This window comes from Mytilus edulis, chromosome 9, assembly GCF_963676685.1.
Source record: "Mytilus edulis chromosome 9, xbMytEdul2.2, whole genome shotgun sequence".
NCBI lineage: Eukaryota > Metazoa > Mollusca > Bivalvia > Mytilida > Mytilidae > Mytilus > Mytilus edulis.
Genome location: NC_092352.1, coordinates 23,459,223 through 23,531,311, shown reverse-complemented (window position 1 = coordinate 23,531,311; position 72,089 = coordinate 23,459,223). Strand labels below are relative to the sequence as shown.

General features: G+C 32.7%; 1 long non-coding RNA gene across 1 annotated transcript; it reads right to left on the bottom strand.

The window, feature by feature from the left end:
- Positions 1–11,622: 11,622 nt before the first annotated feature.
- Positions 11,623–41,541, bottom strand: LOC139487838 (uncharacterized). Its single transcript, XR_011655882.1, has 3 exons — positions 41,278–41,541; positions 16,944–17,084; positions 11,623–15,010 (listed from the first exon to the last, which is right to left on the bottom strand). It is a non-coding gene; the product is annotated as an uncharacterized lncRNA (long non-coding RNA).
- Between the last annotated feature and the right edge of the window lie 30,548 nt (positions 41,542–72,089).

The following is a 72,089-nucleotide window of genomic DNA, read 5'->3' as shown; positions in this document are numbered from 1 at the left end:
TCTCTTTGTCATTGACAATGACAAAGAAAAATGTATCAATCAAACTTCAGTTTCTAAAATGATTAAATAATTGCCCAATAAATAATCAGTGAAACTGACAAAGGATTATTGACAATTGTTTTAAACACTTAGAAAATTATCCGTATATTTCGTCAATTTCGAATCTTTTATTGTTTCAAAATTCAAAGAGAAAAATTTTGCCGCTACAAAATCATTTCCGGTATTCTCCAGGTGAGTTGAAACAAACTTCTGACACCAATATAGTATTTGCAACTAGACTGATATAATAAGTAAGGTTACCTTGAGTTATCCAAGTACGTGTATGGCAAATGGCAGATACGAGTTGAGGATTAGACGTCTGTCTTCATCAAGCTCTCTGGTTATTCTGCAATGTTCGCTAGTACTCACCACAGGAAGTTGACAGTCGCACTATAGGTCAATGTCCGGTTTCGGTGATATCAGATCCGGACAAGTCGATTACAACACACATGCAAGAAAGAAACACAAAAAGGCACGCAGACAAAGCACATTAGCAAAAAAAACCGAACGAAAATATTACAGAAATGATCATAGAACAATAACACAATGACGGGATGCATAAGTACAGAGCCACGTCATATTAACCAAGAAACACAAAAAAGACATTCAGACAAAGCATATTAGCAAAAAAATGACGGGATGTACAGAGAAACGTCAATTGAATACCACCAAAAGAATAGAATAAACAGTAAAAGAAATATTCAAAAAGACAAATAAAAGACTAATATAACACGTTATTAAGATGATAAACAAGTCAATTGGAATGTATTGTTTCAATCAGAGTGATTATGTTTTAAAAAACCCGATATACCACTCTCTTAGACAGGATGCTTGTATCTACGTTGGCCTTTTGTTTTTATGAAACAAAGAAGGACTAACTCTTTCGCTTTTTCTCTTAGTTTGGAATGGAGAATAATTGTGTAAATTGTAGAAAAGTCAAATGTTGCAAAATGAAAGATCTACTAGTACTCTAACGAATCTTTTTTTTTTTATTATCCACATCTGATCAACGCCGTCTCTAGAATATGTAGTTTAACAATAACTATGAAGTATGGGCTCTGATTGCCGATATAATTAAGTTAATAATTTAGAAAAGTTTGCGTGGAGCGCTTGATAGACCAACAGTTTCAACGTTGTGTGTAAGACACTTTTGAAATTTATGTAATCCAGACAGTGATGGAAGATCAAGCTCATCATATCTGGTTCAAATTCCAAATGAACAACGAAAAAACTTATGATTATCCGTGATTTCCTAATTTGGTAAGTGTCGTTGGGGTCTATGTTGAGTTTCCAACCAAATTGATACGTATTTCTTTTATCAAGGAGTTTATGTAATGTGATTTACACACAACAATGGTGTTGTTGGGGGCTTTATCTGCGAGAATAAAAACCCTACATATTTGTCCTGGAGGTAGGACAGGTACTTTGCAACACTTGGGTCTTTATAGATTTAGGTTAAACCAATTGCCTGACATTACCCTTGACTAAATCCATCAGATACTGACGTTATTACGAGCCTTTGGATGCCACATTTCTTAAAGAAGTGTTAACGACAATGTTTAGGTTACCAGTAATAACGTGGCTAGTCGGGTTATATATGTTTGAGGATTATACCTGAAGATGTCAATGTTTAGATCCTGCAATATGCATTTGTAATTGGAAATTTTTAATTGCAACTTGTTTAGTATAGGTATATGAAATGATAGGTACATATTGATCTATAAAATAGAGAAGTATTTTCGATGATTATATTTTTATGATGAAGGATATTGTCCATGTTATTAGCATCGAACTCTTTATTGGCAAAAAAGTTTAAGAAAGGATCTATTCTCACATTTTTTCTAGAGCAACTGATTTGAAAAATCCGAGTATATTGTCAAAAAACATTTAGTCTGCATAATGCGAATAAAGGAACAAGCCAACAAGAAAAGGAGTAGTTTGATCAATTGCCAATTGTTTGTTGAAAATCTCGCCCATCAAGCGTAAAGAAATCGTTTGAAACAAAAATGAAACATTTCGATGATATGAGTTTAAGAGAACTTTTTGTTCTAATCAGATTGTTTTTACGAAGTATTGTTTACCAATTCCCTTGAAACAAGACAGTTGTGTCTATGTTGGTTTTTCATCTTTTTGAATCACATTTGAACTTAGTATCTTAATGTATCTTTACGATTAAAATGGTTAATGTTTGTGTACAGTAAGATATGATACTATAGGTCGATCAGAATCAATAAATCGAAACAGACAAAACCCTGGCCAAAATAAAGGGAAAACGCCGAAATACAAACATCTGGCCACCCATCATGGCATAAAAATTTGAAAAACTCGAAAACAACTCAAACATATAGTTAATCTCATGTACTTCTGTATCCGATGGAATGAACAGGTACAACACTGCTGGCACTCTTGTTGCTCATGATATATCGAATTCGATGATGTCACAGTCGAAGACAAGAGGACGGGATGTTATGAAAGGAAATTCGAAAGTATCCATGGTCAACTTATGATATGGTATCCCATATTGTAAGTTAAGTGGAATGCATAGTCACCAAATTGAATTATTCTGCGAGAGAACCTCGTCTTTTAAGAGGAAGGAGAAGTAAAAAAAAAAATCATTTTTCTTGAGAAACCTTGTATGCGATTTCTGTCTCATAAACGAACAAAGGAACAAGCCGACAAGAAGAGGAGTCGGTTTGTTGCTTTAGTAATGTATTATTTTGTTGAACAGTGTGGCGTATTAAATTATAATCCTGATACCTTTGATAAATATTTAGGCCAACATAACACTCTTTTTTTTATAAAAAAAAACGCCAGAATGTGTCCATTGTACAAGGACTCAAACTTTCATCTATGATCAGTAAACCGTGAAATTGGGGTAAAAACTCTATTTGGCATTAAAATACGAACATGTGTACTGAGTTTCAAGTTAATTGGACTTCAACTTCAGCACAAACTACCTAGACCAAAAACTATATCTTGAAGCGGGACAGACTAACGACTGGACGAACGGATGGACACACAGACCGAAAACCATAATGCTAATAAATGGTAAATAAAAATCAAACATCTGAATTTTTTTTTTAATTAAATGTATTGATTTGTCCTTACCTAAACAAAACAAAAATGTGTCTATGCTCGCCGTTCATTTTTATTAAACATGTTGGACTCATCAGTCAGTCCGTTTGTCTTTGGTTGATAGTTGCCTCATAAGCAATCATCCAACATCTCCAAATTTTACATATCTTGAAAGTTAAAGGTTTTTGTGATATTTCACGAGGAAATAGCTTTAGTATACGCTCTATACCAGAATTATTAGCTATTTCCAATTTCAACATCTGACAGTCTGTGTCGCAGCGAGAGCACATTTGGTCTAAATATAATCATCCTAAGACAGTAGACATATATTACAATAGATGTATGTGTCTACTAACACATAGATTCAATCGTTGTCTAAAGCAATATAACTACTAGTATTCACACAAAAACATAAAATTAGTATGTCGTATTTTCTATGATGAGTTTATTTTGTAGACGTTTTTATAGTAATATTAATCAATTGAATCGAAATAGTATATTAAAACAGATTATTTAACATGTGAATGATTTGCAATGAATTTTTTTTTTTACGAATACACAGTATCTAAAGAGTCTATACACTCAATAACTTCGCCAGACATCGTTAATTTTAATCTTGCTAGGCATTTGTTCTTTTTTTTTAATATTCACACTATACGCTTGTTTATTCCACAGACATCTTTAACCATAGCGATCGCATTAATCTTAAGCACACATTGTATAATTTAGACATTTTTTTCTTTCAAAGACATTTTTCTAAGACATATTGATAGCGCCAGTAGTCTTTGACAGTCGGCTTTGAATGTAGTAACAAATAACATTGGTAACATGCCCGTATTTTTCTGACGCAGTAATATATCAGAGTTAACTGATCGTAAATTCCTAAATTGTTTTTCTCTGCCACTTCTTAGAATATTTATCGTTCAATAATGTGCTGGAAATCTTGTTAAACATCTACCGTTTGTCATTTTACAATACACAAGACAGTTTTCTTCATATATGTAGTTATCATAAACCAATTATTCTTGATAATGTTTCCGTATACAGAAGAATTACACAAAACATTCGGCACAAATATTTTAAGATTTATTTCTTTGCTTAATAAGCGAGATATATTCTACCTCGTTATAGAGCGGTTAGCAATTCACACATGACCTCTACAAAAATTCTAAAAGTATAATAGAAATAAAAAAATTCAATATTGCGTTTAAAATCTCATTTGCGAGATTTTGTAGCCAGAATAGATACACATGGGATCGTCATTTATAACCGGTCTTGATAGGTTCTTGTGCGAATTGTTGGTAAGTTAATTTGATTTCAGTACTTTATAATGACACTACCGTAGCAGGAAATTATAAATCAAACAAATACTTAACAAAACTGACAGACAATTTTTGTCGCTATTGTGCCTTATTGAAATTTCCTATCTATATGATTTTACTTTTAAGTTCTCTCATAAGAGCGGATATATATTTGATGTAAAAATAAGGAGATGCGGTATGATAGCCGAGACCACTACCACTATCAAGGAAGTGATAGTAAGCAATTATAGACAACTACAAAGAGCAAATCTATATACGTCATGTGCCTGCTATATTCGTATTTGTTATTGTTTATGATATTTTTGTTCAATCAGAAAGTTTTTGTGATTGAAAATCTTGGTAGTCTATAATAGACTTATATAATTACATTCGGATGTATACTTTTGGCATAATTATGTAATAAAATAACTGTCTCTTTGCCGATTATCCATCATTTCCATTAATTTCCATTTGTATTACATGTTAAAGCCACAATTAAAGGTTATTACATGTTGTTCTGCTGAACTGAAATTACATGGGAAGGGTGATGAAAAGTTAGTCTGAATACGTCACATACCTGTTACGTTAGTGGGTATAATTGTTTATCTTTGTTCAATTAGAAAGTTATTGTAATGGAAAATCTTTGTTGTCTATAATGTTAGCTTTTAAAGACTGTAATTACATCTAGATGTATACTTTTGGTATAATTATGTTATAAAATAACTGTCTCATTGCTGATTATCTAACATTTTCATTAATTTACAATTGTATTACATGTTAAAGCTATAATTAAAGGTTATAACATTGCATTCTGATGGTCCGAAATTACAGTACTGGAACTAAGTTCGATTTATAATCATGTGTACCTTACATTAATTTATATACTACTGTCATTTCTTATAAGAACTAAAATGAAGATTTGCCCCCAGTTGACCATATACTTTTTATAGTTGACTAGAAATACTTTCACTGACCACAGACAAACAACGATGATAATAGAAATAACTAGGAATAAAAAGTCGAATGATGTGGAATTCGGAATATTTTTTATAAAATTTTATTTTGTCATTCTAAATTATGTCAATTACCATAAGGTAAAAATTGAATTATTTAATGCATAAAAAGGCGCAAGCCAGGGCCGACCGTGCAAGGGCTGTATAGCCAGTCAAGGTCGTTAAAAACTTCCATTTGTTGTATTGAACATGGTAATTTAAATGATAAGATACAAAAACCTGCTCCAAATGTGGTACCCGTCGATTTGTTCATACCAGGTGATTAGTCTAGTTCTGTAAGACATTTTAAGAGAATGACCAATACATTAACTTTGGTATTTATATGAAATAGTTTGAAGGAGAATCTGTTACAAATCTGACAATTGAAAGTGATTGAGAGACATGACATTTATGAAGTCTTGTTTTTATTTTTTTACAGCACTTGTTCGATATCGTTGGTGGAGGACTATCAATCCACTAGGGTATTATAAGATCACTGGTCAAAGTAATTCAATACTGAAATTATTTATCATAAAACCTTTCTGAAATTCTTAAATTGTCCGTTTGGAAATTTGGAAATTACTGAGAAACTGCAGTTTCAATTCTCTCATGCAAAATTGCTCACAGATGGATTTGGCTATTGTTTTTAGTCATATTTCTCGTCAACAGTTTTGATTCAACGAAGGTATCATCAGCTCAATAGTCAATACTTCAGTAATGACATGATTAATAACAAGGCTCTCTCGCATTATGCGTTTATGAATTGAGATATTAAGGTTTTCAAATCCTTCAGGCAACGTTGCCCTTAAATACATTTGGCTATAATTTGTAGGTATTTGTTTTGGTTACATACCTCCTTGACTGTTTTGGTTCTTATACATCATTAGCTTTTACAGTACCTGCACAATACCGCTTCCGATGCACTATTAGTCCGCAAGGGATCATCAGCTCAGAAGTCAATATTTCAGTACTGACATGATTTATAGTTAACCTTTCTTCATCGCTCAGTTATAAAATAACAAGTTATTAAGTAATTAAGGTTTCAAATCATTTGACTAAGTAGCCCTTAGATGGATTTGCTATTATTTTTTTGTCATTTTGTGGTCATATAATTCAAAATTGAATAGGTTCTTACACATCATTGGATTTCAAATATTCGCCTTTTAGCGTTCTCGATGAAGGTAAATCCAGGAAAGTTCTTCGGACGCAAGATATTCATAAAAGGTTGTTTTCAATTTTAAAACACCGGACCAATACCGTTTCCAATGGAATACCAGTCACCGAGAGTATCATCATCTCAGTAGTCAATACTTTAGAACTGTCATGATTTATAACACACATTTATTCAATTATCTGTTTATGAATTTATAATGTTTTGAGAAATACAGGTTTCAGATCCTTCAGGTAAAGTTGTCCTTAGATATATTTGGTTATAATCAATGACTTTCAAATATTTGCCTTTGAACATTCTTGATTAAGGTTAAATCCAGAAAAAAAAACCCGCTTAGGACGTATGGAATTAATTGTTTTGTAACTTTTTTTTACAGCACTGGGCCAATACCGCTGCTTGTTCACTCTCAGTCTCTTATATTACCATCATCTTAGCAGTCAGTACTGTCATGATTTATAAGACACCTTTCTTAAATTTTCCGTTTATAAAGGTATTTATTTTTAATACGAGACGTAAGTTTCAACTCCCTATGTCAAAGTTGACATTACAAAGATTTAGCTAAGATTTAAAGCTATTTTATGGTCGTCAAGCGCTTTAATATTTTCGTTTTTTTTTATCCATGGCTTTCAAATATTTGGATTTGAGCGTTCCTCATGTAGGTAAATAATTAAAAATGCAGTGTACGCATAAAATGATTTAAAGTGTTGTTTTTACAGCACTGGATCGATGCAAGTGGACTGTCAGTCTTCACGATATTTTCATTTTATTGGTCAAAACGTCAGTACTGACATGATATATAAAAATCTTTCTTGAACTATCCCATTTTATATTTATAAGTTGTTAAGAAATAATAAAAAAAAAAGACTGGCCTGTTATGTGTAGGTATTTGAATGTCATAAAGCTCTTTTAACTGTTTTGGTTCAAATGCATCTTTGGCACTCAAACAATCGGCTTTGAGCGTTCCTGATGAAGGTAAATCAAAAAGAGCGCTTGGCACGCATGACATTTGTTTAGTGTTGTTTATATACGTTACAGCACTGGGTCGATATCGCTCCCGGTTCTCGAGGGTATCATCAGCTCAGTTGTCAATTCTTCAGTGCTAGCATAATTCAGATATATTTATGATGTTCTTTCCATTGGCAATCTGAATTTTTCTGGTTGGGTTATGAGCTAGAAATAGAATTAATAGACACGGCTTCCTTTGCTCCATTTTTAGATTCATACCTCGAGTTTGATAAGACAGGTCATCTCGGTACCAGAGTCTATTACAGACGATATGATTTTAGATTTAAAATTGTAAATTAATCTCACCTTAGTAGCAGTATACCAACTTCACATGTATATGGGATATACATTTCCAAACTCATTCTGTATTCAAGAGCATGCAGCTGCTATTCATACTTTGTAAAACGTCGCCGGTGTCTGACCAGAATGTTTCAGATTAACCTGGGGTATGTAAAAGAACGTCTCGTTCATTTTCTAAAAAAGTTTATCGTACCTTGCTGATAAATATTTGAATCATTTTCATAAAAAATACACGATGGTCTTAAATTATAGATTTTAGGTTCTGACGTAGTTTATTGACTTGATAAGTTGGAATCCACCAATGATTAAATTTGCACTTTTAAAAAATTGTGCAGAATCTTTGTTTCAAATAAAGAAATACTAGGCATGAGTTAAGTTTTATCCTGTCCTATAGAAAAAATTAAAATAATATTTCATTGCACACAAGAAAACACGACTGTACCTCTATTTTGACATTATTATCTATGATGTCTATTTGTTTATCACACATCGTAATGTTGTCTTCTTGCTATTTTGCATTCTATAAATTAATATTCCTTCTATTCCTACAAACAAAGAAGTATATATGTTGGTATCATGTGTTTTGTTGTTTTTGCAATTGAAATTTGATTGAAATACAGGTGAGTACAGGTAATCTGTAAATGATTATTTAATTCAAAATAATAAAAAGTTAAAAAAGAAGATGTATTGTAGAGAATATAAAATAGAACATTCCCCTCCCCAAAAGAAAACTTTCTGTTAAAAACTAGAAAAAGTGTTTTAAAAAAGTATTAAACCCTCAACCCTTTCATTTTAAAGATTAATAGATACCTTTTTGTGGATATTATATTGGCGTTGAACTTTAATTTATTTTGACTATGTTCTTATCAACATAATGGATTTTATGCGACTGTCATATAATCGGGCGGTTTAGCTGGCTATCAAACCGGGCTGAATGCACCATTTTTCTACATATATCTGCACTATTTCAGAAAAATGACAGCTCTGATCCATTTGTTTGATGTGTTTTAGCGTTTGATTTTGCTATTTACCAGGGGCTTTCCGTTAAGAATTTTCCTCGGAGCTTGTTTTTTTGTTATTTTACTTTTTTTCCTCGGATCTTGTTTGTTTGTTATTTTACTTTTTATTACAAACCATTCTTAAATTGTCCGCTTATAGATTTAGAAATAATAACGAAACTAAGTTTCAATTTCTTTAGTTGAGCTTAAATTGATAAGGCTATTATTTCCAAGATCTTTTTGGTTATTAAGCTCCTAAAGTATTACAGTTCTTATGGTTGTCGCAATGGCAATCAATCCACAGCTTCTTGTTGTTATATAATATATGAATAACAAGAATAGCCCTAAAACAATTGCCTGAGGAAGTGAAAACGTTAATTCCTTTCAATTAGTTTCCAAATTAATCATAGCTCATTTTGTTATATTTATATATATACCATTGACTTATCAAAAACCACGAAGTGCAAAACGAAACTGAATACTGTCCTTATGTTAGAGTGAGTAATTAATATAGCTAATTCATATTAGATCTAAGAAAAAGAAAATGACAAAATGATAAACAATTTATTCTACCAAGTGTATGTAACATAATCTTAGATATTTAACAATAGCTTTGTTTGGATAATTACCGTATAATCCCAATTCTCACTCTTATACCACGTAATTTTGCAAACATTGATTATTTTGTTGATATGTGCAGATTACATCCTGTCTTTTGTCCTAATTGCCAATTAGTGATAAAGCTGAGAAGTATGGGTTTTTTTTTCTAAATTTATTCATAGAAGATTTTAGTTCTTTAGGTTAACTTAACCGAAGACACAAATAAAATCTTTTAATTATTCCAGAGATACGCCGTAATGCATACTTTAACAATATATAAATGTGATGCATTTGTCTACTCTTGTTTCGTATTTGTATTATTAAACTCAGATAATGAATGTCTTAACTGAAAAAAAGAGGCAGAATAGACCAAGGGGACATTCAAAGATCGTAAATCGAATAATAACTGTCAACGTCATAGAAAAACACGAGGAAAACAGGACGAAAAAAACAAACAACATTCCGCAAAATAGAAAATAGAAGACTAAGCAACACAAACTCCAGACAAAACAAAAACCCAACTGTGGTGATATAAGGTGCTCCGGAATGGCAGTTTGTTCCAGCTCTACATGTGATACCCGTCGTGTTGCTTTTGTCAGTACAAATCCGATGATCAGTCTCATTCAGTGATGATAAGACGGGATTGTGGTTATGACAGTCAGAACGTATTCGGGTGACACATATATCCTATGTCGATCAACAAGCTCGCAATATCGTCCGTTAAACTTTCCAGCGTTAACAACGGTCTGGCATTCTCTCTGTTCTTGTAATTATTAAATCAGCCAATGACATTTTAGACTTAAATTTTTAAAGGTTAAAAACATAGAGCCAAACTGAGGTTTTTCAGATCCTTGTAGGCAAAGCATGGACACAACATCTGTATTTTGAGCAGAAGATCAACTTAATCTCTGGGAACTATTGGTTCAATAATTTCGTAATATCGTTTCAACTGCGAGGTTTATTCCATATTGAAGCGGTGTCTGAATAGCGTTGCTTAGTTTTATTTATATGTTTTACACAGTTTGATTTGGAAGAAAGGCCGACATAGTTAGACAGTGCAGTTAGTTACACAACTTCTATCATTTCTTGTAATTGTTATAATACATCAAATTGCAGAATTAAAGACTATATATTGATTTATATCTAAATGTTTTTGAATTGACCTGTGATGTTCCTTTTTGTGGCATTGATACATTCGTGTGACAAACACACGGTTTGTAATTTTATTATGCTGTTTTTGTGTACTGTCCTTAATTAGGTTTAGTGACTCGTTGTTAATCTGTGGTGAACATGTCGAAATGTACTATTATATTAATTATATAATTATGCATTTCTCTGTCTTGAGTGTTATTGCATTTATTTGTACTGTATTACCGCCATGTTATGTAATTTTATATATTTTACATTGCCATAAGGTGCGAGATTTGGCATGCCACAAAACCACGTTCAACCACCATTTTGTCTTAAAATGTTCTGTACCAAGTCAGGAATTTGGCAGTTGGTATCTAATAGTTCGTTACTATGTATGCTGCATTGTCGTTTTTTATGTACTTCAGTGTTCTGTTTTTAGTTGTGTTCTTCTTATACTTAATGTTTTCTCCTCAGTTTTAGTTTGTGAACTGGATTTTTTTCTTTCTCGATTTATGACTTTTGAACAGCGATATACTACTGTTGCCTTTATTTAGTTTCCTTAAAGGTTTTTTTTTTAAAGAATTTAAGCTTAGTTTTACTTAATGTCGCTAATGTTTTTAACCTCTCTAACGTTTAATCCCTGCTTCAAAAGTATTTTTTATTATGATATAAAAAAGAAAAAACAATACGTACGGTAATTGAAATTTGAAAGTTCACTGCAAACATTCGCATATCTTACAATCCGACGTGTATATGTTTATGGTTTTGTTATTCTGGAGCTCTCTTTCCTCCAGCCTTTTCATGGTTTCGTCGTGTTTTAATTTTCCTTACATTCCAAATATAGCTTGATAGAATCCAATGAAATCACGACACTTAAGCAAACCAAATGCAATAAGCAATCAAGATTAATCAAACTAAAGTACTGATTGTTGTGTCACCAATTTAACATTTCAACCTTTTTATACTTAGTTTGTAACATTTTTATATATAAAAAAAGGTAACATGAGGTCTAATACATTCATTTATTTCACAAAAATACAATAACAATACTAGTTTGCATACAGACAAAATTTCAAAAATTGATGAGTGGTCTACATATTGTAACAAGTGTTAGTTGCCATTATTATGCGCTCGTTTTTAGTTTTTGTGTTTTAATATTTTTAAACATTTTTCTATAAACTGGCTAAACTTAATTCATATTTCTACGAGTTTAAGCTGATAGATATTGCAAACTTGATTATACTATAACAACTGTGTGTAATTAGCAACGAAAATTAGATCACAACAGATTGGAGAACGAGGGCAAATAAGATTTACTATAATTTAAAACAATATCTACCGATCAGTTGGAGTTAAACGATTAAAAAATAACTTTCTTAAGTTTACTGCACATTATAATTTAATATACCAACTAATACACAATAAAGACAAAAAAAATTTTGTATGCTCATAAATTGTATATCTGGTACTGTTTTCCTTCGCGACGCAAGTCTGGAAAATTAATTCACTCTATACCTTGATGAAATTCAGAATACGACATTTTCTAACATTCGTTTACAAAAAGATGTTTACAAATGGATATATGATTCTGAAATATGAAATTCTCTTACAATAATATGTTTTTGTAAGAATGCACGACGAATAGTAGAAAAACAACTGGTTTTCTATACGTCATCTAGCACCTAAAGATGAGATCAATCACTATTGTGTTTAATACCAATGGAAGATATGGTGTAAATATTCATTTCGCAGTTCTTCAATATAACAACTACACGAAATAGTAAATCTTAAAAAAAAACATGATCTCTTAGGATCCTAAAGTATATCATCTGTATTGTGCAACTGGTCCTTATGGAAATAATTTCTTATCGAGAAACCGTCAAGTTTATTCACATCGCACCATTGCGACCACTAAGGAGAAGTTGCATTTTGCAAAACAAATGGTTCGGCTACCTAATTTTCTAAATTCAATACACACGACAAAAAAACACATATTATTTAACATAATTCAAGAGAGGATAACATATATTTTTTTCCGAAAAATAGGCAGAGATAATGAAACTAATTTTCAAGATCGAAAAATGTAAGTCAGTGTGAACGACATGCCCTATCTCTTATTTGGCATTTTATTTTCAAGAATAAGATATTAAATATACCTTTATTTTACTTAACTTGATAGTGTGACAAGTAGAACGAAATAAATTCACAAGTTAAGGAAGACTGAACTTCTTTTAATCACACAAGAATTAATTCAACTTTTAACTTTCCATGTATTTCTTTTTTGCATTGGAATTTATGAGAGACATCTTCAGCGTCAAAATAATTTGCATCTAACATTATTATTGTTAACTTGAAATAAGTATATAACATGAACGAAATGTTAGAATAGGTCCCGTGATTTTTTACTTTTATCTTAAAATGTTTCATATGAAGATCCAGACAACAGACTACAATAAGATTTTGATTGACATTACACCAAACCAACACTGAAAAAAAAGATGCAGACACGATAAGATTGCAAACTAAAGTATGATTAATACGGACCAATGACACTAATGTCAGATCAGATACACTAGCTCGATATACTACGGATACATGGGAGGCTACATCTTGATGATAATTGGTAAGTAGTGTATTTCGTATATTGAAAATGTAGCTATCGCATGAATATTTACACGAGATTCCCCCTTATATTATTTATCATAATCTCATCTTTACATTGCAGTAAATGGTAAGACTTATTACAGAAAATAAGAAGTTAACAATCCATACACGGACGTTCAATTCGCAATTCAATCAACATTTATTGTTTGCATCCATGTCCTTTCGAATACATATTTGAGAGAATATGAAGTCACAATTTCATATTCTTGAAATTCATTAAAAGAAAAAGTGAAAAACAGTTAAATATATGGCGTCCGTAACGACGGAAGAAGATCGATCGACAAAGAAATTAGTTTGTACCAGGTGCACAATTTGTTACTTTAAACAACATATTGTCTATGTTTGTTACTTGTTGACACTAACTTTTACTAGCACACAGAAGAAACATTTTATTAACAATAAACCTCATCAAATCTGTAGAAAAATGATTACTATAAGAATTTTTCACCTGGCGATAATGCATAGGGATTTCAGCGACAAAGTAAAAGTACTTACTGACGATTTTGTCACAGATTCTTTATGATTTGTCATGAAAATGTGTGATTTGCAAGTTTAGCACAAATTACAAAGTATTTGTATACCATGTTGCAAATTTGCTTTCGCCTATTGAAAACATAATGCAAATAATTTATTATCAATGTGTTTTCAGATGATCTTGTCATGTCCGTCATCCCTTTTCCAGAAATTCAACAGATGGGCGGACATAATTTTTCTTATGCCAGTTCATACTGAAATACTTTTTATTCATTGGTATATTGCAGTGAGTTAGTAACCGACTTTGAGTTTCCGAGTTTGGATGACATACTGTTTACGGAATAACAACCTTGGGCTTTAACAAAACATGAAAAGGGTATTAGTTTGGAGTTTATTTCAATATAATGCTTTTACTTAAGCTTATTGCCTGGTTTCAAGATGTGCTAAGGTATGGTGGTCTTTTTTATTACCTAGCTACCCATCTCGTTTTCTTGTAGTTAAACAAGTATATATATACATTTGTTACTATTTATGACTATCCTATAGAAATTTTGTCTGTTGACTTCTTATATCTATATTAGCTCATAAGGCAGCGTGTAGAATGAAATTCGCTAAATAAGAAAAAATGACATACATTGTGTACTATATTCAGATATCGTGTCAGTAACATGACATACATTTTGTACTATATTCCGATATCGTGTCAGTAAAAGTAACAAGGAAATCATAATAATATCAACGAATTACATTTTAAAATATCTTCATAAATACTATTGTTTTCATAATATAGATACTGAAAATATAAACACCACTTTTGTATTAATCTCCAAAAAACTATATAAACATACTTGAGCTATTTGTATATAAATTAAGATTTTGTCAGATCAAGGATGAATGCTTGGTATAGTACACACCGCTAGGTAATAAACTAATGTCTATATAAAATATACAAACAGCTAAACAATGTAATATTCATTTGTTCTTACTACTTTTGATTCTACAACACTTATTTTGAAATACATAGTGAAATTTTGATTTCTATACATATAAGTCTTTGTCATGATAAAGCAAACACTAGTAATATAAGGAATATACACAAAGATGGACTGAGAATAAATTGTGTTCCTAAGTTACATCCATCTGTGAAGCAAATATCATAACACATTGTAATGTTATTATTCCGTTCACGACAACCAGAAGCTTCCATATTATCTTTTAGTGAAACAGTTGAGCAACCTCGAATAAATTTTACAATTTCACCTGAAACAAAAGATTTAAAAAACGTTACGCACGGCTGGTAATCTACACACGCAGAACAAGTGGTTCTGCAATTAAAACCGTGAGAGGATATTCCGATTGTGCTTGAGTGGAGTAATTGTTACCGCTTCAAAAGGTATGTACATTTCCAAATCGCAATTTTTTAATTCAACTGATCAAAATATTGTCCTCTCAAGCACACCAGGAAAATCCTCTCACGGTTTTTATTGCAGAACAAATTATTCTACGCGTGTTACGTAAATAAACAGAACAAATATATAAGCATCACAAACATATATTTGTAGATTGTACTGACGAGGAAAGGTAACGCTAGGCCACCGAAAGATGAATTATTAGTCCAGCCTAGGTGGTATAGGTGTCTGGATGAACACAGTGCAGGCGATGTTGTCTCGATATCCATAAGATTGTTATCTACTTAAGAAAATGCCTGTACCAAGTCAGTAATATGACAGTTGTTATCCATTCGTTTGATGAGTTTGAGCTTTTGGTTTTTCGATTTGATTATGGACTTTTCGTTTTGAATTTTCTCGGAGTTCGGTATTTAGTGATTCTACTTTTACGATAGATATTTGGCTAATCTGTAATCAATGACATGCCTAATATATCATGTACTATGTTACAAGCGCGTTTCGTCTACAAAAGACTCATCAGTGACGCTCGAATCCAGAAAAGTTGAAAAGGCCAAATAAAGTACGAAGTTGAAGAGCATTGCAGACCAAAATTCCTAAACGTTTTGCCAAATCCAGCTAAGGTAATCTATGCCTGAGGTAGAAAGCCTTAGTATTTCAAAAATTCTAAATTTTGTAAACAGTTAATTTATAAATATAAGCATATCAATGATAATTCATGTCAGCACAAAAAGTGCGCGATCGAAACAGTGCGAGCGGTGTTGTCTCGATATTCCAATACCACGCGTTCAAATCCCGACGCGGAAGTACAAAAATTTGCTTCACAAATTTGCAAACTTAACATTGTTCTTCTGATATAACTTCAAGAGATGTTATGAATATTGAATGTGTTTGTACAATAGTAGTATACCGCTGTTAAACAATCATAAATCGATTGAGGTAAAACAAATCCGGTTTACAAACTAATAAACTCATCACGGATACCAGGATTAAATTTTGTATTTACGTCAGACGCGCGTTTCGTCTACAAAAGACTCATCAGTGACGCTTAACCGAGAGAAACACATCAAAAATGTTCGGCAGACAAACAACATAGATTTTATAAAAGTTTTAACAATTTTAATGTAAATTAGGTTTTAATAGCATGATAAACTGGCTCACCTTGACCAGGCTTAGCGTGTGATATCTGTAGAAGATAAAGGCGAGGGACAATTTCATTTTTCCTTGAAAAGATTAACCTTTTTGTTCCAATAGTAACTTTGGTCGAAATATTTATTTATACCCTCTGGTATCTGTCGTCCTTCTTTTATAGACATTTGACATTTCCTTTTGCACGAAATGGTGAGCAATATTCATTTATTAAAAAAAAATTAAATAAGAAATCCTATATTCTGCGGGTAATCATGAAATCAAGCTAACATTTCCTTTTCGATTTCTGTGTATCTATATATATCCGTGACATAAATTACATGTTAATTCATAGTTGTGTCGGTTATAAAAGTTAAACGAGTGTAAACTTCGGTGAGATGAGATTAACAAACTGGGAATTTATGCCATCAAAGCTGTTTTGCAATTATTAAATAAAGTGCCTCAAAAACAAGAATTGACTAGATCATATTTCTAATTATCTCCGTTCATTTGCGTTGAGAAGAAACCATAGTACCCCAAGATGCAAGTTTAACGAACTAATGTTAACGTGATTTGAACCAGACAAAGAAAATCCAAACTAAAGCTGTTTCACAATTCACAATTGATCTTTTAAATAACAAAACAATATGGTTTCGTACCTTTTACATTCTTTTCTCTGACGGTTTGACAAGCAGAACGTTGTTGTGATTCGGGACAAGGCGATGGTGATTTCGGATCATCTTCACATTCAGGATCACTATCACTGGAACATCTGACACACAATAAAGTTTCTGCGAGACCTATAATAAGAAAGAAAGAACACTGCTTAACAGTTATGTTAAGACATGTACTGCGAGATATATAACAAAGTCAAATAAAAACACAATCTTTTTTTTTATCTACAAAAAAAAAGAATGAACTTAAAATTTACAGAAAATAGACAGCTGAAGCAAGTCTTTGAGTACGTCATTTTATCGCTGTATTGAAGACTCATTGGTGGCCTACGGCTGATTTCTACTCTTTGGTCGGGTTGTTATCTCTTTGACACATTCCACATTTTCATTCCAAACTGAAACTATAAAATTAATGATAGTAACAAACACATGACAACGGTAAAATGAGTTCATGCAAACGTTTTCAATTCAAAGTACATTTGGACATGGAATCTGATACTCAGGAATATCATCGACTGGATTAACAGAAATCGTATTTTACAATTGGTGATGAAGAAATTGATATTGCGGTAACTATATCATTGACAATGTATTACTAAGGCATGAAACAAACAGTCAAGAAAAAGGCATACTTCAAATAAAGGCAACAGTAGTATACCGCTGTTCAAAACTCATAAATCCATGGACAAAAAACAAAATCGGGATAACAAACTAAAACCGAGGGAAACGCATTAAATATAAGAGGAGAACAACGACATAACACTAAAATGTAACACATATAGACAAAATCCCACGAGAATAACAAATATAACATATATATATATAACATCAAAACCAAATACATGAATTTGGGATAGACAAGTACCGTGACACGTCTTATCGCAATGTGAATTTACACTCAAAAATAAGAGAAAACAAACGACACAACGTTATAATGTAATACACACAGAAACGAACTATAATATAACAATGACCATATTCCTGACTTGGTACAGGGCATTTTTAAAGGAAAAAATGGTGGGTTGAACCTGGTTTTGTGGCATGCCAAACCTCGCACTTTTATGGCCATATGAAATATAACATCAAAATGACAACACAGGACTACAATATAAATAAATTGGAGAACACAATTGACAAAGAATCACACGAACAACAGCCAACAAAAGGCAACAAGTTTAAAATTTTAATACGCCAGAAGTGTATTTTGTCCACACAAGACCTATGTGTGACGCACAGATACAAAAGTTTGAAAGCCGAAACGAGTACAAAGTTGAACAGCATCGAGGACCAAAAGATCAAAAAGGTTGTGCCAAAAACGGCAAGGGTTTTCCGTTAAGTTACCAGAAAATCCCTATAATTTAGAGTAATTTATACTTTTGCAAACAGTAAATTTAATAAAATGAATATTCAAAAGATGTACATGATAAAGCTGAAGTATTAACTAATTACAGGAAACAACTGAAATACATTTACATAACCAGACATTTGAAACACAAAAGTAGACACATCCGAATACGTTTAAACCTCTACGCCAAGTGACGTCCTATTTGAAACTGAAAAATGACGAAAAAATGACGTCATTAGAATTAGTAAAACAGAGCATCAAAAAATGAAAAATGACGAAAAAATGACGTCATTAGAATTAGGATTAATTTAAGATTATATATTTGAACTAAATACTGATATTGCATTTAATAACAAAGCACATTTTAATTCTTATTAATATAAAACTGAGGTAGCAATTAACTATATTATAAAACTATGTCAGGTTTGTTATGAATCTAACTTCAAACGTAAAATATCGTACTGATTACTTTGAACGAAATCAAATCTGATAAATGAAGGCGGTGATTAATTTTCTTTACCATAACACAGAAATATAATAGAAAAGACGTCAACACATTTGACAAAATCCGATGAGAATTACAAATATAACATTAAACATTTAAACTAAATACATGAATTTGGGATGTATAAGTACCGTACCACGTCTTATAGTAATGTGAGTTCACACTCGGCAAAACAGTCACAATCGGGAATAAGTCACGTTTGGTAATTAAAAGATTAGACGACATTATGACAAAACACAATCTACCATGTGGTAAAAATGTCCTTAGCTAGTTTGGTCAACGAAACATCGTATGGATCCACCAAATCGTGATGGTGTCCATAAAATTTACGGAGTGTCAATTTTAATCTGTCCTCCTCATAACTTTGTTGGAGCAGTTTCTGCGTAAGGAGCACACTCCTGTATATGAAGTCCGTATAGTGTGAACAAGCACGTGAATAACGTATCAATTGTGATATGTAAACACCATACGAAGGGGCAGAGGGTATGTTACTGCTAAGAAATGGGAAATTGATAATTGGGAAGTTGAAATCGTCCCGTTTATCATAGATTTTCGTGTGAAGTCGTCCATCTACGTCAATATTGAGGAAAAGATCAAGGTATGAAGCAGTCCTTCTAGTATCAGTGGTATCCTTAATTTCAAGTTCACTTGGATATATGAGATGTAAGTATTGGCTGAAATATGGGTTATTCAATGATAGAACATCATCAATATATCGGAAAGTAAAATTAAAGAATTTCGCAAGGTGCTTTTTCTTTTTGTCTTTTAGAAGGTTCTGAATGAATTCTGCTTCATACGAGTACAAAAACAAATCAGCCAGCAGGGGTGCACAATTAGTACCCATTGGAATACCGACTGTCTGTTGAAATATAAATCCTCCAAACTCAACAAATATATTGTCGATCAAAAAGTCCAGCATTTTGATAATATCATCTTCTGTATATTTTCTGGGAGATTCAGTGTGATTTTTCACAAAATATGAATTATTGTAACCCAAAACAAGAAATTTGTATCTACGATTTCCATTTTTATAGAAAAAGCTCTGTTTTATGAGATGGTGTAGTCGATCTTTCAACTGAGCATGGGGAATAGTAGTATATAGCGTAGAAAAATCAAAAGTTTTTATGTTGCTGCAAAATTGCAAAGATTGTGATTGAAGGTTAAGCAGTAGATCTTTCGAATTTTTGAGAATCCACATCTGGTTAACACCACTGGTAGAATATATCTCCTCACAATATTTTTGAAGCCCATCTTTAACTGTCGAAAGAATAGTAGTCAGTACTTTAGAAAGATGTTTGGTTGAACATTTTGAAGACCCAGCTATGTATCGTTCTTTATATGGAGTTTTGTGTAATTTGGGTATCCAGTATAATGAAGGCAAGTTTTCTTCGTTTTCTTTGATGTTGATACCAAAAGAAAGAAGGACAGATTTATGATTTTGTAAAATTTCGTCCTTGGTAAATGATGTTAAAGAATATGTAGGATTACCAGTAGTTTTATGAATTCCAAGCTCTGTAGTGAGACATTGCAAATAATGTTTTTTACATATGAAGACAATATTATTGGAGGCTTTATCTGCTGGAACAACGACATATTTGTCATGCAAAGAGGATAAAGCATCCACAACCTCCGGATTCTTGAAAGGGTTAGAAACTTTAGTACTCATATTACATCGTAGTTTTTGTATGCGCCTCTGAATGCATGATCGAATAGCTTTGATCCATTCAGACAAAGTATCCAGTTCTGGTTCGTCTGGTTCGCGCTTTACCCATTTTCTTGCATAGTCCTCAACTGCATCCATCAGTAACTTGAAATTCTTTTTCCAGTTGATGGGCTGGGGGATTCTATATTTTGGTCCCTTGGCTAACAACTCTCTTAGTTGTTCATTGGTAACGATGCCAAGGTCTCCAGTAATAATATGACCAGCTGGACTGTAATTGTATTGTGACGATGCACATGAGCAATCCGGAGGCTTGGATTTTGTATCTTTGAGGTTAAAAGCCTCTAAAACTCTCTTGTGGTTGAAAATCTTGGATGCAATAGACTTGGTGTAAGTATAAGAAATAACAGGTGTAGCTTTATTTTTGAAGTAATCAGGTATAGTTTTTTGTACAGATTTTTGATGGAAAATATTGCTAATATTTATAGCATCTAAACCTTTATTGGCGAATTCTACCTTAAAAAAATAACGTTTTTCCTCACTATTGGATGTAGTCGATACGGGTTTGAATAGTCTATGGTTAGCAATGTCCATGATAATTGCAACTAATCTATACAAAACAGAACGAGAATCAGTAACGGAAGTATTTTGGGCATCTTGAAATAGTAAAGAAAGTTTTGACAATGGAATGGAGTATAATTTAGTTCTAATATGATGAATTCCTAAAGGTTTTTGAACAGACGTTAATAGACTATCAATTGTCACGGTGTGTACAGCAGGTGGTATATATTTTCTGTGACCATGACTTCTATTTCGTCGAGCAGAAGTATTAAACAATTGTAATGTATTGACAGTACTACACCTGGGACTAGACAAAATACCTACACCATCAATTTTGTCATTGCATCCATAGGGAATGGCTGTTCCCAACTCTCTTATCCAAAAGTCTTCTCTTTGTAAACGATATGGTGTACTCAATATGGGGTCATTTGTTGGATGATATATTTTCTCTATAATCCGGACTTTCATTGAAACAATAGAATGGTCGGGCTGATTGAAATGTTTATAGAGAAATGTGTTGTTATTAGGATCATTTACATTAGACCGATGATCATTCATCCTAAAATTGAGTCTTTGTCGAGTTTCCCCGACGTAGATCAATCCACAAAGAGTACATTCAATACCGTATACAATATTGGAAGCAGTGCAATTCAAATCCTCATGACTATGTGTATTGTAATTTTTGGTGGTTAAATTACTTTGAAAGTGGGTATCAGTTATAAGTATATCACAGGTTTTACAATTTTTACGGTTACATTTGGAAATAGAGCAATATTGATGGTTGTCATTGAAATCTAAAATATCTGAAAGTTGAACAGTACACGGCCGAATATATTCAAACTTGTCTGAATTTTTATAGTATAATGAGGATTCAGAAGACTGCACGTGTGTCATTTTCATAACATCATTTAAGATGATCCTTGGGACACCTGATAAAATCGGTGTTGTTGTGTCCTTGACAACAGCCGATTGACACCTTTTTATCCTGGGCGTCGTATCATCCAGTATAATATTTTTTGTTCTACTAGTTTTCATGCTGTTAGGCTACCGGACTGGTAGAATCCTCGGGGACAGATTGTCCACCAGCAGAGATTCCGGTCCGGTGGTGATAAATAAAGGCAACAGTAGTATACCGCTGTTCAAAACTCATAAATCCATGGACAAAAAACAAAATCGGGATAACAAACTAAAACCGAGGGAAACGCATTAAATATAAGAGGAGAACAACGACATAACACTAAAATGTAACACATATAGACAAAATCCCACGAGAATAACAAATATAACATATATATATATAACATCAAAACCAAATACATGAATTTGGGATAGACAAGTACCGTGACACGTCTTATCGCAATGTGAATTTACACTCAAAAATAAGAGAAAACAAACGACACAACGTTATAATGTAATACACACAGAAACGAACTATAATATAACAATGACCATATTCCTGACTTGGTACAGGGCATTTTTAAAGGAAAAAATGGTGGGTTGAACCTGGTTTTGTGGCATGCCAAACCTCGCACTTTTATGGCCATATGAAATATAACATCAAAATGACAACACAGGACTACAATATAAATAAATTGGAGAACACAATTGACAAAGAATCACACGAACAACAGCCAACAAAAGGCAACAAGTTTAAAATTTTAATACGCCAGAAGTGTATTTTGTCCACACAAGACCTATGTGTGACGCACAGATACAAAAGTTTGAAAGCCGAAACGAGTACAAAGTTGAACAGCATCGAGGACCAAAAGATCAAAAAGGTTGTGCCAAAAACGGCAAGGGTTTTCCGTTAAGTTACCAGAAAATCCCTATAATTTAGAGTAATTTATACTTTTGCAAACAGTAAATTTAATAAAATGAATATTCAAAAGATGTACATGATAAAGCTGAAGTATTAACTAATTACAGGAAACAACTGAAATACATTTACATAACCAGACATTTGAAACACAAAAGTAGACACATCCGAATACGTTTAAACCTCTACGCCAAGTGACGTCCTATTTGAAACTGAAAAATGACGAAAAAATGACGTCATTAGAATTAGTAAAACAGAGCATCAAAAAATGAAAAATGACGAAAAAATGACGTCATTAGAATTAGGATTAATTTAAGATTATATATTTGAACTAAATACTGATATTGCATTTAATAACAAAGCACATTTTAATTCTTATTAATATAAAACTGAGGTAGCAATTAACTATATTATAAAACTATGTCAGGTTTGTTATGAATCTAACTTCAAACGTAAAATATCGTACTGATTACTTTGAACGAAATCAAATCTGATAAATGAAGGCGGTGATTAATTTTCTTTACCATAACACAGAAATATAATAGAAAAGACGTCAACACATTTGACAAAATCCGATGAGAATTACAAATATAACATTAAACATTTAAACTAAATACATGAATTTGGGATGTATAAGTACCGTACCACGTCTTATAGTAATGTGAGTTCACACTCGGCAAAACAGTCACAATCGGGAATAAGTCACGTTTGGTAATTAAAAGATTAGACGACATTATGACAAAACACAATCTACCATGTGGTAAAAATGTCCTTAGCTAGTTTGGTCAACGAAACATCGTATGGATCCACCAAATCAAAACTTAACCCGGATAAATACCCAAACAAATTTGCGCTACCTTTAAAGTAAAGTTGGCTTAATAGTTGTCATTAAAACGTTTAAGTCAATTTTGAATTAAAAACAAAATAAATATAGACAATCCAATCCAAACACGGATCAGCAAAATTTTGAAAAATACATTTGAAAATTACATGGGTTAAAAAAAACAAGGTAAAACTAAGAACTCGACCCCCTGGTTGCCCTTCCCTCACTGTAGCAAAAATTTTATTGTCCAAATAAAAATCCGGCAAGAGTTATTGACATTTTCATTGAGCAATAATACGTTATTGCATCTCATCTCTATTTGTTAAGTAGAAGTTTTAAATCCGCAGACAAATCGTGAAACCTTTTGGATAGCAAAAACTGACAACCGCAAACCTTCTATCAATTGTTCTATACTGCAGGAATTCATTATGTCTTGAAACGGTCTTCGTTGATTTTTTTCGAAGATAATGCCGGAATAAATGCAATAAATGACAATTACACAGACACATTCGATCATTGCATAGTGCATACAAAATAATGATAGTAAAACACGTTTGTCATTACGTAATATAATACAACCAGAACGATGTTAAATTTTTCGAGTGAATGCTTAGCCTTTTGTTAAAAAAATGTATTTTCGATGATGGCAATAATGATTATAGGCTTTTAAACGCCATGTGTCAAATTAAATGCATATTCAGGACAAAAACATGGTCATGCAGTACACGTGCTTGTTCTATTGCCAACAGTCCACAGGGAAATCCTGTAGTCCTACCTGGACACACTATTTTGACGTTGAGCCGACATGCTTACTCCGTACTTCTTAATGGAGAAGCATCAAATACCAGTTGTGGAGACTTTGGTAAAATCCTGCTGAAACCAAACATATGACTTGTCGAACTTTAGGCGAGGACGGTACCACGAGTCGATGTATTTTCGACGCATATATCATTGATTAGGCGATTTGTTTACAAGTAATTCCGGTTTACTTAATTTGAATGATGAATGTTTTGGATTCGCCGACATCTATCCTCCTATCTGCATATTATTGTTTTGTTAAAAATCATTGATATAATAATATTTTTTTTTATATGAAACGTTATTACACGAGTAATCTCAACATCAACAAAACATGATGGAAACGGAAATTATGTCGTCAATCATCGAATTCAAGATTATATTCTTATCTGTTTACACGTACTTAGGACTTAAAATTTATGGCCGCAATATTTTTGGTTTAGAAAGATAAAGTTTTATTCACATCTTTCGCAAATGCTTGTCTACAGTCATTATTATCCATAAATAAGACCGGAACTATTACTGATTACCCTTTAATTAGAAACAGATTGATGCTGCATAAATATGTATTGTTCGTCTATCACAAGAAAATATATAATTTAGTTGAACTGGCTTTAAAAACACAGAGAAAAAAAAGCATTTCTCCTGTTCCGTAGCGGTAACAATTACATGTTGTATTTTCCATCAATGCAAGAATATATGCGTATAATCCTGCAATTTAACATTTACGCCTTTTTACTTCACAATCGGTGAATTTGTTTTGGAATGAAATTGATATATCGTTAAAGTAGACTGCGATGAGTTCCATAAATGGAACTGTGACGAAACAGTTACTTGATTATAACCGCCGGATTGCCAAAAAACAACAGTACACCAGGAACCTTTATATTTCTTGTCATGTGTACTCCCATATTTGAAATTAATAATGATGTATTTCATGATAGTATGATTAAACCTCTGAATTTACTTAATGAGGAATGAGTGCACCCCAATGAAAGATCCATTACCAATTGTAGTAGCATTCTCAGTGATGACATTTCTTGTTTATGACGCTTACATTTGAAAAGTTCTATTTGGTTGTGGTCAATACAATATCAATTCCATAATAGCTATTTTTGAATATCAGGATCATGTGTAGAACGTCCTTATATCTATACAAAAATTAAAAGTGTATCATAGCTTTAATACGCATACATATATCAGCTTTACAAGACCTTTTCCTATTTCTGCACATTTATAGAAGTTTATAGAAGGCTCAAAACCCTTTTTAAATGTTGGCAAATCTTAAATTGGAAAATTCAAACTAAAGTCTAAGATTTTATCGAAAATAAAGTTCATCAGTATTTCATTTGTTACGGAGATAATATTGATCAATAAAACACACGAGGTTTGTATTAATAACATTTATGACTTCAGATATAAAATAAGATTTTGTTTTCACATTTTGAAATGACAGCCAGACTGTTTTCAAAGAAATTTCGTTTTAACCTGATCACGAATATTCAATGAAACCTTTGATATGTTTTTTCCACAAGAGACATAAAGAGCTAATTGAATGACTTTTGATATCTTGCGTTTGTCATTAATCCCGTAGAGTAAAAGAGTTAAATTGTGGTTTTCTATGGTGAACTGTTATCTAGCTGAGACATTGAAAAAGTACAGCAGTGTAGTTTATTTAAATACAATCACTTGAAATAAAAAACGAAAACTCGGAATTTATTATCAAATCAGAAACCGTAAAAATGGAAGCTATATCTTGGCAATTGCTCATTATTATTCGGTTACTACTTAATCCCTGCCAAACAATAGATTTTTTCAATGATTTCTACCATCACCAGAAATAAGCTCTTGATTGTTTGTGTTAACTCTTCCATGTTTATAACGTCTTTTGCAATCACAACTTACAACAATCACTGTGAAATGAGACAAAACCACACTTATTTACTGCAATGCATGACGGGAAATATTACTTCAGATAGGTGACCAAAGTAGTACTATTAAAAAATGTGTTAAGTAGAAGTCAAACTTAGGGAAGGGTCTTGTGACATAGTCAGTAAAAAAAAACTTTAAATCAACTCGTAAAGGAATGATATTTGCCTTTGTTAAATTCAAACCAGTGGATTCAAATAAACTGCATGATCCGCCAAATCATACCTTCGAAAAATATCAATCGAAAGTGAACCTGCACCAATCATTTGCTAGTGGCTAAATACATAAAATGCTTAAGCATTCCTTTCTTATTTTTTATATACTGATTATGTAGTGCACTAGTTGTACATTATATATATATTATTTTTGAAAACTTGGTAGATTCCTATTGAATTCTCGAATAAGAAAACGTAGGCTATTAACCAGTTACAATATTCTTTCTAAATTGTTTTTGATTGCCTAAAAACAATACTCTATTCCAACGACCATTTATAGATTGCAACTTAAATTTACATCATGGTATAATCCAGTTTCTTTTAAAACCAATTTGATTAAAATCTGATCTCGCATCTTGTTTAATAAAATTGTTTAAAAGCACGTCGGGAAGCTTGGGGCTTGGGAATTCAAATTGTGATATGAGAGGTTATAGTGTGATATTTTAGGATTCATTCGACTTGATAAAAACATCATAAAAAGATGGGTTACTATCCTCTCTCGGTATCCGCTAATGCATTTAATTGTCTCTATTACACTGTTACTCATGCATGGTGCAGCTCGATGCTGCAAGATGACGATTTCTAAGGGCATTACCCTCAGTTCAGAAAGAAAATAGGGGTATTTTTTAAGTTCAATTGATTATTTTATTCATGATTAATTAAGTTTCTATTTTTTTAAAGAAAAACACGATCGCAAATACTCTTTAAGAACATTCTCTTCCGGAAGGTTCATCGTAGTTTAAAAGAAATTAAAAGACAAATGTGTATCCTTTTAAAATTGAAACAGTATTCATAATCTACTCCATTTCTATTTTGAATAACGTGGCAAGATTTTAACTTCTATAGGAGAAAAAAGTATCCCGTTAGAGTGAAAGGTGTATTTATCCTTGTATTTTGCAATAAATTCGAAATAAGACTATATTTTCGTTTCACGCATGCAGAAGAAAATCTATGTCAAATTTATTTTCACAAATATACATTCAGTTCATTGGATTTTCGTAGAATACGTGATACAAAATTCAGCTGTCAGTCAACTCTGTGTATTCACGTGCAGAATACGATAATTGTTGTAACATTTGTAACGATCTTTCGGACATTGAAATAGGACATTACATTTTTTTTCTTTGTGGTACGTAATGTTATTTCTGAATGACCAAGCTGTAAGCTTAATGGGGTTCTTGTTGTTTATTCTTTAGTTTTCTATGTTGTGTCAAGTGTACTATTGTTTGTCTGTTTGTCTTTTTCATTTTTATCCATGGCGTTATCAGTTTATTTTAGATTTATGAGTTTGACTGTCCCTTTGGTATCATTCGTCCCTCTTTTAATGTCTATTTTAGAATAAAATCAAAAGAGAAATGTGCAACCAACTAAAATTAAAATTAATACAGTTTATTTATCAATCCTTACTATATGTAGCTTTAAACTTTACTGGCATGCCAAGACTTAAAACATGATTGTATCCCATCAGTGTGAAAAAAAAGAGAAAAAAAAGATAATTGCATGAATTCTTAAATTTTTCGTATTGCAGAAAATATTATAATTTAAAAATAAAAGAATCCTCGCAAATATATTAAATTTTGACTCCATTCTTTAAGGTCAGGTGACTACCCGACATTATACAACCATTCATTCGTTCAATCAATTCATTTATTTTTGTTGTAACATTGTTCAATGTACATGCCATTGTCGGTTAACTTTGCAATCCAATAAAGTGCAAATGAAGGCTATTGTATCTGTATCATTTCGGTCAATCGTTGGACGTTACACGTTATTTGTATTTGATTTGTTGAATGACAAAACGATTCTAGTTTAAGCTTACGGGCTGCATTTCAGTATATTTATATCAAAATGACAACACTTGAATTACTCCTCAGATTATCATTTTAAGAAGGAAATATAAAATGACTAATGCTATGATTCTATGTATGTTGGCGTTTGATTTTGTTGCAATTCAGTGTTTGTTTCACTCTGTTCCTTTTATAGTTGAAGTGTTTTATTCTGTTTTAGTTTGTAGCTCCGATTTGTCTCTCAATCGATTTATGACTTTTGAACAGCGCTGTACTACTGTTTCCTCTATTTATTAGATCAACCTTTATTTGAGTTGCCACAAATATGTGACGAAAATAAAATTTGATATTAACAATTTCTGGAGTTCGCTTACCTAATGTAACTTTTGCGGACTATTTGTTTATTCAATAATAGACGTGTGTTCGTTAAATATCTTTCACTTTTATTTCTCACTTTTGCTATATATACCGTTTGTGTATTGTCTCAGATAAAATATTGTATATAAAAGTATATCCCTTTCGGTATAGTTCACCAACCTCATATCGCTTTCTAAGCCGTTCATTTCTTTTTAATATTTTGAAAGACGTAGAATGGTCGAGGATGTGATTTATGGCAAATTAATATAAACTCATTTATATAGAAATTCAACAAATTTTACGGTGTCTATTCATCTATTACAGTTAGAAACCCAAATCAGGACATTAAGCAAACAACATGATTTTCACATGTAGTGGTCATCATCAAATTAAATATAGATTATCTTTTCTTCAGATCATTCCTGTTTGAATTCAATTGTCTCGGACTAGCCGTTCGCTACTTACATAGATTTAATCACTGTCTGGTACACTAAATTTACGACCACTGACCAATGTCTTAAGGTTAACAAACGTGACAAAGAATTTTATATGAATATTTTCTGGTTAAGTGACACGAATATGATTTTTTAAAAGTTCAAAGCATACGTACCAACGGAAATAAATCAGAAACAAATGCAGTGAGTGACGTGTCTGAAAAGGAGACATCTTTTGAACTTTTTAATTAATTTTGTTTTTGTTTTATTTGGAATTCTAGAGAATGAAGTAAATAAGTCGTTCAATCTAACCAAATCATTATCAACATGCTCAGAATTTGAAAAGATAAAAAGTTATATGAATATTGTGCTAAAAGTTGATTTTCTTGATGGAAAACAATTTCTTAAGATAGATTAATACCAACAATTTTGTTTTGGCTTCAAGGAGACTTGATATCATAAAATAATTGTCATGAATGTTCAGTGGACAGTAAAATCAAAATAACTCCACAAGACCTGAAATCCCTACAGTGAATGAAAACGACAAATGATAAGACGACAATTCAAATGGAAATAACACCTTATTATACAAATTACAAATGTGGATATAGTTTATAAAGCAAACTTCAAAGTCTTCTTTACAGCTTCATAATATAAAAAAGAAGATGTGGTATAATTGCCAATGAGACAACTATCCACAAAAGACCAAAGTAACACAGACATTAACAACTATAGGTCACCGTACGGCCTTCAACAATGAGCAAAGCTCATACCGCATAGTCAGCTATAATAGGTCCCGATAAGACAATGTAAAACAATTCAAACGAGAAAACTAACGGCCTTCTTTATGGAAAAAAAATGAACGAAAAGCAAATATGTAACACTTAAACAAACGACAACCACTGAATTACTGGCTCCTGACTTTGGACAGGAACATACATAAGTAATGTGGCGGGGTTAAACATGTAAGCGGGATCCCAACCCTCTCCCTAACCTGGGACAGTGTTATAACAGTACAACATCAGCTTATTAATAAACACAATTTAATATTGGCCTCAGGTATTTAGGGAATACAATTTGCTTATATATAGGTTGAAACTAAATGAATTCTTTTTATTTCTTTGTTTATAGAAATTATTACAAATTTGCGTAGGCAGCGAACAAGGTTACAATCCCAAAGTATTCATAACAATCTACTCCTAAGTCATCCTGCAGTGTCGATATTAAATATCATAATGCTATTGTAAAAGAGGGACGAAAGATACCAAAGGGACAGTCAAACTCATAAATCTAAAACAAACTGACAACGCCATGGTTAACAATGAAAAAGACAAACAGAAAAACAATAGTACACATGACACAACATAGAAAACTAAAGAATAAACAACACGAACCCTACCAAAAACTAGGGGTGATCTCAGGTGCTCCGGAAGGGTAAGCAGATCCTGCTCCACATGTGGCACCCGTCGTGTTGCTTATGTGATTACAAATCCGGTAAATAGTCTAATTCGGTAGGTCACATTCATGAAAGGGAAGGGGATAGTAGTTACGACGTAAGGAACATATCCGATATCATTTGTGAAACGGTTATTCCATAACGGTCAACCAACTCGTGATGGCGTCCGTAAAATTTACGAAGGGATGATTTCAACTTCACAATTTGGAACTCTTGGTTTAATAGCTTCCTTGTGAACAGTAACCCTCTATCAAGAAAATCATGATAGGAAATGCAAGCACGGGAATATCGTATCAATTGGGAGATAATTGTAACTTAATTGACTACAATATAAGCAGGGCACAACATAGCTGAAATATGTCATTATGGTCAGAGAAGATTTATATCACAAGGGCAAACAAACGGCACACTTGAAAGTATACTGTTTTGTGCAACAAAGATAGAAAAATAATATCAGTGTATACAATACAATGATACAATGAGAAAAAAAAGAGTGCATTAAGGATGTATTCTTCTGACGTTTCAGTCTCATTCAGTCTCATTGAAATCTCGTTCTGGAATTATTTCCAAAAAATGTGATACAAGTGGAAAATAGCAATGAATTTGATAATTATCATAATCAAACTTAACTCTGTGAAAGAAATGTGTATTTCCAATAAGTAGTTTTTGAGTAATGAATTTTTTCAAATTTTATTACTAATCAAGTCAGTCTTTTTAGCTGAAATTTAGAGAAAAATGGGTGAGGGGTACAAAAAATAATTTTACCAGAAACATAAACATCCCATATAACTTTTTCTTTTCAAATTTCTTAGATATGTATTTTTTTCAATCATTTATAACAAGGAAAACAAAATAATATGCATTTTGTTCTTGAAACAGAGAAAAATCACAAATTTACAAAATTGACAGAATGGTAAATTTGACACGAAAAAGCATCACAATATGATAAAACTTTCTTATATTAACACCTACCTATAGTTTTTTTAGTTGAATTTATTCAGTTTGGTCCACTTCATCTTTATTGAGAGTATGAAAAAACGTTTAATTGTGAAACTGTGATTTTTTTCACGATAATAGCCCAAAAATGGGTAAAAATTGATGAAAAATGGGAAAATCATCAAATTGGGCACTTTCAAAGGGCTATAGAAAAAACAAAAGCGCACCACCATATGATTTTTTCTTCTCCAATTATTTTTTTACAGTCATATAAACCCAAAAATCAGGTTTAGAAAAAAAGTTTTATTCTAGAAACTTTTGGCTCTTCAGAGCTGTAAATCCTTAATATGAAGAGAAAAAATATTAAAAAGAGAAGTCCTTCATATAGATTAGGGTTACTGCCATCACATGTCTCTGATGATATAAAAAAAGAAGATGTGGTATGCTTGCCAATGAGACAACTGTCTACAGACATTAACAACTATAGCTCACCGTACGGCCTTCAACAATGAGCAAATTCCATACCGCATAGTCAGCTATAAAAGGCTCCGATAAGACAATGTAAAACAATTCAAACGAGAAAACAAACGGCCTTATTTATATAAAAATATAAACGAAAAACAAATATGTAACACATAAACAAACGACAACCACTGAATTACAGGCTCCTGACTTGGGACAGGCACATACATAAATAATGTGGCGGGGTTAAACATGTTAGTGGGATGCCCCCCCTGACCTTGGACAGTAGTATAACAGTACAACATAAGAACGAACTATAAAAATCAGTTGAAAAAGGCTTAACTCATCAGATGGACAAAAATACAAGTGGACGTGGCCTGAGAGTACTCGCAGTTATCTGACTGCTAGTTCAAAGCCACTAACAACTAATAAAACAAATCATGCATCTAAGACTGAACTATCAATCCGTACACATCCAAAATCCAATGGATTTAGTACAAAGACGTCATAAACAGCCAAAGAAAAACATGACCTTGTGCAATGCCAAGTTACAGGTATAAAGATGATGAGACTTTTGTTGACGAAACGCGCATCTGGCGCATACAAAGTTTGAATGCTGGTATCTATAATGAGTTTATTTGGCTGTTGAACGGCATTATTGTCGAATTTACCGAATTAGACTATTTACCGGATTTGTAATCACATAAGCAACACGACGGGTGCCGCATGTGGAGCAGGATCTGCTTACCCTTCCGGAGCACCTGAGATCACCCCTAGTTTTTGGTGGGGTTCGTGTTGTTTATTCTTTAGTTTTCTATGTTGTGTCATGTGTACTATTGTTTTTCTGTTTGTCTTTTTCATTTTTAGCCATGGCGTTGTCAGTTTGTTTTAGATTTATGAGTTTGACTGTCCCTTTGGTATCTTTTGTCCCTCTTTTGTCAGCGTTATTCGATTAAGTTTTAGTTATTCCATAGATTGGTATTACAAGTTTGAAGGTTGATATCTTCAAAAAAATATATATTAGTCTTCCCTATATTCATGTGCCTGCCCAAACAAAAACAAAAGGAAAATGTAAAACAATTCAAATAAATAAAACAACAGACTGATTGAAACCACAACAATGAACAAACGATAAATATGATACACTGCAACCATCGAAAATCACTGACTTACAGGATATTTTTGGAAAGGCGCACGCCCCATCATCTCCATTACATTGGACATTGGTGTAATATCACAACACAAGAACATATTGTAAAAATCAGTTTGCTTGCTTCATCAATGAACGAAGCACGAAGAACATAAACACCTGACAAAAAAAGACACAAAGTACAAATTTAAAAGTAATCTCACTAATTGAAAGCTAGTTCAAAGCAAAGACGAATATCAATTTAATTATGTTCTCTTATACTCAATCAGTACACACCCAACATAATTAATGTACACTTCGTTTACAATATTATAAAAGCAATGGCCAAATATAAGTTTATATTATAATATAGACAGGAATAATTACTTTTAAATTTTTAATTCCATGTGTGTAAGCGTTTGTTTTCCGCTTATAGTTGATGTGGTTCCTCGGTTTTTGATTGAGACCCGGATTTGTTTACTCTCAATCGGTTTATGACTTTTGAAAAGCCAACTACTACTGTTGCCTTTATTAATAAGATCACTTTTATGTAAATATTTGCCAAATATGTGACGAAAATATACTTTATAGGATAAATTTGTGGAGTTCGCTTACCATATGTAACTCTTCTGGATTAGTTTGTATTTAATAATGGACTTGTGTTCGTTCTTCATCTTTCTCTTTTATTTCTTACTTTTTATATTGCTATATATACTGTTTGTGTGTTGTCTCAGATAAAGTATCGTTTATAAAAGTGTAGCCCTTTTGGTATATTTCACAAACCTTATATCGCTTTCCATTCCGTTCATTTTTTTTTAATATTTTGAAAGACATAGAATGGTCATGGATGTGATTTATTGTAAATTAATATATCAATTATTTAAAAATACAACAAACATTACTGAGTCTATTCATCCATTTTAGATAGAAAACTAAATCAGGGCATTAGCCAAACGAAATGATTTTCACACGTAGTGGTCATCATCAAATTAGATATAGATCATCTTTTCCTCAGATCATTCCTGTGTGTAATCGATTGATTGGACTAACCGTTAACTACTTACATATATTTAATAAGTTTCTAGTCCACCAATTTTCCATCACTGTCCAGTTTCTTATTGTTAACCCACGTTACAAAGATTTTTTTATGAATTTTATATTTCTTATTTAGCTTAAGTGACTCGAATTAGATATTTTAAAATCATCCCTTCGTAAATTTTACGGACGCTATCACGAGTTGGTTGACCGTTATTGAATAACTCTTTCTCAGATGATATCGAATATGTTCCTTATGTCGTAACTACAATTCCCTTCCCTTTCATGAATGTGACCTACCGGATTAGACTATTCACTGGGTTTGTAATAACATGAGCAACACGATGGGTGCCACATGTGGAGCAGGATCTGCTTACCCTTCCTGAGCACCTGATATCACCTGAGATCACTCCCAGTTTTTGGTGGGGTTCGTGTTGCTTAGTCTTTAGTTTTATATGTTGTGTCATGTGTACTATTATTTTTCTGTTTGTCTTTTTATTTTCTAGCCATGGCGTTGTCAGTTTATTTTTTTACTTATGAGTTTGACTGTCCCTTTAAATAAACAACCAAACACAAATGCAGTGATATGTCTGAAAATGACATCCTTCGAACTTTTCAATTATTTTTAATTTTGTTTAAATTTTAAATTTCGAGAATGAAATAAATACATGTTAGTTGTAACCAAATCATTATTTACATGCTCAGACTTGACACAATAAAAAAATTATATCAAATATTGTGCTAAAAGTTGGTTATCTTGAAGGAAAACAGCTTCTGTAGTTTGAAAAATGCCAATAATTATCAGTAACAGCTTTGATTTGGCTTCAAGGAGACTTCTGATATCATAAAATAATTGTCATGAACGTTCAGTGGACAGTAAACTCAAAATAACTCTACAAGACCTGAAATTACTACAGTGAATTGAAACGACAAATTGTAAGACGACAATTCAACTAGAAATAACACCTTATTATTCAAATTACAAATTTGGAAATAGTTTTCCAAGTCTTCTTTCCAGCTACATGACTTATTGATAAACATACAGTTAATCTTAGCGTCTTGTATTCAAGGAATGAATACCAAATTTGCTTATATATAGTTTTAAACAAAAGTAAAATATTTGTTTTATATATTTTTTTATAGAAATTATTACAATTTTGAGTAGGCAGTGTGAACAAGGTTACATTTTTAGCCATGGTGTTGTGAGTTTATTTTCGATTGATGAGTTTGACTGTCCCTCTGGTACTAGTATCTTTCGTCCCTCTTTTACAATCCCGACATATTTATTACAAACTACTCCTAAGTCTCCCTCAGAGCTGATAGTATGTAACATAATGCTATTTTTTTGTAACTAAACTGACTACATTATAAGTAGGAGACAACATAACTGAAATATGTCATTATGGTAAGAGAAGATTTGGATCACAAGGACAAAAATTGACACACTTGAAAGTAGACAATTTAAAGCAACAAAGATAGAAAAATGGATATCAATATATACAAAACAATGAGCAAGACAGAAAGCATTAGTATGAAGAGAAAATATATTAAAGAGAGAAGTCCTTCATATAGATTAGGGTTAATACAATCACTAGTCATTGATGATTCTTTTGTAGACAAAACACGCGTCTGGCGCAAATACAAAGTTTCAATCCTACAAACAGTATTACTAGTGTTATGAATTGAAGGGAAAAACCACTTGGTTTGCTTCATCAGTGGCACGAAGAACAAAAGCAGTTGACATTAAAAAAAAAAGGACACAAAGTACAAATCTAAAAGTAATTCCGAAATTTTAAAGCTAGTTCAAAGTCTAGTACAACTAATAAATAATTCATATTCTCTTATACTAAATCAGTACACATCAAACGGATTCAATGTAAACTTCATTAAAAATATAAGAAAAGTAATTTCCAAATATAAGTACGTAACATAAACAGGAAGAATTACCATAAAAATATAACTGTATTGTTATTATACAAATTTAGTTATATTCTTGTTTATCAACAACATAATAGGGATTACACAATATTAAAACATCTTTTTATGATTTGATATCCCGTTTGAATTCTACAGGACAACCAAAATTGTTAAATCATTCCTATCTTTAAAAGAATAAAAGATTAAGAAAATTATGAAACGAATTACCTAACTGAATAATTCCTAAGCTATATATAGATTAAAACCGTGGAAATTTATAACATCACTACAGACACGGGCACAGCGAACGAGTTTGAAAATATACACACCATAAGAATGTGCCATAGGAACACATCCGTTTGAGGAATAATAACCCTAGGTAATGAAAACCGTCTCTTTTATCATGAGCTTGTCCATAACTTGTAATTCACAACAAGACAGACATAAGTCTGCTATTAAAAGAGAGCATGCTTGCCCATAGGAATACATGCAACCTGTCGAGAAACTGTATTGCTGAAACGTACATGTTTCTTCAGGAGACAATTGACAGCTTAATTCATGCAGTGAGTATATTCAGTATACTTACATACTTACCCTTTAGTGACTGTATCAGTAAATTTGCAGCACATTCATTTACAATCAGATTTTTCAAGGGAATATTTATTGACTTTGCCAGGTCGGGAATGTGACAGTTGTAATCCATTCATTTGATGTCTTTTTGAGCTTTATATTTTGCCATTTGATTAGGAACTTTCTTTCTGAATTTTCCCCGGAGTTCAATAGTTTTGTGACTTTACTTTTTTTCTACCTGACTTTTTTACTTGTTTGGTAAGGTTATGACAAAGTATACTGCAGAGAGTTGAAAGTCATTAGTCTACCGAATTGAAAAGACAAGCAAATGCATTTAATCTGTCTTAATCACCCCAAAAATTGTACAATCCAAAAATTATAAATTTTATAACTTCAAATTGATTTATTATTATATTAAGTTTATTAAGTGTTTGGTGATTTTTTTTTTCGTCGACTATCGTTCATACAAGTGAGAGGTTTAGCGCTATAAAACCAGGTTCAATCCACCATTTTCTACATTTGAAAATTCCTATACCATGTCACGAATATGACAGCTGTTGTCGATTCGTTTGGTGTGTTTTATCGTTGGTTGTGTCGTTTGTTTTCTCTTATTTTTGAGTGTAAATTCACATTGCGATAAGACGTGTCACGGTACTTGTCTATCCCAAATTCATGTATTTGGTTTTGATGTTATATAATTATATATGTTATATTTGTTATTCTCGTTGGATTTTGTCTATGTGTGTTACATTTTAGTGTTATGTCGTTGTTCTCCTCTTATATTTAATGCGTTTCCCTCGGTTTTAGTTTGTTACCCCGATTTTGTTTTTTGTCCATGGATTTATGAGTTTTGAACAGCGGTATACTACTATTGCCTTTATTTATCATTGAATTTTGCCATTTGATTGGGGACTCTCCGTTTTGAATTTTCCTCGGAGTTCGGTATTTTTGTGATTTTACTTTTTTCAATTGCCAAGGCGTTGTCACAACTTTTTTTTTACAAAAGTTTTTTTAAATTAAGTAAGTTAACTTATATTCGTTAAAGCGCTGAAAAGTTAGTAGCAGAACACTTACATGAAGCCGAGATGAAAGGCTATTTGACAGTTTTTTTGTGTGTGAATCCAGTAGCTAATATACAAAAAGGACCTTTAAAAGAGGAGCGAAAGATACCAGAGGAACAGTCTAACTCATAAATCCAAAGCCAACTGACAACGCCATAGTTTAAAATGAAAAAAGACAAACAGACAAATAATAGTACATAAGAAACAAAACAAAGGAAACTAAAAAATTAGCAACAAAAAAAAAAAACCCACCAAAAACTGGAGGTGATGTCAGGTGTTCAGAGGAGACCTACAAATGAGATGGTATTCATTATATTCCTTTATGGAGAGCACGAAATTAGAAGAGGAAGAACTTCATCCCAAAACCTGTACATTCTTGTTTGCCGTGGCAAAACTTTACATTGGAAATGAAATCTCAAATACTAGATAATTAAGATGATTAAGATTACTAACCCTTAACTATGTGTATTCTGAGTTGATTTCTATTCGGGCTTGTTCATATTCCGAAACCATTTAACCATACATGTCTTTAATCGGCATGACAATACCATACATTTTATTTTCCACTGGGGGTTATGCCCTGTCCCCTTCTGTCGTTACATATCGAATTTAACAAAACTGTCCTCATTCCCACATTTTTAACCATGTATATTATAATCTGACATAACTAGACCTATTTGAGTTGCTGTACACCTTTGAGTACATGCTAGTGGTTTGCGTTATGACTCACAAATTGTTTTAAGATATATTGACACTTGTAAATGAATCAAACCATATATCAAATGTATGTTCTAATTTATCATGAAAAATTTTTTAAGTATTAAATTGGTTATCAAAGGAACCAGGCTTATAATTTAATACGCCAGACGCGGGTTTCGTTAACATAAGACTCCCAAATCAAAATAGTTATAAAGCAAAGTCCTAAATTGAAGACCATTGATGAGCCAAAATTCCAAACAGTTGTGCCAAATACGGTTAAGTTTATCTTTGCCTAGGATAAGAAAATCCTTTGTATTTCAAATAATTCATATATTTCCAAACAGTAGGTTTATGAAAAAAAAGTGTCCTTTTTTTACTGGAAAGATTGAGAGGACCATAAGGTTTAGTCCTCTAAACAGTTCCATATAGTTTCTATCCTAAATTTCAATTATGATTAATATTTTCTTTTTCTATTGTTTTGCAATTTCATCATTATTAACTACAAATCTATTTATAACACGAATATCCAAACCAATCTTCGTTCTGTCAATTTTAAATTAACGTTAAAACCAAGAACCCACGGAGAAAGAGGAATTAAAGTGTACCATAATTACATCACTGAGCAAAATACGACTAACTTTTATAGCATTTTAACTTTAGAGAAGACGTTGAATTATTAATTAGACATGATTGTTATCGAATGTCAAGCAATTTAGTAGCGAAAATCTTATTGTTGTAATATAAAGCAATTTATTACCCTCTACACAAAATTATCATGAACATGTCAATTGAACGAAAAAATATTACTAAATTTTTAGACAAATTATTGAAAATGATTTTGAATGATGATGAATAGATTATTGCCAGACTGAAAAGTCGAACGCATTCTCTTCTTGGCAATCAACTCTTAGTTTTTTTAATCGTGTCTCTTATTTATACTTCTACTTAAAAGGTTCTGACATCTTAAAAAGCGGGTATTTTATTGTACAATAAATTGAAATTGGGATTATCCTTTAAGAATAAATGTCATAGAGTTGCTTCTACTGATTATGGTTTTTACACTTATTAAGTGGCATTGTTGACTAGAGAGGATCTCTTTTCACTCCAAATATAAAATGACACAGAAAATAACAAGTATGGGTAACCGTACGGTCTTCAACAATGAGCAAAGCCCATACTGCATATTCAGCTATAAAAGGCCCCGAAATGACAATGTAAAACAATTCAAACGAGAAAACAAACGGTCTAATTTATATGTACTAAAAATGAACGAAAAACAAATATGTAACATATAAAAAAAACAACTACTGTCGGTTACGTAAGCAATGCAATATGTCGCAATATTCTGGAATGAATGGTCTTTTGATTATATAATTTTACATCGGCATTTTTATATGAATATTCGGAAACGTCATTGAGACCGCAAACATTTAGCACAATAAAACCCAAGTCATCTAAGGCTGAAGATGATAGAGAATTTTTCATACCAATTGCAATTTCAATATTTACTTTCGTTTCTTTTTTTTGTGCTAGGATAATTTTTATTGAAATCTCAAATCACAAACCATTAGCGATAATAGATTAATTATTCCTATTTGTATATATATATATATATATATATATATATATATATATATATATATATATATATATATATATAAGTTTGAATTCGAGTTAATACGGTTTATTGAATACCATTATTATGAATTGTGTGCAATTTTCAAGATTTGGAAAGCTAACAAAGAAAAGTATGTGTTTATAGTGTAACTAAAATGCACTAAATGGCTCGATCTGATTAATTTGTAAAGCCTTCATTTGACATTACAAATGATACGTTAGAACATAACTGGCAACTGCCAAGACGTGTTTACAGAAGACTCCAAGAAAAAAACAATGATATACGAAAAACTAAGACAAAGTTTAGATAAAAAAATAGTAATTGTGTACACATTATATCACTCCCATCTTATTTTTTAATACATATTTTGCCATACAAATTTAGATGTTAAGCGACCAAATTTTGATTTTCATTAATAAATCTGCTTTTGAGAAATTATACAACAATTATGAAAAGCTTACGCTATGATTAAAAAATAAAAAGTAATTTTTTAATCTTTGCATGATTCGAGTGACTTAACAAATATATAAATGTATGTATATATCTTATAATATTAATCTATGAAATAATATAAAAATTGTTTTTTTCAAGTACATAGACTCAGATTGTTCAGATCACTCTTCCGTATAAAAAAACACCAAAACGTGTGTTTGTTTTTATGTTCACGATTTTACACCAGATCCAATTTTATGCTTATGTTGTTGATCTGGATAGAACAAAGGTATTAATTATTCATGATACTATATACTATCATATAGAAAACATGGTATGCCATCAATATAGGCAACAGTAGTATACCGCTGTTCGAAATACATTTATTTATCACTCCTTGAATGAGCAAACCTCAAAGGCATGACACCGGTTAAAAAACAATTTGTCCATTAACTAATAACCACTAATAAACTCTATTTAGGACACCATGATTGGCTTAATAAAATATCTATATGACTATATGTCTGCAGGCCTTGCTAGCTTAAACGTGGAAATATGGGAAACATTTGATATCTCATCAGTAAATGAATATCAAAACAAGTTTCTTGAATATAGTACTTAATTGCTCTTAACACTTTTATTGCACAACAAAATTGTAAGTTTATTTTACTTTGTTAGAACATTACATCTTTTTGAAAAACTGTCGAGAGAAAAAAATCAAAAAACAAGAGAAGTGTCAAACCGGAAGTAATATACATTAAGATTTCGTCTTACCTTTTGAGGAAATATATAAAACTAGCAAATTTATCACTAGATAATCCGCCACCCGAACCATCTTCCAATATTTTCCAAATAAGATATCATTCATACATCGTATAGAAACAATCTGAAGCCCACGAGATGGTGAACGTCCACATGAATTTCTCTATCATTGGATAATTGAACAGAAATATGACTACAGATCACATATATATTGAATTAAACAATCAAGTTTATTCCATACTGCAAAGGCATTGAATATATCAATCAGCGACCCGACAAATTATACGTTCTGTTTATTAAATGTTTATTTTCTGCTTATGTCTCAAATAAATATAAAATGCTTCATAGAAATAGCATTATTACTTGATTGATGCATGTAACGCGTCAATATTTTATAAGTAATGCTGTCTTTTTACCACGATAGAGAAATATCTATCGTCGTTTGGTTATTGGAAGTAGACATTCTGACATATAAGAGATGAGAAGAACATAACAGAAACCATTACAAAATAATATTTGAAAGCAAAAGACGAAATGTAATCGATCCTTAAAAACAAGCAGGTATATAAAAATGCGTTTGGAGAATGACACATGGCAAAAATAAAAATAAGAAATACCGAACTACAATTATATTCAAAACGGAAAGTCATCTAACAAATTGCCAAATCAAAAGCTCAAACACATGATACGAATAAAAAACCCACCTACGTTGAATAAGACTACTTAAGGCTACTGTTTTCTGACCCGACTTAGTAATATATAAAGCTCATCACGTGTTCGAGCAACTCTATATCCATGGTTTTAAATTTGTGAGTTTGAGGGTAAATGTTAAAGGTAAATTATCAAATTAAGCACTTTTTTGATACCGCTGCTGGTGAATTGTATCCACGAGAATATCACCAGATCGGTATTCACATGATTTGTAACGTACCTTTCTTGACTTATCCGTTGATGTATGATTATAAAAATTATTGTAAAAATAAGGTTTTTATCATTTCACAATGTATGTCGCTTTCCACTAACAGCATTTTGTAGGGTCCACCGTGAACATCGGGTTATATTTTATATTTTTTTGTACTGTCCTTAATTATTCTATGTATTAGTTTTTATTCTGTGGTTAACATGTCGAAATGTGCCATTATGTTATTTATTTATATATTTCTTTGTCCATAGTGTTCTTACATTTATTTGCATTATATTCCTGTCATGCAATGTTGTCATGTTAGCTTTATATTCAACATTGCCATACAGAGCACAGTTTAGCGAGCCACAAAACCAGGTTCAACCCACAATTTTCTTAAAATATCCTGTACCAGGTCAAGAATATGGTAGTTATCTAATTGCTCGTTTCTGTGTATGTTGGATGTAACATCTTTCATTCATAACTATATCATAACCTTACGGTATGCAAATTAAAAAAGGGAACTATTTTTAACATCCCTCCCCACATTGATGAATCAATTGATTAGTAAGAAATTTATGTTCCAACTTCTTAACGCAAAGGTGACCTTATGTTCAGTGGTTATCGTTTGTTGATGTAGTTCATAAATGTTCTCGTTTCTCGTTTTTTATATATATTAGAATGTTCGTTTTCCCGTTTGAATGGTTTTGTACTAGTCATTGTTAAAGCACTTTATAGCTTGCTGTTCGGTGTGAGCCAAGGATCCGTGTTGAAGACCGTACTTAGACCTATAAAAGAGGGACAAAAGATACCAGAAGGACAATCTAACTCATAAAGCGAAAATAAACTGACAACGCCATGGCTAAAAATGAAAAAGACAAACAGACAAACAATAGTTCACATGACAAAACATAGAAAACTAAAGAATAAACAATATAATTGTTTACCTTTACAAATTGTGACTTGGACGAAGAGTTGTCTCATTTGCACTCATACTACATCTTCTTATATCTATCTTAATTTTTGCTAAACTGTATGGTCCCTTTTGGTTATAAAGCTCTTAACATTTCTATGCATTTATAAATTCATGACTTCGGATTGTTAAGTATTGCTTGTAATGAAATGAAAGTAACTTCACAAAAGCGTGTCGGACTAGAAATTCATAAAGTGTTATTATGTGTTCATTAAGCTCATCGAGTAGATGAAGGTGAGTTGAGTACAGACACTACTTATGAATTTCAATTATATCATTACTTTGGAGAAGTTTGTACCTATTAGTCCGCTTGGGTTTATATTTTCAGATACAACAAGACGCAGACGATAAAATGGGGACATGATCTGATTTTATCGGCGCTTCGAACATGCGTTTGGCAACTTATATTATTAAAAAAAAACAACGTGTTGTGAGAATAGAAATAATATCAAATGTTTTTACTACTTCTAGTTCGGTACCCTGAAGTATTGATATGAATAAAATGATACATTTTGTCTGTATCTTTCCAGGTTATTGAATTACATTAAAGTGTTCAAACCGAGGTTGCAAATCAGGAAACAAATTGATTGTAGACAGTTCTTGTTGTTCTTGTTATACTCTATGGTTACTTTTCCAGGAATACATTTACACATTGATTAACAAACATACATAAACATGTAAATAACAGACTATGTCAAACACTACAAAGCAAGTGAACATGTTTTTACCAGCCTGGAGAGACCACAATATATTATCATATATGTATCATTGACAATCATGCTAATTATCATGGCAAGTGTAAGGTCAGTTTCAATTGAGAGTATTTGACATATTGGTATTTAATACAATCATATTGTTCAACATCAGATGAAATTTATATCTATTTGTCTTGAAGGAATAGAAGACTTTGCAATGACTATTACAAAGATAAAAACAAACAGACAATGGGTGAAAAGTAATCTATAATTTCTTGTAAATAGACTGATGAAAGGAAATCGAACAACAAAACATATCAACTGAACATTACCAATTATATGATTTAGGTTATACATCTTGGGGATATTGTATGATCCTTGAACGGATATTGAAGTGGTATATAATTTTACGTCAATGAGCACAGCTATACATTAGTCTTTCAGCGTGCCGAGAAAGGTTAATATGATGTCTGAAAATAGTCATGAAACGATGGCGAGATGGTCAAACTAATATCCTGACCCTTCCAGAGATATATCAAAATACTGTGGAAAAGACGGAATTTGGTATTAATTTCTACACGCAATCGGACTTACAGTTTATCATTAGATTTTGTGAAAATATCGACCTTACATTATATTGATCATATTATTTTAAACAAGGGAAAAGTAACGAATGAAAATCCTATAGAAATAGATAAAATATGAATTTTTGTAAAATAACAATTTAAAGTTGAATCTTTTAAAACGACAATACAAGTATTCCGTAAACAGTATCAGTCTATGGAAGAAGCGAATCGATAAAAACTTTTCTTATATCACATAGAGATATTGTCTAATATCAACTGTAAATATGCAGACATTCGATGCGGAAAATGTTGTTTTCGGCAACGAAAAATTAAGAAAATACTAACTTTAAAATTTATTGTTCTAATATAAACAACAATTGAGTCTAAATGTACATTCAGAAGTTAGTTAGAAGCAAACGTTTATGTCCGTGTAAAATTTGAAGTGCTGTGTTTTTCTTATATACATAAATATACAAATGCTACTATTTCTAATATTAATGAGATACTTTTAAAGTATCATAGCGGTGTTTTTGTTATATCAATATTAGTACTTTTTAGTATTAATATTTGACTTCTGTACCTATATTTTGACAATTTTACCTATTACGTCTGTTTTGTTCACGCATCGTTGTAAATATGACAGAATTTGACGAGACTGTCATACACGTGAGAGGTTTAACACTATAAAACCAGGTTCAATCCACAATTTTAAAAATTTGAAATGCCAGTCCCGTTTGGGTTTAATAAACAATGTCGTAATCAAATAGCTAAGTATCAAAATTATTGTTCACATATATAACATTTAGCAAATTTTATAATGAACACACCAAAATAATATATATCTGATATGCTCGCAACGGAAGACTTTCTTTATTGATAACAATGAAACTAACTTGTGACAAAGATGAATCATATTGTCCTCGTTCAGATTGATTCGACAAAATCTGACCTGTACTTTTGAATCTCCTTTTTTATACAAATTAGACCGTTGGTTTTCCTGTTTGAATGGTTTAACACTAGTAATTGTTTTGTTCTTATATAGCGTGGTGTTCGCTGTGAGCCAAGGCTCCGTGTTTAAGGCCCTACTTTGATCTATAATGGTTTACTTGAAATAAATTTTTATACTTTGATGTAAAGTTGTCTCATTCGAACTCATGCACCATCGTCTTATATCTATGAATCTTTAAAATTTCCCCTTATAAATAACTGCCTTCCAGTCTTCCAAAAACGTCATTTGGGTGCTGAATCTGTTGTAAAGTGCAATATGAACTAGCACACTTCTAAAGCTTTAACAGGAACGACAGTTATGATTGTAAAAGAACGATTACGTCAATACAATTAACAAATAAACAGTCCTGAACGATCTAAATTTATAAATATAGAATAGATACGGATTGTGATTTTGCACTAAGAAATGTTCGCGTATTTATACAATCGGTTACTAGTCAAAAACAAAAGTCAAATATCTGTGGCAACCATACATCGGAATGCCCTCACGGTCATCGCGATGTAAAAGAGCGTCCATGCGGCGAGCTAATTATGTTCATAGAGATATCGATTTACCAACGGGAAAAGTCTTTGATATCCAAAAAGAACTGTTTTCCTTGTCAACATTTTTTTTCTATGTTAATAATAAACACATTTTCTGTTTGACAAGATTTTTGATTTACGTTGTATCTGAAGTCGTTCAATTTATAGTCTGAGGCTACTCAGTTGGTATCTTCAAAGTTCGGGACATCAGTATTTGTACATTTTGATTTGTTTGGAATATTTATTTTACCATTTGAATATTCATTGTTATTTGGAGCTGTATTAGATTGGATTGTTTGAATGAATGTTTTTTTTCCTTTTAAGTAATGATATTTTTTGTCTATTTCGATATTACCCATGTGGATAGGCTATAGCAGTGTGACCTCAAGGGTGGATCCAGCCGTTTTCAAAAGGAGGTTCCAAACCCAGGATAAAGGGGGGTCCAACAATATGTCCCCATTCAAATGCAATGATCGGCCAAACCCCCGGACCCTCCCTCCCCTTGATCCACCACTGGACCTATATTAGAATCTAATAGGTCTGTAGACAATTTAAAACCGCATTTAAATTCCGCCATTGCATCATCACTTCAAATAGAATTAGTCGGTTAAACCATGTGATTGAAAACAATAGACTGAACAGGTTGTTAACACTTTCAACTATCAAGTGATATTGATCCTCAAACATTAAGCCGGTCTGTCGTCATGAACTGAGTTTGTGAATTATGTTTGCGGTTTTCTTGACATGCATTGTGACGTGTTATATTAGAAAACTATAGCAGTTATATTAGAAAAGTATCGCATTCATAAATTTTTGATATTTTAAAAGCATCGCTATGATATCAGACAAACATCGCATTGATATAATAAAATATAGCAGTATCTTTGACTTATAGGTGATTTTGGCTTAGCAAACAATTGAATTCATCTCAATTGCATTCCACTGAATTTGCTACGTGATATTTATTGAATGTGTACATATGCAAATGATAAATCGTGCATTTATGTTTCATTTATTCAACAATTCAATTTTCTCGTTTAAATACACCTTGCTTGTTATTACATAAAATAATTCATGGAAATTATACAGCAGACGTATGTCGTGTTAAATGTCACCCTGTTTTAAGAAAAGAGTCATTACTTTATACCGAGAAATCTGCCTTTCTTCGTACAAATGCTTACACTCGTCTGAAATTTCCCACACTGCAACTCGTGGATATAAGACAATATCGCTCGTTGATATTAGAAAAGTTTTTATCGATTCGCTTCTTCCATAAACTAAGAATGCAAACCTGAAAGTATCAGCAAACTTTACAAAATGTTTTGATTGACTTTTCTGTTTTTAGGATTGCTACTGCAGTCACGAATATCATTAAATTATCTTGTTTAAATTAATATGATATACAACAGTTAACATAGTGTGTAAGTTGTTCGTTATTATTGTCATTTTCTCAAAACCATACGTCTTTTCCCTTATTTTTTTTAAATGTGTGTGGTTTTTTTTGTCAAATATACAAATGAAACAAATTATGCTATTCAGAGTATAATTATAAAATAAATTTGCTAGAATTTAAACACACACATGATAGGAACTTGTTGTTTGTTCTCTGTAAAACACTCTTGTTTCCTGCATGTTTTGCTGCAACAACTCTCACTATATCATTCTCAACTTAAATTGTAATATTGACTATAAAATTCCAATATCAAAACTGGTTTTTGCGAAGTACAAAGGTAAGTAGAGTCACGATTCCAGACACTATCCATCAAAACACTATTTATTATTTAACAGTTAATGATAAATCTGTAGTATTTATAATCATTAACCTATATTGAGATGCTAGAAACTTAAAATAGTAGCAATTTCCTTTCCCGTGCAAAACGTTAAAAGCATCTGAAGGTATACTACTTAAGTGTTCAAAACATGTTCAATAAAAATGGAACATACTATTAGTAGATTACGTCAGTAGATTTGAACGGCTAAAACATATACAACACCATTATAAATATTTAAAAAATGATTTTTCTAATGGATCCGTCTGACAATTATGTAATTTTTTCTGTAAGATGTATAAGTTGATAAATATGTGATGATTTTCATTTTCCTACATTCAAGCTCATAATGGGGCCACAATCCAAAAATGTTTATCTAAGTTGAAGAACATAGCAAAAATAGGCAACATTAGCTATAAGAGGAAGACAACGAAACAACAGAAACACTGAAATGCAACAAAAACGAACGCCAATGCAACATACAAAGACATTAACTATTAGATAACAATTGCCATATTTCTGAATTGAAACAGGACATTTTAAGAAAAATGGTGGGTTGAACCTAGTTTTTTATGTAGCCATACACTGCGCTTTATGACAATGTTCAAAATACGCTAAAATGAGAAAATTACATGACAGGAATACAGTACAAATAAATGCAAGTACATGCAGGACAGATATGTACATAGATAAATAATAATAGTATATTTCGACATGTTAACAACAGAATAACAACGAATACATAAAAAAATAATTTACGACGGTACACAAAAACAGCATAATAAAATAGCGAAATGTTCGTCACACGGAGTATAAACGACATAAAAAGTGATATCACAGGTAAATTAAAAAAAAATGGATATACGTCGAGATTAGGTTTGTAATGGTGGTATTTTATGAATTTTATGACAATTTTAGCATATTAATATAGAATTGTGTTAGAAATTGCGTAATTGTATACTCAAACTCTGTAAGTTTTTCTTCTAAATTAAAATGTGTAACACAAATACATCCTGTGCATATAGTTGCTTTAACCTAAAATCATATAAATGAACTAGATGATTAATTATATTTACATTTCAATACGAATAGAAAATAAAAAAATAGAATTAATATTACAAACGACAAGACATAAAACAATATCCGATCAGAATTACAAATAAAACATCAGACATAAACATGTACAAATACCGAGACACGTTAATACCAATGATAAAAAATTAAGATTCTCTTCCTATAGTTTCTATCAGATCATAACAGAACGTGGAGCAGAAATGACACTATCTCTCAGGAAAAGATGGGCACTCGATATAATCATTTAAAAAAATCGTATGGTTTTGTATTTACTATACATAACATGAGATGTTTTTAGCACAGCTTGAATTAATTGATGATTGCTTCACGCCGTATCAGGCAAAAAAGGTTAGTAGCAATAAACAAAAGAACTATGTCAATTGGACATGCTTTGATACTATTTATGCACTTGAATTTTTACTTGATAACATTTTTGTTCGCTTTGGAGATTCCGTATATCGTCAAGTTATTGGAATTCCAATGGGGACTAACTGTGCACCACTGATTGCGGACCTGTTTTTGTATTGTTATGAGTTACAATTTATGACTAAAATTAGCAAAGACCCATCAAAACAACATTTGATACAAAAATTTAACAATACTTTTAGATATTTGGATGATATATTGGCTCTAAATAATGACGACTTCAGTATGTATACTAAAGAAATTTATCCTGTAGAACTTACTTTAAATAAAGCTAATGATAACAATGACCACTGCCCTTTCCTCGATCTTGATATCTATATCATAAACGGGAAGCTTAATACAAAAATTTATGATAAAAGAGATGATTTTTCATTTCCTATTGTTAATTATCCATTTTTAGATGGTGACGTTCCCTTGTCACCATCTTATGGTGTTTATATATCTCAACTTGTACGATTCGCTCGTGTATGTAACAATGTATTAGATTTTAGCGAGAGAAATTTATGTATTACTGAAAAATTATTACACCAGGGTTTTCGATATCACAAACTGGTCAAAACATTTACTAAATTTTATCACCGGTATAAGGAAATAATTCGTAAATATAACTCAACATGCAGACATCTTATACGTTCAGGTATTTCACATCCAAAATTTTATGGAAATATTCTTTATAAAGCACAAAAATGTCAGTATTCTCCTCAGAAACTAACAAAACCTTTAAATAGACTTATTAAAAGGGGATATAGTTACGATACTGTGGTCAGGTCATTAAAGATTGCATATTTTGGCTTTAACATTGATTCACTGATAGGGTCTTTGCATCGGAACTAAACACATTTATTTCTAAAAAAACAGTTGTTGGCATGACACGGGTTATGTTCTTCTCATATATTTTATGATAGTATGATACTAAACCCCTAACGGGAGGGATTGTACCTGATATTCATATGATGAAGACATAATCTTTCAATCAGTTTAATTGAGGTCTGGAGCTGGCATGTCAGTTAACTGCTAGTAGTCTGTTGTTATTTATGTATTATTGTCATTTTATTTATTTTCTTTTGTTACATCTTTTGACATCAGACTCGGACTTCTCTTGAACTGAATTTTAATGTGCGTATTGTTATTCTTTTACTTTTCTACATTGGCTAGAGGTATAGGGGGAGGGTTGAGATCTCATAAACATGTTTAACCCCGCCGCAATTTTGCGCCTGTCCCAAGTCAGGAGCCTCTGGCCTTTGTTAGTCTTGTATGATTTTAAATTTTAGTTTCTTGTGTATAATTCGGAGTTTAGTATGACGTCCATTATCACTGTACTATTATGCATATTTTAGGGGCCAGCTGAAGGACACCTACGGGTGCGGGAATTCTCGCTACATTGAAGACCCATTGGTTGCCTTCGGCTGTTGTTTGCTCTATGGTCGGGTGGTTGTCGCTTTGACATATTCACCATTTCCTTTCTCAATTTTATATCTCGACGAGTTAAGACAATGGATAAGGAGGCTCGCGGGTATAAGATTTTCAACAGAAAAGATTAACATTTATTTTTTATTACAAATTTTATTTATTACCTTTAGTAGTTGTTACTTTATCATATGGTGCAAAAATCATTCCAAAGAAATCAATTTGTGTTGGCCCCAGGTGACTTTTAAAATGTAGATATCATTGAAAAAGCTCCAAATTATCTCCCTTTGGTGCAAAAATGCAATGTTTGGCATTAAAATTTAAATATCTTTTTTAACTCATCGGTGACCTATGATTTTTATTGTTGTTTTCGAATAACCTGTACATAAACTAAATAATTTTAAAATTTAAGCGATTTCTGTAATTTTGTTCTTTTTTTATTTCGATATTACCGTTATTACGCCTATTAGTTCAACAGAAAAAAGGACATTAACAAAAATGTATGCTTCTTTCGAAGACAGATTGTGAGCGTAAATGAACGGTGACCCCATTTTTTTATTTTATTTTTCTATTTAGTATAAGATAAAGTTCATTTATAGAAAAATAAAGCGAAATCCTATATTAAATAAAAAAATTGATTGAGACCCGCGAGCCCCCTTGTGTTGGCATAAATCTTGAAAATCTATAACAACAAATCATAATTAGCTAATATAAGCAGCAAGACTTTGAGCAAACACTATCAATCAACTAAAAATGCAAAAAAAGAAAGACCTTTCGGCAGGGAAATTAAATATAAATACAGATGCACTGGAAAAGATATATACACATATATATATTTTACAGACATCTATACTAATACTCGTCAAATACTTAATATGAGATCTTGCCACTCATCACATACAAAGAGAAATATCCCCTTTGATCTGGCAAGATTTTTATGTAGATGATGTTCTTTCACTAAATAATTAAAAATTTGGTGACTATGTTTAACGCATCTATCCCAACGAACTAGAGATAAAGGATACAACAGATACAGTTAAGTCGGCTTCATATCTTGACTTACATCTAGAAATTGACAATGAGGGTCGATGAAATCAAAATTTTAAGACAAAAGAGATGATTTTAGCTTTCCAATTTTGAATTTTCATTTTTAAGTAGCAAAATTCCAGCAGCACCTGCATACGGTGTATATTTCTCCCAATTGATACGTTATTACCATGCTTGCATTTCCTATCATGATTTTTTTTATATGGGGCTGATGCTCACAAGAAAGCTATTAAACCAATAGTTCCAAATGGTGAAGTTGAAATCATCACTTCGTAAATTTTACGGACGCCATCACGAGTTGGTTGATCGTTTTGGAATAACCGTTTCACAAATGATATCGAATATGTTCATTACGTCGTAACTACAACCCCCTTCCTTTTCATGAATGTGACCTACCGTATTAGACTATTTACCGGATTTGTAATCACATAAGCAACACGACGGGTGCCAAATGTTGAGCAGGATATGTTTACCCTTCCGGAGCACCTAAGATCACCCCTAGTTTTTGATGGGGTTCGTGTTGTTTATTCTTTAGTTTTCTATGTTGTGTCATGTGTACTATTGTTTGTCTGTTTGTCTTTTTTTTCATTTTAACAATGGCGTTGTCAGTTTATTTTCGATTTATGAGATTGACTGTCTCTCTGGTATCTTTCGTCCCTCTTTTATGGACTAAAGACATAAACGAATCACTAATCGTAAAGACTAACAGAATTAGAGAACTATCTTTCGAAATGATATAATCAGATTTTCTTATTAATACAGAAATATCCGACAAATCAGCGTTGTCATAACAGAATTGGACGTTCATTATCCTCGGAACAACAATATTAATTAAACAATAATAGTTTTGCATCAATCTACATTGCTAAACGAGCTGATGTCGAATCAACAATAGTAAACAGCCGTAGACAACAGCCGAATAGGAAAGGCTGTTTGTCCAAGCTTGATTTTTATCTTAAGTGATAAAGTGTGGAGGTAAAAGAACCGCTTTAGAAAAAATCCGACAAATGTCGAAAAAGTGCACAAAAATATACCATGAACAATTGAAGAAAACCCAACACTTTATTATTCTTTATAATTAACATTTTCAAAAAGATATTGTTGTAAAACAAATATATAAACATAAATTTTACTAAATGATACTAGAAGGACTGATTCATACCTTGATGTCTTTCTCAATATTGACACAGACGGACGTCTTCACGCCAATATCTATGACAAACGGGACGATTTCAACTTTCCAATTATCAATTTCTCAGCAGTAACATAACCTCTGCCCCACGGTATGGTGTTTACATATCTCAGTTAATACGTTATGCTCGTGCATGTTCACACTAAACGGACTTCATATACAGGAGTGTGCTCCTAACATAGAAACTTCTCCAACATAGTTATGAGGAGGAAAGATTAAAAATCGCACTCCGTAAATTTTATGGACACCAACACGAATTGGTTGATCCATGTGTCTGTGTCTAAGGACATTTTTATCCCGTTTTATATTGTGATTTACCATTAACGGCGTCTGGTCTACCGAACATGACCTTTTTCCGAATATGACTGTTTTGCTGAGTGTGAAATCTTATTGCTAAAAGACGTGTCACGGTACTTGTTATCAAACATTCATGTATTTAGTTATTAATGTTTTATTTGTAATTCTGATCGGATACTGTTAAATGTCTTATCATTTGTAGTTGTAATTCTACCTTTTTTTTCTATTCGTATGTAAAGTAAAAATCATTAATCAGCAAGTTCATTTCTAAGATTTTAGTTTAAAGCAACTATATGTACACTATTTATTGTTTTACCGTTTAAATAAAAAAAAATACCAACATAGCTAGATTATACAATTAATTATCTTATGACTTACATAATTCTATATTAATATTCTTGTAACTGTTATAAAATACATCAGATGGCATAGTTACAAACCTGATCTTGAACCGTATCAATTTGTTTTTAGAAATTTACCTGTGACCTCACTTTTGTAGCGTTGACACAGCCCTGTTTTGTGTGCTGTTCTATGTTGTTTTACGGGCTCGTTTTTATTCTGTTTTTAGCATTTGGAAATGTACTATTGTATTGTTTATTTAGTCTTTCCACTTTTCTATGAAAAGACTTATTGTATTTGTTCTGATTATTATTATTATTAAAAAAATTTTTTTTCTTCCGTCAAATCTTGGTTTCGCAATATAGCGCTAAGATATTTGTTATGTAGTATCATACAGATTATGCGCTTTTTATTTTCATCCATTCTTAGCCGAACAATTTTCTCTGTAAGAGTTATCTCCCTATTCACTGTTTATTAAATGTGTGCATCTCCATCGTAACAAAAAAGATAACGACAAAATTCTTTTTCTTAATTGTTCGTTACATCCTCAGAAATATTTGGCTAATTTGGACCAAAGCGATTCGTTGAAATTTTATAATAGTTATCTACCTTTACCAATTCAATTTGTCGGTATGTTTTTTTAACTCATGAACAATTAACCGTATAACCCTGGAATGTTTTATTTGAGGCCCCTAGGTCCTTACTAAGAAAATGACACCAAAGTTCAAGTTCTCAATTTTGACTTTTATTTGTTTTGGCATTTTCTGCAACACTTTTAAAGATATATATAAAAGTATAAGTGCAAAATGTTTGCTGAATTGTAAAAAAGATATGTTATATTTGGTTTGAAACAATCTAATGGCATCTTATAGGAGTTAGTGCCCCTGAAATGTCTAATTATTAGTTTTATTGATTATAACTTCAACTTGGTTCATTATATAACAATTTGACCTTTAACAAAAGGTTGGGTGACATATGACCTTGAAAAACGACAACAGGAAGTGAACTTCAGGAAACCGGAAGTAGCCATTTTTGCATTTTTACATGGAAATAGTACGCGGAGTCCATGTATTTGGTAATTTCAAATAATTAACTTATCACAAAAGACTAGAAGTGACTTTCCATAAACCGGAAGTGACAAATTATCTCCTGGTTTTAAAGCAAAAATATAAAAAAACTATGTTTTGGAATCAGTGTAAAAGAAGCTATCATATGAGACCGGAAGTGACATTTACCTCACCAGAAGAAGCATATTATATCCCTTATTTCACTCAAAAGTATATAGAAATTATTTATTTATCTCATTTGTGTGAAGAAACGTATAATTGGGTGCCAATTTTAACTTTGAGTAAACCGGAACTAGCTTCTTTTCAATAACTTTGATATGGAAAGAATTTCAATTGTTCAGAGGTTTTTAATTTGTGTATTTCTCTGTCCTGAATTATCTTGTATTTATTTGTACACTATTCCTGTCATGTAATGGTGTCATTTTAGTGTTATATTTAACATTACCATAAAAGTGCAAGGTTTGGCTAAACAGAAAACCATGTTCAATCACCTATTTTTCTTAAAATGTCCTGTACATAGTCAGAAAAATGGCAGTTGTTATCTAATAGTTCGTTTATGTGTATGTTGCATTGTTGTTTGTCTTGTGTTCACTTCAGTATTTCTGTTGTTTCGTTGTTTTTCGCTGATAGTTGATGTTTTTTCTCTCGATTTTAGTTTGTAACCCGATTTTTGTTGTTGTCTCAATTGAATTATGACTTATGAACAGCGGCATACTACTGTTCTCTTTATTTATGATTCAGATTTTAATTGATTATTCTTGGCAGAAGAGAACTGAATGGAACATCTGTTTACTGTCAGATTGAAGTGTTAGGAAGGATCCATAGAAATGTTTAGGAAGGAAAAAAACTTTAAAAAACACGCGTCTGCAAGAAATCTCTAGTAAAGAAAATAGTTCAACGGTATTGATTTTCTAAACAGAAAGACGTATGTTAATCATGACCATTTGGTAATAAAGCTCATAACGTGTACATGTATAAGCATTTTACATCCCTGTCTCTCAAATATGTGAGTGTGGGCGTTCCTGATGAAGATGTTTTAAAGGTCCTTTTAGTCATACGGATCCCAACGTTTCTACGGATTAAGTCATCACTTAATAATTTCAAATATTTATGTTTGAGCGTTCCTTATATAAGTAGAATCAGATTAAATAAAGGCACAGTAGTATACCGCTGTTCGAAATTCATAAATCGATAGAGAAAAAACAAATCCGGGTTACAAACTAAAACTAAAGGAAACGCATCAAATTTCAGAGAACTACGACACAACAGAAACACAACATTAAAATGTAACACACACAGAAACGAACTATAATATAACAATGGCCATTTCCCTGATTTTGTACAGGGCATTTTAAAATAAAAATGGTTGGGTTGAACCTGGTTTTGTGGCATGTCAAACCTCCCTCTTCAATGGCAATGTTGATTATAACATTAAAATGACAATAGTACATGACAGGACTACAATACAAATAAAATGGAGAAAATATAGGACAGAGAAACAAATGAATTTAACCAATACGCATTGGACAAGATCATTATTATTATTTAGAATATAGAATAATTCATACTTTTGTGAACAGTAAATTTTATAAAATGACTATATAATAGATCTACATGATTAAACTGAAGTTGTGACTAGCTATAGAATAAAAACGGACACATCTACAGCCGTGTTAGCTGAAACCCAGTGTAACGCTCAAAATGACTTCACATTTGAATTAAAACACACATATGTTAACTGCATCAAAATACTAATATTATAAAAAAGATCAACCTAACTAAAACTCGGCAAAGGCACACAAATGGTAGAACGGAAGAAGTGTTAATATATCTTTGAGACAGGAAGTAAAAGACAAATTGCTTAATGCATCAAATTTAAAAGTGAATATTTTCTTCATTTTACTGTTAATGAATAGATTATATTCAGGAAATTATCAATACCAAAATTATCAATTGAAAGCTCTTCATATGTCTTTAGAAAAAATGAAGTGAAAGCGTAATTGTAATTGCCTCCTGTGTACTTGTTAATTGTAATGTAAGAAGCCATTTAATTCGAGAATTTCAATCCGAATAAAGAAGCCATATCAGAAGAAGGCAGATTGGTTTTGAAAGTCATGGCTTGAACCAGTAAAAATAAACTGTAAATAAATACGTTTCAAATTCTAATAGAAAACAAGAAGATGTAGTATGTATTCCAAATATTTTCCATCAGAGTCCAAATGCGTGCATGTAAGTAATTACATGTCACCGTTCGACTTTCAAAAATCTAATAAAACCAATACCATATAACCAGATGTAAACACGACAAGATGTGATACAATTCAAACGGAATTCCCAACGACATCATTTACAAAAGAAATACACGAAAAAAAATATAACTAACACGAAACAACGACAATCACTAGATAACATGCTCATGTTCTGGGATTGGCATCTACAGAATGTGACAGTCCTAACAGTGTTTGTAAGGTATTAATCATCATTCGATTCTCGGTCAGTAGTGTAATAGCACAACATAAGAATAAACTGTACAAATCAGTTGGAAATGACTCGACACCCAAACAACTAAAATAGAATCACAAGACAATGAACCGAGTTTTTAAAAGTACCCTTTATTACTGTTAGATCGTTCAAACCGTTTTCACAGATGATATCGGATATGATTCTTACGTTGTAACTATAATCCCCTTCCCTTTTCATGAATGTGACCTACCATATTAGACTATTTACCGGGTTCGTAATAACATGAGCAACACTACGGGTGCCACATGTGGAGCACGATATGCTTACCTTCCGGAACACCTGAGAACGCCCCCAGGTTTAGGTGGGGTTCATATTGCTTAATCTTAAGTTTCCTATGTTGTTTCATGTGTACTATTATTTGTCTGATTTTCTTTTTCATTTTTAGCTATGGCGTTGTCAGTTTTTATTCGATTTATGAGTTTGACTGTTCCTCTTGTATCTTTCGTCCCTCTGTTTTTAAGCATGTCCCTTTAGTCGAGCTGCTGTAGAAGTCTGTAAAAAAATCTAAAATGCCTTAATTCTTTTTGTCGACAATTTGTCTTAATTATATGTTATTTTGGTTAAGAATATGAAGTAAAATGAAATGGTAAGTAAAACTATTTTCATGAGTATAAAACTTTTGATTTGTTGTTCGTTTGTATGAATGCAGTAGCGTGTATTAAAATTATACATTGATGAACGCGACTGATACATGACGTCATTGACTTATTGATATTTTCGAGTATCAAGTGCTGTCCATGATCTTGAAGATATTAGGCAGTAAAATTAAAGTGAATATGTACAAATTGCCAATAATAAATCATGTTCTACCAGATACTTTTAAGTATCAAACATATTCAAGTAAAGGCGTTTTATACGATATAAGGAAAACATGACAAATTGCCATGCCTATATAAGTATATATAAGTAAATATTATCGACATCATGTAAGACTACTGTTAATTCATTATTTTTCATTGGATACCATTTTCATGGAGTTCATGGGTACAAGTGATCAAATTCATCAATTAATTTAGATGTTCGTCGAAGTAAATATGGACTGACGGCTTGTATGTAGACTTTTATAAAACCACGAAATCAGATTTCACGAAAGTACATTTTTTCCTTTATCCGCAAAATTTGGGTCCCACAAAGATAAATGAATTCACAATATCAGTTTTTAATTCTGTGAAGGAATACAGTTTAGTTATGCTTGGTTTAATTATAAAATCAATGTAAGATATGATAAAATCAACACCCAAAGATCTTGGTAAATCGTATCGGAATTTCGGATTTAAGGCTCTTCAACTTTGAATTTGATTTGGCCATCTGACTGTTTTAATTTAAGCGCCACTAATAAGTTTCATGTAGACGAACCGCGCATCTAGCTAAGGAAATAATGATAACTTATTATATCATAAACTTTACATAGATTATGATCCTTGAAATGTTAAACATCACTAAAGACACTTGAATATTGAACGTGTTCGGAAATATACACAACGTAAAAAGAATGCCCCTAAAAAAAGGAAAATATACAAAAGAGAGCGAAAAACGGTCCCTGTCATCGTCATTTATTAGTCTATAATTTTTCTGTGTGAAATGAAATATCCAAAATCTAGAAAAGTACAATAAATTCGGTTGATCTTATATTTATTAAATGTGATTGTCCCTGGCCGTTTTTCCGTTGTAAAATTACAGAATTTTGGATTATTTAGACCTAACGTATCCTTAATCAATAAAATTAAATTAAGAAGGATCTTTACTGAGTTTGACCATCAACTGTGATTAATAACTATACAGGAACAAGTCTGCAATTAAAGGGTCGCAATTGATGCCTATATGAATGCAAACAACCTCTCGATAAGCTTTGTTGATTTTTCATAGGACCGTTCAATTAAAAATTAAGATGGCAGGAACATGTAATGTAGAGAGTTGTATTTTGGTGGAGTTCAAATATGTGTGTTAACCCGCCATTTTTTTCTTTAAAAATGTCCTGTACCAAGTCAGGAATATGGCCATTGTTATATTATAGTTCGTTTCTGTTTGTGTTGCATTTTAACGTTGCGTCGTTTGTTTTCTCTTATTTTTTAGTGTAAATTCACATTGCGATAAGACGTGTCACAGTACTTGTCTATCCCAAATTCATGTATTTGGTTTTGATGTTATATTTGTTATTCTCGTGGGATTTTGTCTGTTGCTTGGTCCGTTTCTGTGTGTGTTACATTGTAGTGTTGTGTCGGTGTTTTCCTATTATATTTAATGCGTTTCCCTCAGTTTTAGTTTGTTAACCCGATTTTGTTTTTTGTTCATGGATTTATGAGTTTGAACATCGGTATACTACTGTTGCCTTTATTTATATCTATAAATATATTCAAAAACGAAAAGTTTAGTGTTACAAAAACACTTTATAAATGCCTTGTGTCCGGAGCGTTAATCTGAATTTACTTACATTAGGAACGCTCAAACATAACATTTTTTTGTAATCTAAAGCATTCATTATTTTGTTTCATATTTGCTGCAATCAATAACGTTTGTCAAATAGTCCAAGATACAAGCATTCATTTTCAAACGAAACTTCGAAGACAAACAAAGGAACACAATCCATTTTTTTTTTTACTTTACTTTATTAAGTTTCGAATTTATTAAGTAAGCATATACTTCATTTGCAATGGTTTATGGGAAAGTTTATACATTTCAGTTAAAATTTGAATTTATATATATTTGGGGAAATTTTTCTAATGTTAAGTATGCCCATATTGTATGTTACAAATGCATCATGAATGTCTTATAAATCCAATACGTAATTTGAATAAGGTTCTACAAATTAATGTGTCATGTTCGACTGTTCTCAAAGAAACTTCCCGTGCTGAAGATGGTCGTTTTAAATGTAATAACAATTGGCATTATCCTATACAGGAATTACTATTCTTAAATAAAAAGCTGTTTTTCTCTTACTTTTTTTAATTTTGTATATGCGCCAGACGCGCATTCCGTCAACTAAACACTCACCAGTGACGCTCGAATAAAATTAATTATTTTTTTGAAAACTCAATAAGAACTTGTATAAAAAAATGTCAGGTTAAAATACAATAACCTAAATAGATAAAAGAGATTCTTCATTTTAAGAATTATTTTATGGTTTCCATTTGCGACAATAAATCGTTCACTGATTGCAAGATAGAGTAAAGAAAAGTTAATAACCTAGCTCTATACACAATAAATGTCAAATATATCATATTAAGTTTACATGCTTAGAACAACATACAGATGGTTTGAAATCAGTCATATGGATACGAGGCTGTATATCCCCTACTTCCAATTACTATAATTATGAAGGGACACAAATAAAATAAAAACACATGATAAGAACTTGGAAAAGATCCGATAACGTCTGGAGCTTGAACAACGATATACCGAGACTGCGAAAATAGAAACACAATGAACATCCGTGTCTTTGGGAATTTAAAAAAAAAACCATGAAATATAGCAATGTCATTTTGTTGGTTGCGACAACTAGTTCTAATATTTAAAAAAGTAATACGCCCTAAAAGTATATTGTGTTTGTTCAGTCAATATTAAAGTAGAGAGAGTTGAGTATGGTGGACGCCTGTAGACCTTTATTGTGTCTAAACTGTGTTTGATAGTTGTCTATGAACAATAGTGTGCAAAAATGCACACCATTTTCCTTCGACCTTCGTCGAATTATCGGTATTTCAACGACATTTTTTGTTTTATATTAAGTGGACAGCTATCAAAAAAAAAATAGATAATATTGTATAAATTTCGAGCGGCTTAAGCGCGTTTTATGATGTACATTCACAAGGACCGCACAAATCCAACATTTGAAAGCCAGTGATGTACAAATACGTCGAAACGCTTAAGATCCAAAACACCTCAAACGTACCCACAATTACTCAAGGTACAATGTTTGTACCTGCGAAATTGTACAAACCAACAAAAAAAGGGCAGAATAGAACGTTAGTAAACTAGAGTAGAATTGCCGTTTGATAAAACGTGTGATTCTTGCAAGGTTATTATTCATTTGAATTAAACCATTTTCATTTAATTTATGTATTTTGTCAATTCTAGTTTGTATGTAATTTGTCAATACATTGCAAAGCAGTACGATGAAACGGAAGTTTTTGATATGGGATGCATATCATTGATAAAAAGTATGCAGACACAATAACAGATTCGAATGAACAAAAGCGACGGGATAGGAGCTTTTAAACACCAAGGCGTACGTCATTTCTTCACCCCCTCCCCCCAAAAAGAAGTCAAATAAAAATCAAGGTAAAAAAGAATGAAACTGATAAAATACGAATAAGGACATATAATTGCAGATGTTAAGACGAAATATATGAATAAGAAATACAAAAAAAGTTGAATGTTAGAAATCTACAAAAATGTCACCAACAAAAACAAAAGAGACAGTCAGCAAACAAAAAAAAACCACACAAACGCATAATTTCAGTTTTAAATATCATTAAGACGGGCAGGTATAAGTTATCTTTCTTTTGGCAGTTTGTCCTTTTTAAGAGAAAAATTTCGAAAACGATTAAGAAATATTATTTTGTAAACGTATTGTTAGACTCCCATTGTTATCCTTCTTTATACTACTCCTATCTACTCCCTCCGTAAATATTCTTGCAGTTAACTCTCATCATTTCATTTCCAACAAACTGGGTTGAAGATTGACAATTCTTCACATCTTTAATGAAATGAGAAAAATATCTGAAGTAGTTGTATTTGCTTTCTTAAAGAGAAAATCCTATCAATAATAATAAAAAAAAGAACCAACAAAAAAGAACCAACAAAGTTTTATGACAAATGCATAACATTATTTTTTCTTAATGTTTTCAAATGCAGTCTTCTAATGTAGCCTATCAAATACCTTTTTCAATAAGACAAATAAAAATAAAAACTAACAACAAAGTTTTAAGACAAATGCATTGAAGTAATTTTTCTAAATATTTGCAAATGCAGTCTTGTGATGGAGTCCTTTCCTATGATTCTTGTTTCTTTTTAAAAAAATAGTTGAAAACATTGATAACTGTTTCATATAATTGTATTTCTATTGGGCAACATATATTTTGATAGACAGAGCTTATCTACATAAGAGACTCCGTATCTCCCTTTTAAACCGATGGAAATTCAGTGTAAAATGACAATAGATATAGGAAGATGTGGTACGTGTGCCAATGAGACAACTCTCCATCCAAATAACAATTTATAAAAGTAAACCATAGGTCAATGTACGGCTATCAACACGGGGCCTTGGCTCACACCGAACAACAAGCTATATAGGGCTATAAAGTCTAATAAGTATTTTAAAACAATTAGTGAAAAAGGAAGCTAAATATTAATGCTGCAGTCTAATTTCCTAAGCTATTTAAGTTGCCGATGGTATCACCAGCCAAACGACGGTACATGTACTTCGAAACATGCATACAGATACGGATATTGGTATTTTAAAAAATTAAGTTATTAAACTTTAAACTTTAAATCAAGGAATATATTTCTCCTATGCATAGATCTGATTAATTTTTAGATTTGGCAATACTCCCTGTCAGTTTTGGTTTATGAACTCTTCTTTTTTTCAGAGGTTTTGGATTTTCAAATATTTAAGCCTCGAGCATCTCTGAAGAGAGAGTGGTTATCGAAATGCGATTCTTGTGTAGAAAAACTGGTACCGTTAATGTTATTATTATTCGAATGTGAGACTTTAATTAAACATTTTCCCTGTTTGATAAATGAAAATAACTGTATAACTATATTTATTGTTTTAACGTAGCTATCAGAAGACACTTATTTTATGATTTTATACTATCCAAGTCTATTCCATTTTATGCCAAGGGCTTTAAAAAGGAGTAGGTTTGTTAAGGGCCGATTTTGGCCTCAAACTTCAGGTTCATTTGATGAATTAGATGTTTGACACTTTTTAAACACTAAAGTGTCTACTTCAGTCGATTCACTTAGTTAATATGAAAGATTTGATCTGATTTAGTCATTAAATACGCTCAAATTCAAGCTTAAACATTAAAATCTATCAAATTTGCTACAATATGTCACTTTTCAGAATTAAAAAAAAAAATGAAAGTGGCTGCATCCGTGTTCAGTCTCAACCTTTATATATGTTATGTATTTATGTATTATCATAAAAAACAACATATGTTTAAATGTTAAGACTGAACACAAATGCGGCCACTTCCATTTCAGACAGAAACCGTCTAAAAATGAACTCAAATGCTAAAATAGTGAAGATTTCAGAATTTAGAATGAGTTAATGATGCTAATATCCGACACATGTGCATTGTATTGTAAAATATACACCCGTATTGATGTGACAGAAGTATTCTTCTTTCCAATAAATAGCTAAAACTTTACATTTAAAAAATTATGTAAACAACGGCAACAGTAAGATACCGCTGTTTGAAAGTCATAAATCGATTGAGAGAATCCGGGTTACAAACTAAGACTGATGTAAACACATCAACTATAAGAGGAAAACCACGAAACAACAGAAACACTGAAGTGCAACAAAACCCAAAACGACAATGCAACACACAGAGAAACGAACTATAAAGTAACAACTGCCATTTTCCTGATTTGGTACAAGACATTTTAATAAAAAAAAAAATAGTGGGTTGAACCTGCTTTTGCGGCTAGCCAAAACTCCCGCTTTTATGGCATTGTAAAATATAACACCAAAAATATCACATTCGTGACAGAACCAAAGTACAAATAAATGCAAGAACATTACGGACAGAGAAATACACAAATTAACATTACAATAGGACATTTCGACATGTTAATTCTTACCAAAGATACCAGTCCTACAATCTAATACACCATACGCGCGATTCACCCTATCAGCGACGCCCAGATCAAAATAGTAAAGAAAGCCAAAAAAGTACAAAGTTAAATTTTATCTATACCTGGGACAAGAAAATCCTTAGTATTTATAATATACACATGGAAAAAAGTATTGCAACACAAAATTGAAATTCAAATTAAAAAAACACTTTTTATTTTTTTGTGATATAATTTGTTGAAATAGAACTAAGTAAACATTATTTAAATATCACCTGAGTTTAATCAATAAATATCGACTCGATAAGTTATTATCTGCACATGCAGCTACTGTACTCGTAAACAATAAAACAGATGTTTTTATCCTCATGGTTTTCAACACTTTAAATATCAAATTTTTAGAATTAAAATTTAGTTTTGTAAATTAAATACTCACCTTCATAAATTTAGATATCAGTCCACTCGCTGCATTATTCAACCGAAAACCAGCCAGAAAAAGAACCATGACCCCGTGACAACCTCTCCTACCTGACACCTGTGCTTCCTAAACCTTCATCATTTATTCCTTAAAATGCTAGGCACTAAGGGGATGAAGGGGAGGGGGAGGGACCTCTGATTTATGAAGGTGAGTATTTAATTTACAAAACTAAATTTTAATTCTAAAAATTTGATTTTTATTACATGAAATACCTCACCATTATAAATTTAGATAACAGAATTTAACGAAGCGCTGAATCCTCATCACTAGGAGGAGGAAAAACAACATGTTGAGCAGCAACTAAAGGCCCTAAAGAATAGAGGTTGTCACAATGAAGAGGCATGGAACGTAAATAATGGTTATAAAAGGCACTATCAGACCTCCAAAAACCAGCTGACATGATTTCCGACATAGAGGAGGAATTAAAAATGTTCCAAGAAGAGGCTAAAGCTCTAACTTCATGTGCTTTAACTTGATGTTTAACTAAAACTTCAGAAGAAGCAGACTTATAAGCCAAAATGACAGTATTGCAAATCCAGGTAGAAATGGTTTTAGCAGAAATATCAGAAATTCCTTTTTTAATAGGAATGAACAACCTAGAAGAACCAGCAGATCTTAATTTAGCTGAAGAAGCTAGGTAAACAAGCAAGGCTCTCACTGGACACAAAACCTGCTTATCCGCCGTGGGAGGTAACGCAGGAATAGTAATTAAACCAGAACCTTTATCAGGTAACTGGTTCTTTGCTAAAAAAGATGGATCAGTGAGAAGAGTAACTGAAGACTTATCAGCCGCAAAGCGGAGACAAGACTCAGAAATTGACAAGGCATGAATCTCACTCCTTCTGCGACCCGTAGCCAAAGCTATCAGAAAACAACATTTATAAGATAAAAATTTCATAGAGGCTGAATGTAAAGGTTCAAAAGGTGGGAACTGAAAAACCTTCAAAACTAAACCTAAGTCCCAAGAAGGAACCAAACGCCTTTGACGAGGTCTATTAAGGCAAAAGTTTTTTTTATCAACAAAGACAAAAACTCATTGTCACCAAAATCAGAGCCTCCTGAAAGTGATATTGTTCTGGCTATGGCAGATCTATATCCCTTTATAGTAGAAGGAGAATAACCCTTTTCTTCAAAAAGATGAAGGAAAAAATCCGCTAACTGTTGGACAGTAACTGTGATAGGATTAATCTGTTTCGACAGACACCAAGTACAGAAAATTGACCATTTGGAGTCATACACTGCTCCTGTAGATTGTCTGACTGATCCTGAGATACGCTTGGTTGCTCCCTCAGAAAAGCCTCCCTTTCCGAGGGAATTCCTGACAGTAACCAAGCGTGCAGATGGAGATTCACTAGACCCTGATGCAGTTTTCTTCCTTTGAATTGAGACAGTAGATCCTCTCTTAGAGGAAGACGAAGAGGCTTCGCACAACACAGAAGTAGTAGTTCTGGGAACCAAGACTGTCGTGGCCAAGCCGGAGCAATAAGAATGGTCTTGCAAAGATCCCTCTGAATCTTGTGCAAGATCTTTGGAAGAAGACGAAAAGGAGGGAACATGTAACTGAACATTCCTTTCCAAGATAGGGTCATAGCATCTACTGCCCAGGCTTTCTCGTCTGGAATGGGAGAAACGTAAGTCTCCAACTTGTGATTCAGACTGGTGGCAAAAAGATCTATATGAGGACGATCCCAACAAAGAATGATCTCCTGAAACACTGATGGATGAATTTCCCATTCTGTGTTCACTGGAACATGGGGAACGGGAGAGAGCATCCGCCAGAAGATTTTGACTACCTGGAACATGTCTCACTGACAGAATTATATCGAGACTGTGACACAGAAGAAGAATTTCCTTGCTCAGATGATACAGAGAAAAGGAATGGGTCCCTCCTTGATTCTGAAGATGAGCCACTACTGTGGAGTTGTCCGTGGCAACCAGTAGTGACTGACCCTGAACCACAGCCTGAAACTGACGGAGAGAAAGGAACACAGCTCTCATCTATAGCAGATTGATGTGTTCCTCCAACTGAGCACCTGACCAAAGGCCTGATGCTGTCCTGCCCTCCAGATAAGCTCCCCAACCCATCAGACTTGCATCTGTGAACAGAGTTAGACTGGGGTCTGGAGGATCCAACAAAACTCCCTTCCGAAGATGTTTTTTCCTGAAGCCACCATTGAAGATGAGGTAACAACCGAGGAAGAATTGGAACAGGTGCCTCCCACAACTGAGAAATTGGGTGCCAAAACTCCGACAGATACCACTTGATTGGACGAATATGTAGACGTCCTAGTGAAATCAAGAAACCCACCAGCTGAAGCAATTGACGAGCTGGGACAGATGAAAACTGAGTCAGAGCATTGACTAACTGACGTACCTTGACTACCTTATCTTCTGGAGGAAACACTAGACCCAAATCTGTCCGAAAATGTTCTCCCAGGAAATTGAAACTCTGACTGGGAATTATCTCTGATTTTTCCCATGAAATCAAAAAACCCAGTCTCAGGAGTAAAAAGGATAGACAAATTGGTGTGTTCCTCCAAAAGAGATCGGCAATGATTCTTGATAAGAGAATCGTCTAGGTAGGAGTAAATGAGTACTGCCTGAGTATGAAGATAAGACACCACCGTCTGAAAAATCCTAGTAAAAACTAGGGGTGCAATAGCCAGGCCAAAAGGCATAGCCTTGAAACTGTAAACCTTGTCTGCCCAAACCAGTCTCAGGAAATGACGAACCTTGTGAGAAATTGGGATGTGAAAATAGGCATCCATCAAATCTAGAGAGGTTGTCCAAGTTCCTAGATGAATAGTCGACCTGATAGACCTGTTGGTCTCCATTTTGAAATGTGGGACCACTAGATACTGATTGAGAACAGAAATATCTAGAACTGGTCTCATTTTCCCGTTCTTCTTGTGAACCAAGAACAGCCGGGAATAAAACCCTAGAGGAAAAGGAGGATTGACCTCCTCCAACACACCCTTCTGTATAAGAATGTTCACTTCGTCTTGTAACAACTGATTCTTTTGAGAATCCTTTGTCACTGACATATTGATTGGAACAGGAGACAGAGGAGGCTGTTCCAGAAACTGAAGTTCCAATCCCCTCCGTAAAATCGAAAGTATCCACTTGTCTGAAGTTATCAGAGCCCATTGATCTAGAAAGTGGGACATCCTGCCCCCCACTGGAAGAAGAGGAAGAGGAGAAGTATAGTTTTCCTCTTCCAGTGGGGAACGATTCAACGGAGGGGACAACACATCACATACCCTACTTCTTTCCCTTAACAACTTTAGCTTTCTTCCCACTAGAATAGTTGGGACGAGAAAAAGCTGGTCTCTTCGTAGGCTGTGAATTCGAAGAAGAAGAGGTAGAAGCCTTGGGTTGATGAGAAGAAGAAGGATTGTTAACCTGAGTAGACTTGACAAATCTTTTCCCATCAGTGACCTTCACATCCACCTTGACCACATGAGGGGCCTTATTCAACTCCTCCTGTAACTGCTCTAAGGAAACAGAGAACAACTTGTCCTTAGACAAAGGAGAACTGACAAGTCTCTGCTGAAGCGCTTCAGAGACAGTTGATTTATCAAGAATCTCCTGTCTCTTAGCAAGAGTAAAGTTGGCCACAGTACCAAGAAGAAGGAATTGAGACATTCCAAGACTCTTGTCTACCTGAAGCAGCATAGACCTCAAGTCTGAAAATTCCTCCCCTTTGTCCTTTAAAAGAGACCCAGCTGCTGACAAAAAGTGCTCAGCTGTCTCAAGAACAAAAGTCGAACACCTCAGATTATTCTCTGACTTGACATAAGACGCTTGAGAAAGTCTGAGGCCATCCAAAGGTTTCGAACCAAGTAAACTAGAAAAAGCCCTGTCACAATTAGGAGCCGACATACCCAAGGAAGATCCATGGATCTCAAAGTCCTTAGATCTACATCTCCCTGGGTAAGAGGCAGGTCCGAAACCAGAGAACTTACTACCACCAGTTTTGCTAGTGTTAGCAAGATTCTCAGCCAGAGAAGAGTTTACAAAAGACAAAGCAGTTAAAGTGCCCCGACTCTGGAAAAAAATAATACCCCTTAGACTCTGGCTTGCTTGACTATATCTGAGCAAGCCATGAAATCCGAAGGAGTAGAAGAAACCCTAGGTGGAGACGACATGGGCATATCTGACATATCCCTGCGAATCGAGTAGACCAGACTCCTAAGGCAATCAGAATTGCCTGAAGAAGGCTCCTTAGGAATGAAAGCATCTCCCTCTGTGCTTACTACACTGTCAACATCTGAAATTCCACCTTGGTCATCCAAAAAGTTACCCTCCTGACTTCTAGGAGCCAAAGACACCGAGTCGTCTTCCAACAACTGTCTAGGAGGTCTGGGAGGGTCCTGTACAGGATCCTGAGACAGACCCCTAGACTCCATCAGATCAAGCCTGTTACCAAACTCCATAAACTTAGCATTCAGAGTAGCTTGAATCTTGTGTATGGACGTGGAAAGACTCCTCATCTCATCCTTAAAAGAGGATGACTCTGAAGAGGGTCTACCACCAAACCCCTGACCAGACCAAACTGATTGAGCCGAATACGGGTCAAAGGGCTGGGGATAAGGCGGCAAGTTGGGCATACCCATAGGCATGGGAGGGTAGGCAAAATTCATGGGCCACCTAGTCCTGGAAAAGGGGTCACTCCTGATGCCAGCTGGTAGAGTCTCCTGCTTGCTTGTCGTGCAAGACACAGGAGACGTTGGTATCTGTGCAGGCCTAGTAACGGTATGTGATACCCTGCTAGGCCTAGATAGCCTCAACTGACTGGCACCAAGAGTGAACGGCAAAGTCCTGACAGGAACAGGTTCTGAGTCTTGTTCCATGCCAACACCTGAAACACCTGGAAATTCCAAACTTCTATCCCAAAAGTCATCAGAATGGGTGGCCGAACGCCAAGGGGACAACAAATTACTGTTGGAAGTGTGTATTTGACTGTCACTTACCTCTTGGGTAGCCGAAGCTGGAATTTTATCCATAATATTCAGATAAAATGATGATAAATTATCTAAATATACTTATAATAAACAAAAATATCAATTTAAATTTCTATATATATATAATATACAACTTGTTTGCAAAAAATAAACTATTTCCTCCTCCACAAAAGCGTGCAGCATGCGTTGTTGAACCGGAAAAAATGATGAAGGTTTAGGAAGCACAGGTGTCAGGTGAGAGTGGTTGTCACGGGGTCATGGTTCTTTTTCTGGCTGGTTTCCGGTTGAATAATGCAGCGAGTGGACTGATATCTAAATTTATGAAGGTGTGATATTTAATGTAATGAAAAACCAAGTTTATAAAGTTATGTGATTGACACCTTGCAATTGGTCATCCACAACTCATAACTGCAGTAAGATGGCAGATAATCAGCATGAAAGAAGCAGGTATGTCGCTGTGACAATTGCACGTAATGTTGGTCATCACCATGCTACTATAAGTCGTTTTGAGAATAAAAATCAGGCAACAAACGATGTTAAAGACCTTCCGAGATCAAGAAGACCCCCTATAACATCTGCTATAAAATCAAGCATGATGAAGGTTGGTCAGTAGGAAACCCATTGCAAACAATACAATCCTAAAAAGAGAGTGATGACCATACATGAGCCTTCAAACAAGAACTGTTCGAGATCGGTTCATCGCTACTGGTTGTCTTGCGATAAGACCATTTCGGGGACCGTTACCTACGAACAGACACACAGTTGACCGTATCCAATATAGTGCAGAGCTCGACAAAGTTGGGAATTATCAACTTGGAGGAAGATCCATTGTTCCAATGGAATTCGGTTTATCTTCCTTGGCCAGATCGTAGCCCGAATTTGAACCATATTGAGCATATATGGGACACTATTGGGCGTAAAGTGCACGAAAGGACACCCCGTTCAAACACGTCATGAAATAAACAATACCCTTCGTCAGGAATGGTTGCTGCTACCTGAGCAACAAATAAGTCGACTTATGGCAGGAATCAGAACGTTAAGATGCGGTTATCCGTTTGAAAGGAGGCTGCGCACAGAGTACTAATTCAAATGTTGAAGGCAAACAAACGAACAGCATACTTTATATCCTGCATTATTGAGTATCAGATTTATTGAATAGATATGTCATGTTCGACTGTCCTCTGTAAAACATGCAGCGCTAACTATGCTTTGATTCATTATATTATATAAATAAAACATAGTATGATACCCTATTCACAAAGTCCGTGTTGTACTGAGAAACAAAACAACATTTCAATCACTTAAAATTTACATTTGATTCGGACATCATTTGACATGAGTAAAAAGTAAAATAACAAAAATACCGCACTCCGAGGAAAATTCTAAAAGTTAAATTCCCTGGGCACACGGCAAATGTAAAAGCTCAAAACATTATACGAATGGATAACAATTGTCATATCACCCTGACTTGGTACAGGAATTTTCATATGTAGAAAATGGTAGATTTGACCTGTGTCCATAGCCAATAAAATGATTATAACTGTCTTCCCTTTACTAAAATATATCCTATCTATTTCAGAAAACTCGTTACGAATATTTTTTAAAAACTTACTTGAAAAATGCACAAGAAATGTCACGGTGGATAACACATTAACCTGAATAGATAGCAGAGAAACTTGACTTTTAAGAAAGGTTTGGTTTCGATATGCAATAGTAAATCTTACAAAATATTAAACATTTTAATGAAAACTAAATAACCGAATTAATACGCAATAAATTCACAAATATGATGTAACGTTTACGTGATTCAAACGATATAACGATGCTTAACTTAGTAATTTTGTTACGAGGCTGTATATCCCACTATTTCAATTAATAATAAAGGTATAACAATCAAGTAAAAATATGAAATACTTGCATGATAAGAGAACAGTTTAAAAAAATCAATCCATTCCTGTTTTCAGGGACAACCAGAACAAGGAAAAATAATGAAAAATTAACTTCAAGCAGGATAAGAGCCTAGATAGAATTTAACTAAAGAGATCTTTTTAAATAGATATGGCAGAAAGATAGGTCGAGATTGCAAAAAAAAAAACCAGTAAATAAATAAAACGAAGAAATTAACTTAATAGTGAAGTTCAATGAAATATATGTAATACTATGCTCATGATTTGTTGGTTGCTCGATTTACAGCAACAAATATTTCACACATGCCAAAGCCACAAATGTGTTCAATCAAATACAAAAAAATACACAAATTGGGAAACGGGTACAACCTTTATGGAAAAGAGCTACTGCAATGTATCAGCCAAGTAGAAATAGTTCGAAAGGGTGGACGTATTTAGCTTTTTATGGCGTCCAGAATGGGTTTAATGGGTATACATCAACACCCGAAGAAACACGCAATGTTCAAAATTTGGTATTCGAATGGGGAAAACTTTTCGACTACTTATTATATAATTTGTCAAAAGTATGCAAGTTTCTGGTTTAAAGAATGAAAAATAAACATAGTTTTATTAAAAGTGAAATATATTTATGATTCAGTCCAGTATTTACAATCTTATTCCAAACGCTTAAAGAAATTGGAAAAGTAATTTACCGGGTGTTATTTACTATCAGAGTAAAGCATTTACCGGGTGTTATTTACTATCAGAGTGAAGATGTTTTAAATTATGAATAATTCATTATTCGAGTAAAAACGTCCAGAAAATGACATAATGCTGATAAGGACTTTTTTCGTAAACTGCGACACAATATGGAAGATGTTGATATAAGATACTT